We start from the raw sequence: 72,089 nt of genomic DNA, 5'->3' as shown, positions 1-72,089 counted from the left end.
AGAGGAGCTCATAAGGATTGTCATGTTAAACCCTGCAGGTGGACTTAGTCCGACATGACAATGAAGTTGAGTGGTACTACTCTTGGAGCTAGATATTAATTAAGTGAGTTGTCAGTAACTTACTTAATTAGTGGACATTTGTTATCTTAAACACAGGGAGACTAACACACTCATAATAAGAAGGAGCCCAAAATGTAATTTAGGATTGGTGCGGTAGTTCAACAATAGTTCTTTAGTGGAATGAATTATTATTGATGAAATTAAGTTGTGTGTTCGGGGCGAACACAGGATGCTTAATTTCATCGGGAGACCAAAACCAATTCCTCCTCTCGGTCCCTATCGTAGCCTCTAGTATATAGAGATTTATACCCACCACATACCCACCGTCTTACCCATCCTAATGGGGCCGGCCAAGCTAGCTTGGAACCCAAGCTAGGGCCGACCAAGACCAAGTGGATGAGCCATGTAGGTGGCCGGCCAAAGCATGGGTCCCAAGCTTAGGTGGCCGGCCACTAGAATATTAAAAGGATTTTTATTAAAATTATTTCTTATGTGGATATCATGGTTTTAAAGAGAGTTTAAAAATTTCCTTTTATAGCTTTCTACAAAAGATTAAGAGAAAAGATTAATCTCTTTCCTTATTTGTAGTTTAAAAGGATGGTTTTAATTTTTGGTAAAAACTTTCCTTATTTGTAAATCATCTACATGTTTAAAAGAGAGTTTAAAATTTGAAATCTTTCCTTATTTGTTGATTAAAGGAGGATTTTAAATTTTAAGAAAACTTTCATTTTTAACCATGTTCATGATTTAAAAGAAAGTTTAAAAATTAATAATTCTCTTTTATTAGTTTCTACAAAAGATTAAGAAAAGATTTGATATCTTTCCTTATTTGTAGATTAAGAGAGATTTTAATTTTTTAGAGATAACTTTCTTTTTATCCACATGTTTAAAAGAAAGATTTTAATTTATTAAATTTTCTTTTTATTAACCACCATGAAGGGAAAAATTATTTGAGAAATTTTTATAAATTTCCAAAAGCAAATTAGGAAGTTTTAATTCTTGTGTGAATTAAAATTTCCTTGATTAAAGGGATTAAGGTGGCCGGCCATTACAAATAGAAAAGAAAAATTATTTTTAATTAAATAAATTTTCCTTTTTAATGGAAAAAGAATTAAGGAAGTTTTTTATTAAATTTTCCTTATTTGCCAAGACCAAGGATTATAAAAGAGGGGGTAGAGGAGGCTTCAAGGTGAATGTCTCTATTATTCTTCTCCTCTCTTTTCCTCCTTGGTGGCCGGCCCTAGCTTCTTCCTCTTCTCTTCTTCTTATGGCCGGCGGCAACCTCTCTTGGAGCTCTTGATGGTGGCCGGTTCTAGCTAGGAGAAGAAGGAGAGAAAGGTGGTTTTGTTTCTTGCATCCCTTGGAGCTTGGTGGTGGTGGCCGGACCTCTACTTCTCTTGGAGAATTGTGGTGGCCGAAACTTGCAAGGAAGAAGAAGGTGCTTGGTGGTTCTCATCTCGGAAGATCGTTGCCCACACAACGTCCGAGGTTAGAAGAGGAATACGGTAGAAGATCAAGAGGTCTTTTTAGAAGGTATAACTAGTAATTTTTCCTTTCCGCATCATGCTAGTTATTTATGGAAATAATACCAAATACAAGAGGCTTATGATTCTAGTATTTCGAATATGTTTTTCGAAGTTGTGTTCTTTTATTTTTCTTTTACTTGTGATTTGATTGTTCTTTTTGGTTGACCTAAAGTTATTTTAGGAAATTAAATATTAGCTTTCCATAAAAGGTTTTGTCTAGTCGGTGGTGGTTGTTCCCATATCCAAGAAGGCCATGTGCCTCGCCACGTCAGTACTGGGAACCAATTATGGAAATTAATATTTAATGGAATTAATAACTTAGGTGATTTGGATCAAACGTGTTAAGTTCCGCAGGAGATCCAAGTCTAAACCTTAAAGAACAAATAGATTAAGTTTTGGATCAAACGTGTTAAGTTCCGCAGGCGATCCAAAATTTAATTTAAAAGAACACATGGTAGCTAGGAAAAGGTTCAGACCTTTGTACAAAATTTTTGTACAGTGGAACCTCTAGGTTTTCCGAGTAGCAACCAACAATCCCAACATCTAAGACCATGCTTCAATTCTCCTCCGACTTTCGCCACCTCACTCACAGTGCTCCTCCTATTTGTCGTCCTTGCCCATCCACCAACGACATCACCTCCCTCCTCTACCTCACTTACTCGTCCCTATGTTCTTTCCTTATCACTGCTTGTGGCCACGACCACGACCACTTCCTTCATGGCCAGACCCTCTCATACGAAGGTGTAGTCATTGACATGGACACCCTTGGTTACTGCTATCATGATTGGATCAACAGGTCCTCCATGCCAACATACCTTTATATCGACGTTGTTCCTGTTTGAAAGTGGAGAAGATGGCGAGCTGGGGATGTGGCTGGAAGGTTGACGAAGAGAAACTCCACGTTGTTCCTAGAACTCAAAAGCGTCAGTGCCAGGCTGGGAAGGGGTTCCCGGTGTTGGCTCTCCGACTCTCAAGTTAGTTTCCGACGATGTGGAGAATAGTAGAAAACTATAACAAAAGTGTGTAGAATAACGAAGTTGTGCATACCTCTGCCTGTAGATGGGAATCCCCTTTTATGGTGCCACTGTAGTGTCTGCGCGCACATCTCAAAGCATGCACACATTTTCCCAAGTGTCCTTAAAAAGATAAGTCAGAAAGTGCCCCTGACACCTTTCTTTAAGTGAGCATGCATATCTCTGATACAACAGGCTAAAAGTTTCTAAAGTATGATTTACCTATGGAACATACTCTGTTGTCAGTGGCACAAACCTCCAAAAGAGTACGAGGCGATATGAGAGTGGATCCTGTTATAGGACGATCAGTGTCTGCTCGGTTGGGACGCTTCTGCTCCGTTGTGTTGAACAACACCATCTTCCTTCACTTAACTTTTCCGTAGTCAGAGGGATGTTTCTCTCCCACATGGACACGCCACTTGCTCGGACGAGATAGCAACTGAGAGTTGTACTTTCCATTTGTCTATTAGCTTTATGTTGTCTGCTCGACCTTGCTTGCCCGGTAAAACATGATCAGCTCGCTCAGTTGTAACTGGTCGTTCGGCCTTGCTTGACTTTGACCTCCATGTCAGTCGGTCTTCTTTGCTTTGACCCATCTTTGGTGGAGCCCTTCTTCATTACCGTATCACAAGTTCTCCTCTCAAGTCTAGTCGAAGGAGGTTGTAAGTCCAACTGACTGGACAGTTAGTATGCTTTGGAACTTCTCTTTCGTGACCAAGTGTGCTAGGGTTTAGAGTCACCGCTCGTCTTTAGTGCCTCATAGTTTGGAGCCATAGTTCAGCAATGATGCTCCCTGAAGAAGAGTTTATAGTCACCGCTCGGCTATAATATTCACTGCTTAAGGGTTTATAGTCGTTGCTCGACTGTAACAATTACTGTTCAAAAGTTTATAACCGCCGCTCGATTGTATCATGGCCAACACTTAGCTTTTTTCTGGCTTCCTTCTAATTTTTGCTCAAACTGCTCAATCCACGTAGTGTCTTTTAATTGCTATTGATGTCACCATAATTTCTCGAATGTCATTGAAATCCCCAACCATTAATGCAAAATATGTCTGACCATGCCCTATAATCATATTCTCTGCTTCCTCATTAATGTCACCTATAGCCAAATGTCACATGTCGCTTTTGCATGCCGCTGCATGCGTGATATGGCAGATGATTGTTTAGGTTTGATGTGATGACTGTCTTTTCAAATTCAACAGTCATGATGATGCCTCATTTTTCAAAACCCTCGATCGGACTGCCCGGGTCGATCACCCCTAGGGTTTTAAACCCTCAACTTTTTCCTTAGCCTCATCGCATTCCTCGTCTTTGTCATTCTCGTCTCCTTGCTCTTCTTTCTCTATTCATCGCTAGCGATCTCTCCCATTCCAGTAAGTTCCTTCTTCTTTCCTCCTTTCACTCTTCGATTTTCATCCTTTGGTCGATGGTTGTCTCTCCTTCCCCACCCTCGGTTATCTCCGGGTTGTGGTACACCTCCATCAAGTCCAAATTTAATAGCGATAAGGTTGACCAAATGAAACTCACCTACCACTTTCTTGAAAGCTAATCAAATCGCCATTCCCTCCGCTTATGACCGTCTTCACCTATCTCCAGATGACTTTTTGTCCTTCTTTAAAGACCAATTTTATATTAGCCTTCGCTTTCCCGTCCAACCTTTTTTTCTGAAATTTATAGATATTTTCATATTCCTTGCATCAGTTAGTGCCTAATTCCTTCAAACTTCTTTGCAGAGTTGTGGTATTATTCCATTTGTATAGGATTCCTCTTGTGCCTTGTGTTTTTCATTACTTCTACTACTTGAAACTCTCCGAGCCGAGTACCTTCCTCTTCTAAGCCTGAGTGGCCGCTGTATATTTTGATAAAATTCCCTCCTCAAATATGCACTGGAATGAGCACTATTTTTATGTTCGTTTGCCCGCTCGACCCAACTTTCTGACAACTGCAGATCGAACTGCCAAAACCTCCCTTGCTCAGGCGATACCACGGTTCAATGGCCTACCTCCAAGCAGTTTCAAGTTTGGTCAGTTAGAAGTATCACATACACCGACTTCTTTTGGAGGGTGTTTTGTATGTGTTTGGGTTAAGTCCGATTTGAACACGGTTGCCCGCCCCTCTAGGTATGCCCCCTTTTTCTACCCATTGTATTTGAATGTAACTGATTTCTCTATCTTTTTTACAGATCGAATCATGAATTGAGTGTTGCTGATCGACAAGTGCAGGCTCTCCGATGTGGACATTAACACTAAGGGCGTGGCTGAGCTAGAGATCCGCGGCCAGTTGTTGGTCAAGCACTCCAACGAGCCGACTGGCAAAGCTGAGGGAAGTTGGACGACAACTAGCGAGGCAACCGCTCATACTGGCAAGCTTCCACCCGATGCCAACCATGGTGTTGGTCGCGGTCTCATCCGAGTTGGTAAGCTCCTGCATGCTGCTAATCCAACACCGAAAGCGGCACCGAGCATAGTCTTCTTCCCGCTCGACGACTTTGGCCTTGTAGGCCCGTGCTCCAACGACTTGTCGACCTCCTTTCAAGCGAGGGGAGTTCTCCACTTCTACAATCCCTGAGAGGGAGATTGTCTTGCCAACTCCCACTTCTTCCGATTGAACCCCTTCTCTGTCTATGTTGTCGGTCGCGACGATACTTGCGCCGCCGATCGCCTATCTTCCTCCTCCGTCGATTATAGCAAAGGCTCTCATTTCCATCATTTGCTCCTCCCCGATGTCCAAGTCTAAGGGTCTGGCCACCTCAGACCCCTCTGATCCAAGAGGCCACAAGCATGTCAAGGTCATCCTTCGTCTGTCGACTAACGAGTGACGTCGCTTAGATGACACCGAATCACGATCTCTCCAGCATCAAATTACAATCCAAGGTCCTCTGGCCCAAGTCTGGGCGGACGCTAGGACCCGTACGACGATCATCTCGCCTAGGGAACTCGCGGACAGTTTCACCTAGAAATCAACTAGGGTAAATTTAATGAAGTCTTTACATTACCTTTCTCGATCGGCGCTGATTATCTTCATTTGACTTGCAATTCTGGGTGAAGAATCTAGCTATATGCTAGTGACTAACCTTTCTTGAATATGAAAAGCTACAACTTTGAGTGTCAGTCGGGTAGTCTGATACCTTGCGAGCTCTAGTTGAGCAGCTAATTGTGGAGTTGACCCGGCTAAAAAAAAATTCTAGATATGAGCTCTGAGCATCTTCTGGCATCCGGGCGAGCGTTCATGCTGGAGAAAAATAAAAACCACGACCAGGCCACCCAGCTCGACCGATTGACCAAACAAGCTCATCACTTTGAGTTCAAAATAAATTCTGCCAACACTAGGAAACTCCAAGCCATCAAAGATCTGGAGACCAAAAAATAAGGAGGTTCGAGTTTTAACTAAGAAAGTCGAATAGGTAGAAGCAACGCTAGCAACCAAGCAGGTTAGCCAGACGGCAGAGCAAGCGGCGAGTGAGCTCCAACTCAAGGAGTATAAAAGAACCATCGATGAGCAAGTTGCCAAGCTGGCTACGATGAAGGCTAAGTTGGAGGTGTCAAAAGCTGCATTTGACAGGTTCAAGGAGGAGGAACTCGATCGGCAAGAATCTTTCAGGGCGACGTACTTTCATTCCCCTGAATTCAATGAAATATTTACCGATTGGACCCTTCGCCTCTTTGATTACGGTATTGACGACGCCCTCCAGCAACTCAAGGATGACCGCTACCTCTCTCCCGAGTTGTCAAGCATCCCGGACGACGTGCTTGACTATCTCGCGTAACTTTTTCTATAAGTTTTTCAGCTGTTTTCTTTTGTACTCACCAAGCACACTTTGTAAAAAAATTTCTAAGTATGAATCCACGCGCTCCCGTTCGACGCCTTAGAATTCTCTGTTCAAGAGTCTTATGGTCCTTCAGCTTACCCTTAGTGTAGTAAACTTAGCTTTTTATATTTGTTCATGCATCATGTAGAACATAGGCTGAGTTCACTCGTACTAAGGCCGAGTAGCATGTGAGCCTTTGACTATTGTTGCGAGGGTTTTTCTCACTTATATCATGGTTGAATGACATGTGAGGTTTTGACACTTGGTGTGAGGGCTTCGCTCGCTGATAACACGGTCAAACGACACGTGAGTATTTAACACTTGACGTGAGGACTTCGCTCGCTTATGATATGGTTGAACGGCTCGTGAGTCTTTGACACTTGGCGAAAGGGTTTCGCTCGCTTATAACATGGTTGAACGACACGCGAGTCTTTAACACTTAACGCGAGGGCTTCGCTCGCTTATAATACTGTCAAACGGCACGTGAGTCTTTGACACTTGGCGAAAGAGTTTCGCTCGCTTATAACATGGTTGAATGATACGTGAGTCTTTGACACTTAACGCGAGGGCTTCGCTCGCTTATAATACTGCCAAACGGCACGTGAGTTTTTGACACTTAACACGAGGGCTTTGCTCGCTTACAATATGGCCAAACGACGCGTGAATCTTTAACACTTAGAGCGAGGGTTTCGCTCACTTATAACATGGTCGAACGATATGTGAGTCTTTGACTCTTAGGGCGAGGGCTTTGCTCGCTTATAACATGGCCGAACTACATGTGAGTTTTTTACACTTAGCGCGAGGGCTTCGCTTGCTTCTAACATGGCCGAGTGACATATGAGTCTTTGACACTTGGCGCGAGGACTTTACTCGCTTATAACATGACCAAGTGGCACGTGAGTTCTTAACACGTGGCGCGAGGGCTTTGCTCACTTATAACATGGCCGAGTGATGTTGGGAACACGATCCGGAGAGTGATGTTGGGAGGAGGCCTCCTAATAAAAATGAAAAATACATCTGCCCTCCTAGGTAAGAAAATGAGAAATGGATCAAGGAGATCGGTCAAGCTAAAGACCTTAAACAAGCGCTTCTTGGGAGACAACCCAAGGGTTTCTTTAGTATTTTCAGTTCAAGTTTTTCCTTTCATTAGTAGTACTTTTAAATTTGCTGTTATTCTTATTTTCATGTTGCTTTTCGCTTTCATGAGCTGGGCATAATTGCTTCATGGGCATGGAAGCATTGGAGAAGTTGAGAAGGAATAAAATAATTCATGTGGAGCAAAATAGAACTTGGTCGTGTACCACACACGACCGTGTAAAGGTTACAGAGGAGTAGGAGCACTCGGTCGTGTGACTTGCACGGGCTGTGTGAACCCATCTGAGAAGGAGATGTACTCGGTCGTGTCTCACACACGGCCGTGTGATTATTTCAGAGGAGGAGAAATATCTCGACCGTGTCTCACACACGGCTGTGTGAGAAAACCAGAAAAGAAGGGTGCACTGCCCGTACAAACCAGCACGGCCGTGAAGAGATTCCCCAGAAGAAGAAGGGTCTGGTCGTGTCTTAGACATGGTCGTGTGAACAAAATCGAGAGGGAGGCTACACTGCCCATGTCAATTGACACAACCGTGCAGACTTACCCGAGAAGGAGAAGGATAAGGCCGTGTAGATCTACACGGCCGTGTGGAGTGACTTCACCTTGGTCGTGTCTATAAGACACGACCGTGCTTAGGCCGTGTCGACCTCACACTCCCACACCCTCAAGTCACTTCTCTCTCCCAAACTCTTCTCATCTTCAAACCTTACCTCTCATCTTCTCAGATCTAGTTCTTAGACTCATTTCTCTCCACAAACTTCATCAAGATCTAGAAATTCTCCTCTCCGATCTCCAAGATCTACAATTCCTTGTCCCAAATATCTTGCTTTTCAAGATCTATTATTACAAGATCTTACTTCTCCAACAAAACATCACCTTTCCCTACTTGAGCTTGTCAATATGTCTAATCTTTTGAAGAAACTTCGCAAGAGAAGAGGTGGATCAAGTGGAGGAAGGGAGCCAACGAAAGAAAAAGGAAAGGAAAAGACTACAAAGGGCAAAAGAAAGAGGATTGCATGCGACGAAGGTAATGACAATAAATTCAATATTGTGTTTAGAAATGAAGATCAAAAATCTAGATTTGATATTCTTGTCAATAGAAAGATTGTGTGCACACGTTATATGGACCCAACTATTTTGGACATGTTAGAAATTAGAGATGATGTAGATTGATGATTGGATCTTTTGATTGGAATGATATCATGTACACACATCTACTCACATATCCTCGTATCATATTAGAGTTTTTGAGTTCACTAGATGTTCACTTTGCTAATGAAGATGATTACATTGGCAAAATAACTTTTAGATTAATGAATCAGGAATTTCAATAGACATTTAGTGATTTCAATAATTATTTTAGATTGTCTACCGATAACTCTCGCAGGTTTGACTCGAGATTTAATTGGAATCATTTTTAGAATTTGATTACTGGATTAGATCAACCTTATGAGCCCTCTAGAGCTAAAACCTCTCACATACAAAACCCCACTTTTAGGTATCTACATCGTGTCATGAGTAAGACTATTTTTGGTAGAAGGGAAAGTGATGGAGTTATAAAGAAAGTGGAACTTTATGCTTTGTGGGCTATATTACATAAAGTTGATTTCGATTCTGGTTTCTATTTTTTGCAAATCTTGGTGAGAACTGGGAAGACATCCTTGGGAGCGATTGTTTTTGGAGGATTAATTACTCAAGTAGCTGTAAATTTGGATCTTGATCTAGATGGGTTGGAGATCATCCATGGTAATGACATGATCGATATTGATGCATGTCTTGCTATGAAAATGATTTGTCGAGATGAGAGTGGTTTTACTTTTCCTAGGAAGAATGATTTTCTATTACCCCTTCCTTATCTTGAGTGAACTTCTATTCCTGCTAATTGGGTAATCACTGATGTAGACCCCGAGAATGTCCCTTCTATATCCGGAGACATAGAGCTCCACCTTAAGCCCTCGTCATCTGGACATCCGCAACTTTCCGGACATCCGGAATCGGCTAGACACTCTTTTACCTATAGTACGGGTCATTTCAGATTTGATTTTTCTGATTTTCGTGTATCTTTAGACTTGCTTCATGATAAGCAGGAAATCCAATGAGTAATGTTGGAGGGTCGATTTTCTTTATCAGATAGTCAGTTTAGAGAGGTGTAAGATCATTTTTAGTTTACGGAGAATTTTCAGGGTCAAGTGGCCGAGTTTGTTTAGGACTACGATATTGGTCAGGCTAGAATGAGAGAACTCATGCAGGGTATGAGCATTACTAGTCAACAAGTATATGCCCTCTATGAATATCATAAGTTTCTGAGTGAAACTCCAGGTTTTCCTAGTTTTCCTATAGGTCGTTCACGTAGACCTCCACCTCCACCACCACCACCATATTGATTTTATCGGGACGATGAAAAGTTTAAGTTTGGGGGGGGGGGGTAGTTTGAAACCTGAAATTTCTACATTTTCAGTTTTTAGTTTTTGCATTTTGTTTGCATTTGTTTTGTTTTGTTTGGATTGTTCTTGATGGTAATTTGACTGTCTTTTGAAGTGTTTTGTGGCATTCCTATTGAAAACATCAATCCTCACTTTTATGCTTTCTTGTCCTAAAGTAAAATTGTTAGCACGTTCTTTATCTTGATTCATGATGTTGTAAATAATGCTAGTATGTTTAGTGTACCTCTTTTCTCTATCTTAAGTAGCATAATGTGAGTGAAGTATCATATGAAAATAAGTTTGAGTTTTGACTTAACCTTAAGAATCTTATCTTCACTTCACTTAACTTGAGCTTGAATAGTTGATATCATTGAAATGTCATGATTCATCTTATCTGTTTAGTACTTGGTTTCCATGGTGATTTCTCAAGCTTCATTTTGATTATTGGATGAGGCTCGAATCTTGTAAGCTCATTTGGAAAAATCAAAATATCCCAACTTTTGTACTTATGAACATATGTGTTTAAGTGTTGCACAATGCAATCACTTAAAGTATGAAAAAAAAAGGAGAATGAAAACAAAAATGAAATGAAAAAAAAGTAGAAAGTGTTGAAAAAGGGATATAAAAAATAGTTATCGTGAGTGGAAACTAGCAAGTCACCCCTTTGAGACCAAGTTAGGTTACCGGGGAAATGATTGCTATGGTTCTCTTGATATCAAGCACGCCTTTGAGACCTTGGGTTGATTGAGAAATATGAACTAAGTGTGTGGCAGGTAAGTGTCTATTACCGGAAATATTAGGAACTTAATTGGATGACGACTTAACTAGGACATAGATTGAAAACTTGAAGAGTTTGAACCACTTTTTGCACTGTGCACAAGAGACTTATGCTTAAGCCATACTTGAGTTATTTCCATGATTATGCTTATCAATGAAGTTTTTTGATAGAGTTTGGAAAGTACATTAAGGATCATGATGCATTATTGAGCATATGAATCTAAATTGCGGCATTTTGCTTGAGGACTAGCAAAGGTTTAAGTCTGGGGGTGTGATATGCGCAGATTGTATACACTTGTTTAGCATGTTTTGATGCACATTCTTATAGTTTATACATGCTTTATCTATGCACTTTCATGCTCCTTACTTTACTTTTATCATATTTACTCTTCTTTATTCGGAGATCAGCTCTTGTGCATTTTCTGCTTTCTGGAATCGAATTTGGAGAAGAATTGATGCTTGTAGTCAATTCTGTAATCAAACGAAGGAAGTTGACACCAGCCATGAGGGCTACACGGCCGTGCCAAGGGAAAATGACCTTGGTTGTGTGGAGATGATAAGTCGTGTAGCATCAGCAACAAAGGAGAATGACATGGTTGTGTGAGACCCACACGTCCGTGTCACTTTTGAAGCCAGCTAGTACACGGTCGTGTATAGTTACACGGTCGTGCAACCTTTCCAGAGCCAAAGAATGATACGGTTGCGTGTGTCACACGGGCGTGTGATGTTTCCAGATATGAAGACTGACTAGGCCGTGTGGATATGCACTGTCGTGCAAGCCAACCAGGGACAAAGCATGGCACGACCGTGTGAGGGTCACACGGTCATGTGACCTTGGTTGAGAGGGAAGTGGGCATGGCCGTGTGAGGTTCACACGGCCGTGCCACGGGCCATGTGGTTCCCAAATGCCCTCTTCTATATAAAGGGGCTTCTTCCTCTTTGAAAGGGGGAGGCTCTCCCTTTGGGGAGATCCATTCTTAAGGCTTCTTTCCACATCCTTGGCGTGCCTCCAGCGATCAAGAGGCATTCTCATCCAAAGATTCGACTCCAATAGCATGGATTGGTTCCGAAGATCACTCGTCATCTTTTAGATAAGCATTTCCTTTCTATCTTCTCGATTGGGATCAGAATGTTTACAATCTTCTTGTCTTCGGTTCTTTTCTTGTGTTCTATGGAGTAGATCTTATTGTTCTAGGATGGAGGGAGTATTTGATGTAATTGATGTGGGATTTCAAGGATTTGCCATTTTCTTGATTCAATGATGTTGAAATGTTTTGTATCAATTAAATCTTGTATGGATTGTTGTGCTTTGAACCTAATTACCATTCTTGATTGATTGTTTATATTTCTTATCGAATCTTGTAGAGAAATTCTCTAGATTGTATTGTCGCGGGACGTCGTGATAGGACTGTCCCATTAAACAGACATTTAGGGGATAACTTCGAGGGGTGAAACAAGAATCTACAAAGAAGTAGGATGGATTGATGTGTTGAATTCTATATCTTAATGTAAATTGATTAGTGATACGTTTCTATGTTGTTTGACCGCGGGGCGCCATGACAGAGCTGCCCCATTAAACGGACTTCATAGGGATCATAACTATTTGATTACTTAAGATTTAGATAAGAGTCCTTGACTGGTGTTTTCTGCAGGAAATAACTGGTGACTTCTCACAAATACATTTCAATTGAGGATAGGATTAGTAGATCGTTTCACATTAATAAGTATCACAAAGAAACCAGATCTCCTAGAACCTTCACAAAACTAAGTTTATGCATTTAACCTTTTACTTCTATTCTCTGATTGTTTCTTAGGTCATATAATCTTTTGTTCGATTGTTTAGCTAATTCGCTTTGAGACATCTTTAGTGGTTATAGTCAGTCCCTGTGGATTCGATATTCTTTGTATTACTGACGACGTAACCGTACACTTGCTGTGCATAACACCTGACTTTGACCTCCACGTCAATCGATCTTTCTTACTTTAGCCCATCTTTGGCGGGGCCCTTCTTCATTACCATTTCAGACGCAAAGGCAGTGGTTGTGGGTATGTCGACGCCGAAGGCGAGCAACGTAAATGTGGATTGAGGTTCTGTACGAGGCACTCGAGCAATTGTGGATGAAGATGAGTAGCTATGGACCACTATCTCTACGTCACCGTCGATGACACATTCTCTATCACTAACGCTAATTGCCAGTTGTCACTTGCCATGCTTTCCACCATGACACTCAAAGTTCCTACGTCTCCGAATTATATATTATTACCAATAAATTAATTTAACAATTTCATAAATAATAAAAAAATCATTCAATAAAATTGAAAATTGAAAAAGGTAAGATGATAACATGCTCATGCATATAGACCCGACCACTATTTATAATTGACGGTTCAATAATTTTTGGGAGGGCAACCCTTAACCTTCACTGTCCAAGACAATTACAATTCATAGTTAGGAATTGTTAGTTCTCGGTTCACCACACCTCAAAATTATAATATTAAATGTTTTAAAAATTTATAGAATCGTTTGTCGGACCAAGATGCTGTTGGACTTATTAAGAATAATTCTATAGTAAAAAAATAATTAGTTATTAAATAATTAATTAATATGTGAAATCATTTTCTTATAAATAATTAACAAATAAATAAATAAATAAATAAACAACTCTTTTACCCATCTTATAATTATTAAAAATAATAATATAATAAAAAAACTACTAATTAGTTATTAAAGAATTAACTAACACATGGTGGTAAAAAATAATTCACTTGTTCCTATCAATTTTGTCAGTCCGCCCCAGGTTAATACAAAAAAAAGTAAATCATGTAGAACTATCTTAGATAGTTGAAAATATTAATAGTTGTAATTTAATTGATTAGGATACTTGGTTTTATTCTAGGAGACCCGTGTTTGAATCCAATACTAATAAATTTCTTTTTAACATATGATGCGGTGATGATGAGAGGTCCTACCCTACTGTCATGGTGGAGATCAAAGTCACGGTCAACGTGTATATGGTACCAGTCGATCGGACAAAGCATGCCCCAACCAGGGAGAAGGATTCGATCCACCATTGCCCTCGACACGAGGAGCATTCAAACACCCGACGCTCAAGGGAGAATGATGTGCAGAAACCAAGCTGAATGGCTACCCCGCTAGGCCAGACAGTGAGGCATGGCATCGACAGAGTTCAACTTCGACCGAGCGACTCCTTTGCTTGACCTGATAACAGAGTCAACATTAGCCAAGCACGCGGACAGTGTACTCCGGTCGAGCGGTTATCCCGCTCAGCTCGGCAACAGAGAATGCAGCAGTGGACTTCTGGCTGAGCAGCTTTCTCGCTCGGCCCGACAACAGACAATACTTGGACAGTGGACTTCCAACCGAGCGACTATCCCGTTCGGCTCGACAGCAGACAATACGTGGACGGCGGAACTCCGGCCGAGCGGCTATTCCGCTCGACCAAGCAACAAGCACAACAAACTATCTTTTGATATCCTTTTGGGAGCTAGTACCGCTGACAGGCGGCATGGTCAGACAGAGGATTGTATGGCGGAAGCTTCCACTGTCACTTTAGAGATATGCTCGGCTCGTTAAGGTACTGTGTCAGAGATACTTTACTGACACGTCTTTTCAAGGAAAGCTTTGAGATGTGTGTCCGCCTTGGGAAGCATGCACGCGCGCTACAGGAGCTCTATATAAAGGGGGATCTAAGCATCGACAGAGGTATGCGTTACATGCGATAGCTTACTGTTGAGCTACAATTCTTGTTGCTCCGTTTAATACTTCTTCTTCTTTGTCGGAGACTGACTTGAGTGTCAAAAGACCATCGCCGGGGCCCCCTTCCCTAACTTGGCACTAACGCTGCTTGTGTTGCAAGCGGGAGCGAAGTCCACAGGAGGTCAGCAAGAGCGCCACATCCCAGCATCTATCTCATCGACTTTCAGATAGGATCATATTTGGCGCCATCTGTGGGAATGACATCTGCATTCGAGCCGATAAGATGGAGGACGTTGGACGACTAACTACCGTTACGCTCACTCAGAAGGAGATGAAGACGCTCGTGCAAGTCCGAGCAACTAAAATGATCAAGCAGCAACAATAACAAGAGTTAGCCGATCGGTTAGCGCCGCAGCCTACAACATCGGCAGCTGATAGGCGAGCGGAGCAAAAAGACTGAGCGGAGCAACTCTCTGTGTGGGGACTGTTGAGTTTTTCGGGCCGCGAAAATCGCTTTTCGCGTCGCGAAAACCCCAGAATCCCCAGCTACAGGATCCGTGCGAAGATAAAACTTTAGAAAAACTTACGAGTACGAGTTTCTAAACCTCGATCTACAGTAGATCTACAAAGGAGAAGGAATATACCCTTGATGTGAAGCCCTTCGCAATCCCGCTTGTCCTCGGTTCGCCGGATCTCGAAAGTGTCAAAGTAGACACTTCTCTATGTGTATCCACACAAGCAAGAGATGGAGAAAAATCTCTAAGGATGTGCTAGCAACCTTAGAGATCAACAATGGAGGAGAGGGAGAGCAAGAAGAAAGCTAGAGAGGAAGAAGATGAGAGTTAATTAAGAAAAAATAAAACTCCCTCCTTGAATAAAAGTGGTCGGCCACTTTAGGTGGAGATGTAACCTCCATGGAAGGCCAAGAGTCACAACTCTTGGTAACTCTCATGAGGTGGCATCCCACTTAAGCAACCATGATGATGTGGAGCATCATCATTGGCCCACTTAATGCCAACTCACCAATGAGGTGGCAAATGGTCAAGTCAAACTTGACCTTTCATCTTCCTCTCAAGTCAAGTCAAACTTGACCACTTCTCTCTCTTGGTTGATTTAATCTAACCATTGGTTCAAGTCAATTTTAATTTAATGAATCTCTATTCATTGAATTAAATTAATTCAATCAGTCTAAGTCCAAATTAGACTCATCTAATACATGAACCAAATTGAGTCCAACTCAATTAGCCTACTTTGGATTACTCTTAATCCAATTTGGTTCATCACATGAACCTAATCCGTTAGGTTCATCAAATGAACATAATCTCCATCTAATTGCCCTTTGTGTGTGACCCTATAGGTTATTATAACGTTGACAATGCTCCTAAACCCTTTTAGAAACATAAGTAATGAGCGGTATCTAGCAACACATCATTACTACCCAAGTTATAAGAATGTTGAGATCCAACATCACCTTGTGACTACTAATTGTGACTTCTCACAATATATGACAAGTGTCCTTCTATTCTAGACATCTAGATTGATCAATGTGAGGCATAGACCGTGTCATCCTCTGATCAATCTAAATCTTGAACTCCAAGTAGACTCACTAAATCAAATGAGCTCAATATCTCATATTGACTCATTTGGGCATAGCCATGCACTTCGTGGTCTCACTCTATCAAGAATATCGATGTCGCTCCCGTCATATAGGAGGGATAGATCCCATCTACATCACTCACATCCCTCTGCATAATTCGTTACATACCCAGTAATCGCATTTATAGTCCACCCAGTTACGGGTCACGTTTGACGAAACTAAAGTACATAACTCCTTATGTAGGGATCCATGGTGACTTCAGGTCCAAAGACTAGTAGTCATACTAATAACCACATGAGAAAGTATATGACACTCATATAACGATCCATGATACTTTCTCATGGTGGGTCATTCAGTATACATTCTCCAATGCATACTCATGTGTCAACTTGATATCTCTATATCCATGACTTTTGAGATCAAGTCATCGAGTTGACCTACATGCTAGTCTTATTGCATTAACATTGTCCCTGAATGTTAATACTCGACTATGAATGATTAAGAGTAGTGTTCCCTATATCATCTCACTATCGGTTCAACTAACCGATTGATATAGGTGAGAACCTTCTACTCAAGGACGCTATTATACTTAGTTTATTTGGCACCAATACAAGTAAGTATAATAACCAAAACAAATGTCTTTATTTATATAATAATATGATACAACAAGTCCATAATACAATCATCAAATGATTGACTCTAGGGCTCTAACTAACAGGGACAAAACAGAAGGCCGACCGGAACACAGGGCGAAGCGCTTCCCTTGCTGATCCCCTTCCACCGAGCTTTGTTTCAGACCTCCTCGGAGATAACCCAAGTGCATCAGGAGCGGGGATCATCTTCGGACGATGCTCTCGTTCGGGATGTACGGAAAGGTAAAGCACCCCAAAGCAACGTGTCTCCGAATGGAACAACAACCAGTTTTCAGAGGAGATCTTACAAGACCCTTTACCCCGATACTACACCCCATTGGCGATCGGGACATACAACAGGTCGACCGACCCAGATTATCATTTGGATCAGTTTGATAACGAAACTACGCTGCACCAATACACGGACGAAGTGAAGTGTTGTGTCTTCCTCACGACTCTCTCCGGATCGATGCAGCACTGGTTCAGAAGACTGCCGGATGGCTCGATACGAAGTTTCAAGGATTTTCGAGTCGCGTTCCAGTACCACTTCACCAACAGCCGACGCTACCAGAAGATAAGCATCAGCCTCTTCGCCCTGAAGTAAGGGCCCAAGGAAGCACTCCAGTGTGCATTCAGCGCTTTAATCAAGTGTCCATTGACATCCCCTCGGTCTCGTCCGAGGCTATGATGAACACCTTCACCGAGGGGCTCGCCGAGGGAGATTTCTTCCGGTTACTCATCAGGAAGCCACCCAGGGACTTTGACCACACGCTTAAGAAGGCCAACAAATACATCAACGTGGAAGAAGCCCAGACGGCCAGAAGAAAGGAGGCGTCAATCAAGCATTCGGCGCCGACCGAGCGCCGACCGTCAAGCATCCATCAACCATCCAAAGGGTCGAGGGCTGAAGGAACACGGCCATACCAGGAGGCTAGGACAGACACCGTGCTGCATGTGGCGTTCGGTTGGCCAAAAACGACAAGAAGTAAGGTATGGACACCCATGTTTTGCTCATTTCACCAATCGCCGACCCACAACACGCGAGATTATCGTAATTTGACACCAGTCATCAGCCGACCGACCTCAAGAGGATACCATCGCCGATCTCCAACTCCCGATCAACGACAGAGGCATCGATCGACCGGGCGGCGAGAGGAAGAAAGAAGGGAGCCCGAGCGCCATCACAATCAGCAGAGGGACGACATTGACCCCTCCCGAGTCTCGGCCGAGCGAAACAGATACTCCACTCGGGAAGAAGAAAACAGGAGCAACGCAACCCGAGGAGAAATAGGCATGATCGTCGGTGACCTGACCGGCGACGACTCCAACCGAGTCAGGAAGTCATACGCTCGGCGATTAGAGATCTATGCCATGGGATGTAGCAAGGAGAAGGCCGAAGGACCCCAGATCAGCTTCAGCCCAAGCGACTTGGAGGGAGTGAAGATCTCTCACGACGACGCATTGATCATCCGAGCTGTAATTGCTAATTACACTATTCATCATATTTTCGTTGATACAGAGAGTTCGGTGAACATTAATTTCAAGAAGGCATTTGATCAATTACAAATTGATTGAAGTGAGTTGCTGCCCATGACAACCCCACTATACGACTTCACGGGTAATGAGGTACTGTCTCTCGGGCAGGCACGACTGACTGTCTCACTCGGAGAAGAGCCACTAAGGAGAATCAAGACCACTAATTTCATCGTGGTAGACGCACAGTCAGCTTACAACGTCATCCTGGGTCGACCTGCTCTCAATGAATTTCGGGCGGTAGTGTCTACGTACTGCCAAAATATCAAGTTCCCGATGGACAACCATGTGGGTGAAGTCAAAGGCGATCAGCTAGCCGCTCGGTGATGCTACGTTGAGATGGTCAAGATCGAAGCAAGAAGTGCTCGGAAGAATCCGCTCTTGGAGCCGGATAGGGGTCACCATATTAATTACGGTCGATCAAGAACATGAGAAGAAGGCAGAACGGCTGTAGAGCGCGAATCATCTCCAATCGTACAAGGCTGAATGAAAGGTGCGCAAGTGAATACTGTACTTTTTGTATCTTTTGTGTGTCTCTCGAACGCAGGGCAAAGTTTGAATAAAAAAAAGCAAAGGTCTCTTTTAAGTGCATCTCCCTCAACGGACGAGCGACGACCTTAAACCCGAGTTCATGACAACGGTCGAGCGGCGACCTTAAACCCGAGATCACATCAAATTGTTGAGCGACGATATTAAACGCGAGTCTGCACCAAATTGTCGAGCGACGACATTAAACTCTGGTCTCCACCAACGGTCGAGCGATGACCTTAAACCCTTGTCTCCATCGACGGTCGAGCGACGACCTTAAACCCTTGTCTCCATTGGAGGTCAAGCGGCGACCTTAAACCCTTGTCTCCATCGACGGTCGAGCGGCGACCTTAAAGCCGAGTCTTCATCAAACCATCGAGCGGCGACATTAAACTCTTGTCTCCACCAACGGTCGAGCGGCGACCTTAAACTCAAGTCTTCGCATATTCTTCATCAACGGTCGAGCGACAATCTAAAACCCGGGTCTTTATCAACAATTGAGCGGTGACTATAAACCCTTGAGTCAGAGACTCCCGTGTCGATTGACCGAGTTTGAATTATATTTAAGTCACGGGCTCAGCGTTAGAAACTCTCCTATCTCTCCCGTTCGGGGTCAAGCGGTCTTCACTGGTCTCAGGCCAGCTTATCGGATTCCTTGTCTCCCTCGTTCGGGGTCGAGCAGCTTTCAAAGACTCAGTGAGCGGGCAAGCGTCGATGAACATCCGATCGTAAGCCTGGGCTACTCAAAACCTCAAAGTCTTCAGAATATAGCGACCGTTCGGCGTTATTCTTTAAAATATTCCTAGGCCGAGTGGGAGACCGTGTAATCATGAACTCTGAATACCAGAGGGGGCGATCGACAGATAGAATAATTATGAATGAGGCCAAGAGCTTTGCAAATAATCAAAAGAAGTTGAAAAATATGCAAGGAGGTAAAGCTCGTCCGAACGGATGAACATGCATTTAAACTTCAAAATTTTGCATTTTACAGGAACGCTCGGCCTCACTTAGGAACGCTCGGCCTCACTCAAGATAGTCTAAGGCACTGTCCGGTAGAGAGGCGGTGAGGTTGTCGCAACTAATGACGTTGCTGGTCAAAGCAACTGGTAAATGACCTCCTTCTTGGAGCTGGTTGATCATCCCGTCGATCGCCAGATCGAACAGCTGGAGTGCCCAGTCGGTGACTTTGTCGCAGAATACGTCCGAGTGGATGTAGGCTTGCTTCATAACATCAAACCTACTCGCCTCGATGTCCTGATAAATCCTCAAGGTCACTCAGGAGTCATCCAGTTCATCCTTGGCGACGGCTAACACAACATCCTTGGAGGCAATTTGACCACGAAGGGTCGTTTCTTCGACCGAGCGGTTGTTTCGCTCGGGCACCAAAAAGTCTTCGACCTCCTTAAGCTTTTGGGCGAGGGCCCATGCCTCTTTATTCTTATCGTCGAAGTTGGCGATGGCCCGGTTCTTTCGTGCAGTGGCTCACTTGATCTTATTATCAAAAGTAGTGACCTGCTTATTGATGCGCTCTAGCATTGTGGCATGCCTGACGCTTTTGGCATGTTTGACCTCAAGCAACTTGTCGCTCTTCTCCAGAGTGGCTTGAAGTCTGGCCACCTCGGCGTCTGTCTTTTCTTGAGCGGTGGAGGATTGGCCCAGTCGACGCCTTCAGCTGCTTTACTTCCTCCTCCAAAAATGCGAGCTTGTGGCACATGGCCAGACTCTCCACTCAGTACCGCGGACAAGCAAGAAGAGGTCAGCGCCGATCAAGGGTAAGATAAGAAAGTACAAGGGAATGCTTATCCTAGTGGACATCTGGGTGTGGCTGTTCGCAAGCGCGCCTGAAGGCATCATCGCTGCGCGAGCTCGGGCGCCTTCCCATATCTTAGCGAGTGGGCCGTGGATAATGATCTGGTGCTCGGTGTTAGGACCTTCGGATGCGGCTAGAGAGGGGGGGTGTGAATAGCCGACCTCAAATTATCGTTTCTTCCTACAATTTAGGTTAGCGCAGTAGAAATACAATGTAGAAACGAAAATGGAGAAGATCAAACCTCAAACGCGACGATATAACGAGGTTCGGAGATGATACTCCTACTCCTCGGCGTGTCCGTAAGGTGGATGAATCCTATCAATCCGTCGGTGGATGAGACCCCGGAAAACCGGCTAATAAGAACTCCTTCTGGGTGGAGAAACCTCGCCACAATCTCTTTTGCAACAGCAATAAAGGAGTACAAGAAATAAAGTAAGAAACAATAGATAATATGAATGTTAATACACTCTACCAAGTTTGCTTGCCTTCTTCTCATTGACTGGAGTCCGTTGATGAAGCAGCAACTTCACGGATGATGCCAACAGCAGCTGATCAACCAGTCGAGGGAAGCTCACACGAAGCTTCAGGAAAGAGGAGCTTAGCAAAGCTCAAATTGCAGTAAGTAGGAAGAAGAAGTTCTGTAGCAGCCAGAGTACCGAACCCTTCCCTATAGAAACCTTCTTATATGAACCTACGAAGAAGACAAAAAAGACACAAAGAGAAATCTAGCCGTTGTGTCTCAACGGCTAGACCTGGACCGATCAGGCTCCACCCTGATCGGTCCAGACCTTCTCTGATCGGTCTTGGGGACCGATCAGGACCTATGCTGATCGGTCCCCAGACCGATCAGCACGCTTCACAGAGAGTTGCCGAACTCTCTGATCGGTTTGTGAACCGATCAGGACTCAGGTGGATCGGTCCACAGACCGATCCCCCTCTTTCTTCTCCCGATCTTCTTCGCTTCTGTATGATTACTGATCGGTCACCAGACCGATCAAGTAATTCACAGAAACACACTATTTGGTTACTGATCTGTCACCAGACCGATCAGTCAACCAGCGTATCACTGGATCGGTCACTAGACCGATCCAGGTTTAGAGCTCCCAGCCCTAAACCCTACCTGGTCCTAAGAACGAGCTACCGAGCCCTCTCAGACTTCATCCGGTCCAGAGAACGAGCTACCGAGCCCTCTCTGACCTAGTCCGGAGAACGAGCTACCGAGCCCTCTCCGACCCTAGTCCGTAGAACGAGCTACCGAGCCCTCTCTGACCTAGTCCGAAGAACGAGCTACCGAGCCCTCTCCGACTTCGTCCGGTCCAGAGAACGAGCTACCGAGCCCTCTCTGACCTAGTCCGGAGAACGAGCTGCCGAGCCCTCTCCGACTTTGTTTGGTCCAGAGAACGAGCTCCCGAGCCCTCTCTGACCTAGTCCGGAGAACGAGCTACCGAGCTCTCTCCAACTTCGTCTGGTCTAGAGAACGAGCTACCGAGCCCTCTCTGACCTAGTTCGGAGAACGAGCTACCGAGCCCTCTCCGACTTCGTCCGGTCCAGAGAACGAGCTACCGAGCCCTCTCTGACCTAGTTTGGAGAACGATCTACCGAGCCCTCTCCGACTTCCATGTCCGGTCCAGAGAACGAGCTACCGAGCCCTCTCTGACCTAGTCCGGAGAACGAGCTACCGAGCCCTCTCCGACTTCCCATGCCAAGCTTCCATACTTGGACTTCTCTCGTGCCAAGCTCCCTGCTTGGACTTTTCCGTGCCAAGTCTCCATACTTGGACTTTTCCCGTGCCAAGCTCCCTGCTTGGACTTTTCCGTGCCAAGCTCCATACTTGGACTTTTCCCGTGCCAAGTCTCCATACTTGGACTTTACCCGAATCAGGTCAACTCAAGCCGGGTCAACCAGGTCAACCTTGACCAAAGGTTGCACCCACAATCTCCCAAGTTTGTATTCTTGTCAAACATCAAGATACAACTTTTCTATTCTCGTCAAACATCAAAATACACCTCGAGTCAGGTCAACTCGAGTCGGGTCAACCAGGTCAACCTTGACCTAAGGTTGCACCAGCAATCTCCCCCTTTTTGATGTTTGACAAAAATCATAATCAAGTTAGGTTAACCCAATAACCTAACTTAGGTTTTCCAATAGTTCTCCAATGCTCTTCCTTGAGCATTCTCCCCAAATTCCAATGTTCTTCCTTGAACATTCTCCCCCTTTTTGACACACATCAAAAAGAGTGAATCAAGGTCAAGAGTTTCTTCCTAATGAAAGTCCCATACCTTTCATTGAAACCCTTAATTTCCCCCTTGATACTAAATACAACAATCAACACAGTGACAATCTCCATATCACTAATCTTGACGAGTAAAAACTCCCCCTAAAAGTCAACTCCCGCTTGACCAATAGGTAAAACTCCCCCTAAAGGTCAACTCCCCCTTGACCATTGCACCAACAATGTCTTGGAGAGTTTCAATCCTTTAGAAATCTAAAATACCAAGCTGAAATTTCAGACAATCAGTCGAAAATCAGCATTTTGGCATGCTCAGCCCTTTACTGGATCGGTCACCAGACCGATCCACACTTCCCTGGATCGGTCCAGTGACCAATCCAGACCTCCCTGGACCGATCAGCATCCCCTCTGATCGGTCCACAAAGCTCTGATAGGAATTTCTAATTTTTCTCCCGAAATTCAGAAACCCCTAAAAAATCACAGAAAATTCCAAAAATTGTAAAATTTTGAGGATACATTCCTCATAACATATATTATCATGGAAAAATAGTTTTCTATGAAAATAACTTCCATTTTTAAATCTTGATACAAAGTTCGAAAGACTTTGAAATAGTTCAAGGTTAATCCATCTTTGTATCAACTTGCTCAATGATGAATGCTATCATTAGAAAAGCTTCATCAAGGTTTTTCAAATCAATTTTGAAATGATTTTAAACCATTTAATTTAGGACCACAATCTTAGGGCTAAGTGTATATGACTTGTACGCAAGCTTTCCCTATGATCCTTAATTTCGAATTAGGCTCATCTAGGTACAAGAACTATGCACCTTGATCCTAACTCATAATCCTAATATCTCACACACATCTAAGGTGTATCAAATACATCCAAGTCAATTTTGATGTGAGATATGAGTTTAGGTCATCTTAAGTTAAGTTCTCATGTATTTTCTAAACAACAATTTGATCTCCATATCAAATTATATTTTTGTCCTTAAATCAATTTAATTGATCATACATGCAAGAGATGATGACATGACATAAAATAATATCATAAGTGGAAACATGTGCCAATGTCATGATGTCATGACATAAAGTATGAAACTTAAATAAGGCATGACATATGACTAACCTAAGCATTATCATGACATTTCAAATGATAGTAAATTAGATATGATGTCATGACATGGCATATGACAAATAATATATGGCAAATAACATATAAAGATATAGAAAATACCTAATTCTAGCTTTAGTTGCCATTTTTGATAATTTTGATAATTTTGCCATAAATTCTATATTCCTAAGTGTAATAGATCTAAAATCATATACTAAAGATTTTTAGATCACTATGTACTAATTAAATTGACCCTAGAAAATTCCTCAAGTGTGGTTGGCACATCCTAATCACCTTAGGAATGAGTAAAATTTTAAATTTCATTTTCAAGGCTTGATTACACCTTGAAAATTCCTAAAATGCTACCTTTTGCCATGATTAGGTTAACTACCTATCCAATTAAGGTTGGCACACCCTAACCCATCTAGCGTGATGGAATCACGCTCCTAGGAACCCAAAACCTATTTGAGCTCATTGGGTTCACTAAATATTTACTAGGGATGACTTCCCTAGCAACCCTCCTAATGACCCTCCTAGGCTTTAAAGCCTTGGTCATTTGGGACTCATCAAGATCAAACCTAGGGGTGACTCCCCTTATGACCTTGGTGATGGTCTTCCTAGCCCTAAGTCTTGTTCCATAATCGAATGGAACATTATGATAAGTGGGCTTGACCACTTGAGACTTAGGTTTGTGACTCAAACCTCTCATGTCCTTGGGCTTTTGTTTTTGACCCTTAGACCCTAGAGTTGACTTCTCCAAATTCTTAAGGGCCTTTTCTAAAGTGTCAAGTCTTGACCTTAAGACTTGATTTTCCTTCTCTAATACCTCAAGTTTTAATTTTCCATTTTTCTTTGAGGTATTCCTAGGCATATGTCTAGTTGTTTTGGGATTCCTATCTAGGTTTTCCTTAACCTTAGATGAGTTAACTCTAGGGTTGGCATTTCTAGCATTGTCCTTATCTAGGCTAACATGTTTGGCACCTAAGGACATGTATCGGTTTCTATGGTTATCATGCTTATCATTATTGACAAATGCAATAAAGCTACTAGCATGTGTCTTATTAGAATTGCAAGGATATGCCTTAAAGGGTACCTTAGAGTTTGCCCTAGCTCCCCCCATAGATGTGCTTGGTCTCTTGTCCTTGTGATGTTGCCTCCCCCTCGGACATTGGCTCATATAATGTCCCCTTTGCTTGCATTGGAAGCACACCACGTGCTCCTTGCCCTTGCGTATCGGGACTCCGGCTCCCTTGACCTTTGGCGCCGGTGGAGTCTTCCTAATCCTCTTTGGACATTTACTCTTGTAATGTCCATATTCCCTACACTCAAAACACATTATATGTAATTTACTTGAAATTAAGTTGCTTGAGTTACCTAGGGTTGAGGATGGATATGAGCTCTCTTCTTCATCCCTTCCGGAGGTAGAGACTTCTTCTTCTTGCTCCAATCTTGAAGAAGAACTCTTCTCTTCTTCTTCCTTAGATGTTGAGTAACCCTCAACTTCTAATTTCATACCTCCATGATGTGAGCTACTTGGCTCACTTGACTCCTCTTCATGACTTGAATTGGAGCTCTCCTCATGGAACTTAGCCAAGTTGTTCCACAACTCCTTGGCATCGTTGTATCCACCTATCTTACACAAGATATCATTAGGTAATGAAAATTCAAGGATTTTTGTTACCTCGTCGTTGATTGTGGATTGGTGGATTTGTTCCTTCGTCCACTTCTTCTTCTCGAGAGGTTCTCCCTTTTTATCCACCGGAGGAGTAAAACCTACTCGTACACAATTCCAATTCACTAGGTTAGTCATAAGAAAATACTTCATTCTTACCTTCCAATACGCGAAGTCGTCGCGATCGTAGAAGGGTGGAATCGTGATGTCTTCTCCAAGTAGATCCATTCTCTAGCTTGTGCTCCCCCGGGTGTTAATCCGACGAAGAGCAACCTCGCTCTGATACCACTTGTTAGGACCTTCGGATGCGGCTAGAGAGGGGGGTGTGAATAGCCGACCTCAAATAATCGTTTCTTCCTACAATTTAGGTTAGCGCAGCGGAAATACAATGTAGAAACGAAAATGGAGAAGATCAAACCTCAAACGCGACGATATAACGAGGTTCGGAGATGATACTCCTACTCCTCAGCGTGTCCGTAAGGTGGATGAATCCTATCAATCCGTCGGTGGATGAGACCCCGGAAAACCGGCTAATAAGAACTCCTTCTGGGTGGAGAAACCTCGCTACAATCTCTTTTGCAACAGCAATAAAGGAGTACAAGAAATAAAGCAAGAAGCAATGGATAATATGAATGTAAATACACTCTACCAAGTTTGCTTGCCTTCTTCTCGTCGACTGGAGTCCGTTGATGAAGCAGCAACTTCACGGATGATGCCAACAGCAGCTGATCAACCAGTGAGGGAAGCTCACACGAAGCTTCAGCAAAGAGGAGCTCAGCAAAGCTCAAATCGCAGTAAGTAGGAAGAAGAAGTTCTGTAGCAGCCAGAGTACCGAACCCTTCCCTGTAGAAACCTTCTTATATGAACCTGCGAAGAAGACAAAGAAGACACAGAGAGAAATCTAGTCATTGTGTCTCAACGGCTAGACCTGGACCGATCAGGCTCCACCCTGATCGGTCCATACCTTCTCTGATCGGTCTTGGGGACCAATCAGGACCTATGCTGATCGGTCCCCAGACCGATCAGTACGCTTCACAGAGAGTTGCCGAACTCTCTGATCGGTTTGTGAACCGATCAGGACTCAGGTGGATCGGTCCACAGACCGATACCCCTCTTTCTTCTCCCGATCTTCTTCGCTTCTGTATGATTACTGATTGGTCACCAGACCGATCAGGTAATTCACAGAAACACACTGTTTGGTTACTGATCGGTCACCAGACCGATCAGTCAACCAGCGTATCACTGGATCGGTCACCAGACCGATCCAGGTTTAGAGCTCCCAGCCCTAAACCCTACCTGGTCCTGAGAACGAGCTACCGAGCCCTCTCAGACTTCATCCGGTCCAGAGAACGAGGTATCGAGCCCTCTCTGACCTAGTCCGGAGAACGAGCTACCGAGCCCTCTCCGACTTCGTCTGGTCCAGAGAACGAGCTACCGAGCCCTCTTTGACCTAGTCCGAAGAACGAGCTACCGAGCCCTCTCCGACTTCGTCCGGTCCAGAGAACGAGCTACCGAGCCCTCTCTGACCTAGTCTGGAGAACGAGCTGCCGAGCCCTCTCCGACTTTGTCTGGTCCAGAGAACGAGCTCCCGAGCCCTCTCTGACCTAGTCCGGAGAACGAGCTACCGAGCTCTCTCCGACTTCGTCTGGTCTAGAGAACGAGCTACCGAGCCCTCTCTGACCTAGTTCCGAGAACGAGCTACCGAGCCCTCTCCGACTTCGTCCGGTCCAGAGAACGAGCTACCGAGCCCTCTCTGACCTAGTTTGGAGAACGAGCTACTGAGCCCTCTCCGACTTCCATGTTCGGTCCAGAGAACGAGCTACCGAGCCCTCTCTGACCTAGTCCGGAGAACGAGCTACCGAGCCCTCTCCGACTTCCCATGCCAAGCTTCCATACTTGGACTTCTCCCGTGCCAAGCTCCCTGCTTGGACTTTTCCGTGCCAAGTCTCCATACTTGGACTTTTCCCGTGCCAAGCTCCCTGCTTGGACTTTTTCGTGCCAAGCTCCATACTTGGACTTTTCCCGTGCCAAGTCTCCATACTTGGACTTTACCCGAATCAGGTCAACTCAAGCCGGGTCAACCAGGTCAACCTTGACCAAAGGTTGCACCCACAATCTCCCAAGTTTGTATTCTTGTCAAACATCAAGATACAACTTTTCTATTCTCGTCAAACATCAAAATACACCTCGAGTCAGGTCAACTCGAGTCGGGTCAACCAGGTCAACCTTGACCTAAGGTTGCATCAACACTCGGGGCCTCAAGACTCGACAGTCGGCTCGCTGTATTCTTTGGTGGGTAGATGGAGGATCGTCGTTATGTGGCGCTGGCCATTCGGGCCGATTGCACTGAGGTCGCCCGATCGGACGGGCGAGACCCAAACGTTGGTCGGATGCTGGACTTCTTAACTTTCAAGGGCTTCTAAGGTGGCGCCATGAAGGCCACCGGAGGTGTGGCGAGGGTTCCCTGCGGCACCTGAGCTAATGAGGTAGTCCAGTCAAATGATGTAGCAGCCGCAATCTCTAGAGTAGGAGTCGAAGTCTCAACCCGCTTGGTAGTCCTCACCCCCGAGGAAGCGGAACGTGACAAAGGCCTTTTTCGATGGATCAACGGCTCTCCTGAGGAAGCCGAGCTGGATGCTCCCTCAATGCGGACGGACTTCAGCCGCTCAGGAGGCTATTGCGAACCCACAGCCGCCCCAACACTGGGAGTCCGGCTGGTCGTCCCTTCACCCACCACAACGGGCGTGTCCTCGCTCCCACCGAGCGGATCTTCATGGGAGCTAACCAGCTGCAAGCCGCGGCTCGCCAGCTCTTTAACAACCACTGCATTGATCGCGACATCCTTGAGCTTTCACCTTGCCAGCCAAACGTGCTCGCATCATGACTTTGCATGCAAAAGAGAAAGAGAAATCTGTTAGCATCAAAGGAAAAATTAAAGAAGCTTCATACTTAGGTTGGTCGGCAGCCGGGTGCGGATCGGACTCAGGCCAAAGATATATAGGACACCCTCCAGCAACAGCTTATGGATGTTATATTTCTGACCAGGTAGCATGGAGGCAGCGTTCAAGTAGTCCGATCGGCTTTTATAGCTCTTCAGGGGAGGCTAAGGTGCCACTTCAAGCTGCCGGCTGGTCGGGCAGTCTGACCGCTCGGGAAGACGCATGAAGAAAAAATATTCTTTCAGTGCTTGTTAGAGGTCGGCATCTTGTAGAAGAAAACTAAACCGACTCGCGACTAGAAGAGAAAAGTCCCCGGATCAGACAGTTTGAGATAGTAAAAATAGTGGAAGACCCGAGGAGTGAGAGGGATGTCATGTAGACGAAACAAAACAACGATGTCGTACAATAGTCTGAAGGAGTTCGCCACAAGTTGATTAAGAGGAATACGAAAATATTTACAGACTACAGGAATGAAGGGATGAAGGGGAAACCGCAAACCAGCGATAAACTAATCCCGAAAGAAATAGATACAGCCGGTCGACAGAAAGTTTGGCCGATCGGATGAAGAAGGCAGAATGATCTAATGATCGAAAGGAATTTTAAAGACATCTTGTAGTCTCTCATTGTCACCTCCATCAAACTTAGACTCCATGGATGTGCACCAGAGTCCAGGGATAGAGGCAGACGGTTGCGAAGAACTGGTTATCGTGAAAGCAAAAAACGGAAAGGAGGTTGAGGGGAAGAAATGCGATCGAAAAGGTTGCTGAAATATTGTCGGAACAAAAAGAAAAGCCGAAAAGCACGAAGATGGCCGCGATGGGAAGAAAGCTTACTATGAAGAAGGTCGTTGGGGAGCTAAGGATGCACTGGAACAAAGGATCGTCGGAGAACGAAGGAAACGGGAACATATGGCTGCCGGAGAACTCGAACTCGAAGTGTACGAAAGAAGCGACGCAGCGGGCTTATAAGGATCGGGCTCGGCCGATCGGAGCCGTCCGATCTAGGTCGCGGAAATCCAGGCCAAGATCTCACCGTTGAATTCAAATAGTCAAAGGTCACATCACGCCTGTCACGTCAGGCGTGCGGCGATAGCGGGCATGACACATGGAGCACCACCACGGGTCAACATTTAATGATGGCATGGAAGCACGCTCAGCCTTAATGGGTAGAGATTTGTATGATTTCTAAGAAATTTGGGTGACGTCAACCGAATCGTGCTTGCCTAGCGAAGTCTCAGAAAAGAAGCTTAAGTACGAAGGCCTGTTGATCCGGCAGTAAGGTCGGGGGACCCCCTTTGAGGGGAGTCAACGCCACGTGGAGGTAAAAAGTCTAACGGCCGATCGGAGAAGAGTAGGGTCAACCGGCCGAACGGGTCCAAGCGGAATCAAAGACAACTCGACGAGGAGTCAGATTTCCGACGCTCATGGTGAACAAGGTCGCCGAGCCGAGCGGGTAGCCCGCTCGGCAGAGGCATGAAACAACATTACTGTGAAGGAACAGTCTCAGTCGAGCACGCGACCGGGAATCCTCCCGGTCGGACCAAGGGGACATTGGGCTGGACACTCGGCGTGGGGAAAAAGAAGACAAGGGAAAGGGGACATTGGGGAACATCTTCTGACAACAGGCATGTTCAACGATCAAGCCATACGCAGAATCTTACGACAGAAGGTCCTGCCGTCCCATAAGAGAGATGCTCGGATTGTAGCAGTATGGTGTGAGGCATGCTCCTCTGGCAAGCTCATACTAAGGTATGGTAAAGGACACGTGTATGCCTCGGTAGACGTGCATACGCCTCCCCATAGCTCTATATAAGAGCCCTCAGAGTTCGACGGAGGTATGTAATCTCGCATCTTTGGAGCCACTTACTCGCTGTCCTCTTGCCTGACTTGAGCGTCGGAGGGTCGTCGCCGGGAACCCCTTCCCAGCCCGACTTCTTTGCAGGTTCGCCGGAGATCCATACGGCCGGTCAGAGATCCACATCATCAGTTGGAAGAGCGCCACGTGCCCAGCGTCCATCGATTCAGCGTTCGGAAAGGATCAAATTGGCGCCGTCTGTGGGAACGCACCTGCATCCGAGCGGAAGAGATGGACGAAGCTGAACGACAGCACACCGTGATGCTCTCCCAGGAGGAGCTCGACGCTCTAATCGAGGCAAGAGCAGCTAAGCTTGTGGAGCAACAGAAACAGAAGGCGCAAGCCGAGCGGCTGGAGCAACAAGCGACGTCAGCGTTAGGAGGCCGAGCGGAAGCACTACCTGCCACGGTTCCATTTCATCGTGCTCTATTGCGTACGCCTCCTAAAGTCGCAACAGTTAACCGTGATCGAGGATCTTCATCCGACGAGGCGCCCAGGCGAGACAATAGAAAAGGCAAGGCTCCCCGAACGGACGCCTCCCCCGAGCGGATCAACCGACAGTTTTCAGAGGCCATCCTGTGGGACCCTCTGCCCAAGCATTATGTGCCCTTGGCGATCGGAGAATACAACGGAACCACCAACCCAGACGACCATCTTGGAAAGTTCGACAACACAGCTACACTACATCAATACACAGATGGAGTGAAATGCCGGGTGTTCCTTACCACCCTCTCGAGATCGGCGCAATGATGGTTCCGGAGGCTGCTGGACGGATCCATCACCAGCTTTAAAGAGTTCCGCGTCGCTTTTCTCCATCATTTTGCGAGCAGTCGGCATTACCAGAAGACCAGTGTTAGTCTATTTTCCATCAAGCAAGAGCCCAGGGAGCCGCTCCGAGCTTACATCCAGCGATTCAACCGGGTGGCCATGGATATTCCAACAGCCACCTTAGAGACAATGATGAATGCGTTCACGCAAGGCCTCGTGGACGGTGACTTCTTCCGTTCACTTATTCGAAAGCCGCCCTAAGACTATGATCACATGTTACACCGGGTCAATGAGTATATTAATGTGGAGGAAGCCCAGGCGGCCCGAAGAAAAGAAGCTCCAACTGAGCGGCTAGCCCCTGCCGAGCGGAAGTCGCTCACTGGCCACCAGCCGCCTAGAGGACCCCGAGCCGAAGCAGACCGCCCTCACCACGCAAGGTCCCACGCCGTTCAAGAGGTAGCTGCCAAGCGGCCCAAACCAAAAAAGAAGGTATGGACCCCTATGTGTTGCTCGTTCCACCGGACGGACACGCATAACACACGAGATTGCCAAAGCCTTCCCCTGATCTCCCACCCCGCTCCCCGGAGTGGCCGTCGTCGATCCCCATCATCCGACAGGCGACAGCGACACCATGACGCCGATCGTCGGATATCCAGAAAGTCTCCCGAGCGGTATCATCCTCAGGGGCATGAGGACCATCCCAGGGTATCCAAGGAGCGGCCTAGGCCGTCCGCCTGGGAGGAAGAAAATAAAAGCAACACGTCCCGAGGCGAAATCAACATCATCGCTGGCGGACCGACCGGAGGTGACTCCAACAGAGCAAGGAAGGCGAGTGTCAGGCAGCTCCAGATCCATGCGGTCGGCTGCAGTCAAGAATGGGCGAGCGGACCCGAAATCAGTTTTGGGCCCAGGGACCTTGAGGGAGTCGAAATGCCACATGACGACGCCCTCCTCATCAAAGCGGTAATAGCTAACTATACTATTCACCGCATTTTCATCGATACAGGCAGCTCGGTCAACATTATATTTAAAAAGGCTTTCGACCAACTGCAAATTGATCGAGCTGAGCTGCTGCCAACTCGCTGGGAGAAGAGCCGCTCAGAAGGACGCGTACTGCCAACTTCGTCGTGGTCGACTCTCCTTCAGCATACAATATTATCCTGGGGCGACCAGCGCTTAGTGAGTTCCGAGCGACAGTCTCCGCCTTCTACCAGAAGATTAAGTTCCCGGTTGAAGATAAAGTTGGAGAAGTGCGAGGAGACCAGCTGGCGGCTCGGCGATGCTACGTCGAAATGGTCCGAGCCGAAGCTAATTCGCGCGGAAGACTCCATGGATCGAGGTAAACGCCATAACCGAAAAGCCACCCTCTTTGGTTTATGAAGAAAAAGAAGAGGTGCAGATCCACTCGACCCGATCGGAGGCCGCCACATTCATTGTGGCCGATCTGGAGGCAAGCCAGAAAAAGGAGGTGATCAAATGTCTCCAGAGAAACTGCGACGTCTTCGTTTGGTCGACGCATGAGCTGCCGGGAATTTCGCCAAGTATCGCACAACATGAGCTTCACGTTCGGCCGGACGCTCGGCCGGTGAAGCAAAGGAAGAGGGACTTTAGCGCCGAACAAAACGTCATAATCCGAGCGGAAGTCGAGAAGCTTCTGGAGGCCAGCCATATAAGGGAGGTCCAGTTCCCGAGCTGACTTACAAATGTAGTGCTAGTCTCCAAGCCGGGCAACAAGTGGAGAGTTTGCATCGATTTTCGAGATCTCAAGAAAGTATGCCCAAAGGATTTTTACCCTCTGCCCCGGATTGATCAACTGGTGGACTCCACAGCCGGGTGCGAGCTGATATGCATGCTAGACGCCTATCAGGGCTACCATCAGGTGCCGCTCGCCCGAGAAGACCAAGAGAAGGTCAGCTTCGTCACAGCCGACGGCACTTACTGTTACAATGTAATGCCGTTCAGATTGAAGAACGCGGGAGCAACTTACCAGCGCTTAATGAACAAGGTATTCAATGAGCATATCGGACGCAATTTAGAAGTGTACGTGGATGATATTCTCATCAAGTCTGTCCGAGCGGCTGATCTTTTTACGGACATGGAGGAGACCTTCCGAACGCTGAGGAAGTATGGAGTCAAGCTGAACCCTCAGAAATGTCTGTTCGGAGCAAAAGGCGGGCGTTTCTTGGGCTATATAGTGACCGAGCGGGGCATAGAGACAAATCCCAGCAAGGTAAAAGCGTTGCAAGATATGCCGCCCCCAAGAAATCTAAGGGAAGTACAGCGCCTGACCGGGCGGATAACGGCATTGTCAAGATTCATCTCCAAGACTGCCGACCGGAGTCTCCCTTTTTTCAAGATCTTACGCAAAGCTACTAAATTTCATTGGGACGAAGAATGCGATCGGGCGTTTGAGGAGCTGAAGACATACCTGAACTCCTTGCCCGTGTTACCCAAGCCAGCTGTAGGTGAGCCGCTCTGTATTTACTTATCCTCAACCGAGCGGGTAGTAGGCTCGGCATTAGTGAGGATGAGCGGTGAAGAACGACCCGTGTACTTCTTGAGCCATATTTTAAAAGATGCTGAATCTCGCTACACTGGCTCGAGAAGCTGGCTTTTGCTTTGGTCCTCGCCGCTTGAAGACTGCGTCCTTATTTCCTGGCACATACAATCATCGTCCGGACGAATAGCCTATTGGGAAGAGTGCTGCCGAATCCAGAAGCGTCCGGACGGCTCATCAAATGGACAACGGAGCTGAGTGAATTTGACATTCAGTATCAACCCCGTTCGACGATAAAGGCACAGTCCTTGGCAGATTTTGTTACCGAGGTGCAAAATCCCGAGCCCGAAGCAATGTGGAAGATATTTGTGGATGGATCGTCATCTTGGCGCGGGAGCGAAATTGGTGTGCTATTACTCTCCCCCCCCAAAAAAGAACGGATGCACTTATCCGTCCGGCTGGACTACAAATAATGAAGCGGAGTATGAGGCCCTCATAGCCGGTTTGCAGCCCGCCCGGCATGTAGGAGCCGGTCGGGTGACACTCCATTCAGACTCCCAGCTGGCCGCCCAGCAACTCTCGGGCACATTTGAGATTAACAACGCTCGGCTCAAACTCTACGCTGAGGCCTTTGAAAAGCTCAAGGCCCACTTCAGAGAAGTCATTATCCAGAAGATACCCCGAGCAGAGAATCAGGCGGCAGATGAGTTGGCCAAGCTCGCAAGTTCAATATCACCGGTCATCATCCAGCAGCCAATTGAGCAAGTATCCTTGGTGGCGCACATCGATCGGATGGAGGGCCTCGCATTCCCGAGCGATTGGAGGACAGCCATCATGGAGTTTCTGCACTTGGGTGCGACACCGTCCGATCGGGAGGAAGCCCAGCTATTGAGGAGGAGAGTCGGCCGGTTCACACTCGTTGGAGACCAACTCTACAAGAAGGCTTTCTCCCGTCCACTTTTGAAATGTGTCAGCTCGGAGGACACGGAGTACATCCTCCAAGAAGTGCACCAAGGTTCGTGCGGAGGACATCCGGGTGGGCGATCGCTAGCTAGGAAGATCCTGCTGGCCGGGTACTTCTGACCAACCCTGCAAGCAGATGCCGCTCAGACCGTCACGACGTGCCTCTCCTGCCAAAAGTACCACAACTTCTCCCACCGACCGGCGGAGGAGATGAAAGCCTCTATAGTGTCCTGTCTGTTCGATCAGTGGGGAATGGATATCGTGGGTCCGTTCCATATGGCGACCGGTCAGCGGAAGTTTCTACTGGTGGCGGTCGACTACTTCTCCAAATGGGTGGAGGCCGAGCCATTGGCCAAGATCACCGAGCAGATGGTCAAAAAGTTTATCTGGCAGCATATAATCTATCGGTTCGGCATTCCTCGACGACTCATATCTGATAACGGGTGACAGTTCGTCGAGAAGCAGCCGAAGAATGGTGCAAAAGTTATGGCATCGAACAACACTTTACTTCCGTGGCGTATCCCCAGAGCAATGGTCAAGCCGAAGTAGCCAATCGGGAGATTCTTCGCATTTTTCGGGCTCGGCTCGACCATATGGGAGGAAACTGGGTGGATGAGCTGTCGGGCGTCCTATGGGCTATCCGCACGACTCCAAAGGAGGGAACGGGCGTCACGCCGTTCCATTTAGTGTACGGCGACGAAGCAGTTATCCCAGTTGAAGTTGGCGTAGAGTCCGTCCGGATCCAGAACTACGATGATGACAATCCCGAGCGGAGGGAGATGGAGTTGAACTTGATCGACGAAGAGCGAGCCAAGGCGTCCGTCCGGCTGATGGCGTACCGGCGGAGAATGAAGCAGAACTACAACCGCCGCGTGATCCCTAGAGCATTCCAAGTCGGCGACCTAGTGTGGAAGAAAGTAAAGCCGGTCGGAGACGTTGGCAAGCTGGAGGCTCCTTGGGCGGGCCCCTTCAAAGTCATCGAAAAGTTTCGCTCGGGTGCCTATTATTTGGAGGATGAAGACGGACGGCAGCTGGATCGACCATGGAGCGTGAACCACCTCCAGCCTTACCAGGCGGGGTGAAAGGTGCGCCAATGTAATGTATGCTGTATACTTTCCGTTCGGCTGTATGTTTGAAATGCAGGAGTAAAAAATCAGAAAATTAGCGCAAGTATAGGGCATCGTCAGTCGAATCGAAAGAACCGTCGAGCTCCGACGTTAAAAATCGAGAGTCGCACCGGCGACTATAAACCCTCCGGCCGGAAAACCGTCGAGCTCCGATGTTAAATATCGAGAGTCGCACCGGCGACTATAAACCCTCCGGTCGGAAGACCGTCGAGCTCCGACGTTAAAAATCGAGTCGCGCCGGCGACTATAAACCCTCCGGCTGGAAGACCGTCGAGCTCCGACGTTAAAAATCAAGAGTCGCACCGGCGATTATAAACCCTCCGGCTGGAAGACCGTCAAGCTCCGACGTTAAAAATCGAGAGTCGCACCGGCGACTATAAACCCTCCGGTCGGAAGAACCGTCGAGCTCCGACGTTAAAAATGGAGAGTCGCACTGGCGACTATAAACCCTCCGGTCGGAAGAATCGTCGAGCTCCGACATTAAAAATTGAGAGTCGCACCGGCGACTATAAACCCTCCGGTCGGAAGAACCGTCGAGCTCCGACGTTAAATATCGAGAGTCGCACCTTCGGCTGGAAGACCGTCGAGCTCCGACGTTAAATATCGAGAGTCACACCGGCGACTATAAACCCTCCGGTCGGAAGAACCGTCGAGCTCCGACGTTAAAAATCGAGAGTCGGACCGGCGACTATAAACCCCCCGGCCGGAACGAAAGACGCTTGAAGATAAGCGGCGAGGGAAAATAGTGACAAGTCGTATGCCACCTACGCCCGCTCGGGAGGCCTAGTTGGCCGAGCTGTGTGTCCCCGACCAATCACTCACGAGCAGGCAAAGTAAAAACGAAGTTGCACAAAGATAAATTTTTCATGGAAATTAAAGAAATCAAGGCCGAGCGGTCGAATTGCAAAAAGGGAAGTTTTTTTGCCGAACGACCGAATTACATGAAGACTTCTACTCCAAAAAATCCTAAAGGTCCTTAGGGATGGTATTGAGGAGCGCCGCATAGTCTTGGGTCGGGATGCTGGCGGAGTCAGGGAGCTGAGCCTTGGACTTCAGGTAGTCCGTTGTGGCGGTGATGGCCAGCTCAAAGGCATTATACATCTGCTCGCATACTTTTTCTGAAAATTCGGTCGAGCGGATGTGCTTCAGCCTCAGGGCTGCGACTCGGCTGGGTTCCGCCTCTTGATATTCCTTGAAGACAATTTGGGAAGCTTCGAGAGACTCCTACAATGTCTTCAATTCATCTTTATGTTTAATCGCCTCGGCCGAGCGGCTTGCCTTCTCACCATCTAGCTGCTCCATCAGCTCCTTGATTCTTTGCTCCAGGCCCCGAGCCTCGACGTTCTTCTTCTCCAGATCGGAGATAGCCGTCTTCTTCCGCTCGGTGGCAAGCCTTATCTTCCGATCGAGCGTCTTCACCTGCCTTTCAAGTTCTCCCAGAGTGTAGGCCTGATCGACCGTCTTCTTTTGCTCGGCCGCCAGTAGATCTTGGGTCTTTTTGAGCTCTTTCTGCAGCTTGGCATATGAAGGACCCTGGGAGGGCACACCGCCTGAACTCCTTAACCTTTTTAGTTCTGCGTCCACCATGGCCAGGCGGTTGGAGACGGCGATCTCTTCTACCCATCTCTGGCATATGCAAGATCATTAATGGCCGATCGGAAAGAATGCGTAAAAGACTTCAAAGAAAACATACTTACCCCAGTGGCCTGCTGCATGTGGCTGTTGGCCAGATTGCTGAGGGGAATCATTGCGACTCGTGCCCGAGCGTCGGCCCACATTTCGGCTAAGGGCCCCTTCATGGTGATCATGTGCTCGGGCGCGGTTGGCCGATCAGACTCAGGCATCAGCTCCTCAGTGGGGAGATGCAGGGAGACCCTGATGGTACGGTGCCGACCGGGAGTCGTCTGGGCGGAAGCTGGAGAAGGATCGGAGGCCGGCGCAGAAAATTGGGACAAAATGGCCGAACGTTGGACTTGGCGGGGAGCGAGCGGAAGGGCGCTGACGGGAATGGCCTCGAGGGGGTCCGATCGGACGAAATCGCCTCAACCGCTAGGGCTTTGCCGCGAGAATCGACGGTGGCCCGCTCGGACGGCTGCACCGCGGAAGTGGCCGATCGTAGGGGTGTCTCCGCTCGGCGCCTCTTTTGTCGAAGAGGGCGCTCTTCCTCCGGAGCGGAGCCTTCCTCCCGGACGGAAGGACCTCGGCTAGAAGTTAGGCCAACCGCCGGCTCCAGGAGAGAAGTCTGAGCGGCCGACTCCCCCGCATTCGCCTCGCTCTCTCCTTCGTTAGAGTCGACCGGGGTGATGCCCAGTTGCTCCATCTCTTTGGCAGCTGCGGCCTCGAGCGCCGCCGCTTTCCTCTTCAAAATGTCGGCCATCACGGACTCCATGACAATGTTCGCTGCAAAGGAAAAAAGAGAAAATCAGTTAGCAATCAAAGCGAATGCACAAGTAAAATTCTTACCAAAGCCGCTCGGGAGGGGGGTCCTGATCGGACTCAGGCCAAATATGTACATCACCCCCTCAGGCAAGAACTTATTGATGTCAAACTTCAGGGCGGCTAGCATGTTGGCAGCGTGAAGGTAGTCCGGTCGGGTCTTGAACCTCTTCAACTCAGGGGAGATTGGCGGTCCGACCTGCCACTGGGTTCGGAAAGCGGTCCGTTCGGGAAGACGAAGATAGAAGTAGAACTTTTTCCAATGTTTATTGGAAGAGGGCAGTTTATTGAAGAAAACTAAACTGGGCCGAGCCTGGAACATGTAAGTGCCCAGCTCGGACTGTTTGGGGTAATAAAAATAGTAGAAGACCTCCAGTCGGAGGGGAATGTTGTGGATTTTGAACAAGACGACAACGCCGCATAGAAGGCGGAAAGTATTAGGGACTAGGCTTCTGAGCGGAATGCCGAAAAAATTACAAACTTCTACGATGAAGGGATGGATTGGAAAGCACAGACCGGTTATGAACTGGTCGCGGAAAACACAGAAAGCTCCGCGCGACGGTTTGTGTGGCCGAGCGGAGGGGGAGGGTAAGATAATTTCAAAATCAGAGGGGATGTCGATATTGTTCATCAGAATATCGGCGTCGCGCTGATCGAAGCGCGACTCCATGGTAGTATACCACGGGCCGAGGGATTGGTCTTGAGGCTGAGAAGAACTCGCCATTGTCCGAACGGATGAAATCACAAAAGGCGAGAAGAAATGTAGATGATACAAGGAAGAGGACGACAAATGAAACAGTGCCCAGAGGACCAAAACTCGAGAAAGAAACGCAAAGAGAACACAAGAATCAAAGATAGAAAAGAAGAAGAACCTTACAGAGAAGAATGAAGATCAACGAGGAACACGGAATCGTCGGAAAGAGGAGAACCGAAGCCGCCAGAGCTCTAAAACGCCAAAGGAAGCTTCTGGGCACGCGAGAGCAGAAATGCGGCGAAGGAAGAAGGCAAGGGCTTTATAAGGTCGGGCCTGATCGGCCTCAACCGTCCGATGTAGGTCACAGGAACCGAGGCCCTCATCGAGCCATTCATTTTAAACTGCCAATGTCCCGTCGGACACCACGCCGCCGTCGTACGATGACGGCAGCAGCACCACGTGGCATTCGGCCACTGGAGTGCATTTAATGACCGCATACTCGGCCTTAATGATGGAGATTGGTGCGAATTCCGAGGAGATACGAGGGCGGCGTTGACTGAGGTCGTAGCTACCCTCACATGAGCCGTGCGGAGGATGGTTTCTTAAATGCGCCGCTCGGCACTACGGGAGTCCAGTCAGTCGGACTATGCGCCTCCTTCGACTAGACTTGAAGGGGAGACAAGTGATCCGGCAGTAAGGTCGGGGGACCCCCTTTGAGGGGAGTCAACGCCACGTGGAGGTCAAAAGTCTAACGGCCGATCGGAGAAGAGTAGGGTCAACCGACCGAACGGGTCCAAGCGGAATCAAAGACAACCCGACGAGGAGTCGGGTTTCCGACGCTCATGGTGAACAAGGTCGCCGAGCCGAGCGGGTAGCCCGCTCGGCAGAGGCATGAAACAACATTACTGTGAAGGAACAGTCTCAGCCGAGCACGCGACCGGGAATCCTCCCGGTCGGACCAAGGGGACATTGGGTTGGACACTCAGCGTGGGGAAAAAGAAGACAAGGGCAAGGGGACATTGGGGAACATCTTCTAACAACAGGCATGTTCAACGATCAAGTCATACGCAGAATCTTACGACAGAAGGTCCTGCCGTCCCATCAGAGAGATGCTCGGACTGTAGCAGTATGGTGTCAGGCATGCTCCTCTGGCAAGCCTATACTAAGGAATGGTAAATGACACGTGTACGCCTCGGTAGGCGTGCATACGCCTCCCCATAGCTCTATATAAGAACCCTCAGACTTCGACGGAGGTACGCAATCTCGCATCTTTGGAGCCACTTACTCGATGTCCTCTTGCCTAACTTGAGCGTCGGAGGGTCGTCGCTGGGAACCCCTTCCCGGCCCGACTTCTTTGCAGGTTCGTCGGAGATCCATACGGCCGGTCAGAGATCCACATCATCAGTTGGAAGAGCGCCACGTGACCAGCGTCCATCGATTCAACGTTCGGACATGATCATATGTCATGCCGATCGACTTAATGGAGCTCACCTACAGCCGAACGACAAACTTCAACGGGCCAACCGACAAGGTGAAGTCGCCTCTCGAACAGAAACCACACAGTGTCGAAGGCCGGTCGGGAGGAAATTGACTCACACAATTGTCTAGTCAGTCGGACTACAACCTCTTTTGACTAGATTTAAGGGGGAAACTTGTGATGCGGTGATGGTGAGGGGTCCTACCCTGCTGCTATGGTGGAGGTCAAAGTCAATGCGGTCAACGTGTATATGGCACCGGGCGGTCGGGTGAAGCATGCCCCGACCAGGGAGAAGGATCCGATCCATCATTGCCCTCGACACGAGGAGCATTCAAACACCCAACGCTCAAGGGAGAATGATGTGCAGAAACCGAGCCGAGCGACTACCCCACTCGGCCAGACAGCGAGGAATGGCATCGACAGAGTTCAACTTCGACCGAGCGGCTCCTCTGCTTGGTCTAACAACAGAATCAACATCAGCCGAGCACGCAGGCAGTGTACTCCGGCCGAGCGGTTATCCCCCTCGGCCTGACAACAGAGAATACGACAGTGGACTTCCGACCGAGCGGCTTTCCCGCTCGACCCGACAACAGAAAATACTTGGAAAGTGGACTTCCGACCGAGCGACTCTCCCACTCGGCCTGACAGCAGACAATATGCGGATGACGGAACTCTGGTCGAGCGGCTATTTCGCTCGGCCAAGCAACAGACACAATAGACTATCTTTTGATATCCTTTTGGTAGCTAGTGTCGCTGACAGACGGCATGATCAGACAGAGGATCGTACGGCGGAAGCTTCCGCTGTCACTTCAGAGATATGCTCGGCTCGTTAAGGTATTATGTCATGGATACTTTATTAACATGTCTTTTCAAGAAAAGCTTTGAGATACGTGCCCGCCTTGGGAAGCTTGCACGCGCGCTACAGGAGCTCTATATAAAGAGGGTCCAAGTATCGACGGAGGTATGCGTTACATGCGATAGCTTACTGTTGCGCTACAGTTCTTGTTGCTCCGTTTACTGCTTCTTCTTCTTTACCAGAGACTGACTTGAGCGTCGGAGGATCATCACCAGGGACCCCTTCCCTAGCTCGGCACTGACGTTGCTTGTATTGCAGACGGGAGCGAAGTCCACAGGAGGTCAGTAGGAGCGCCACATCCCCAGCATCTATTTCATCGACTTTCGAACAAGATCAATATATATATATATAGATCGAAATTGTAACCGGTACTGTACCCGTTACGGTAATGATTCCAGCCTAGGAACCGGGTCAATGTGTGCCTAGTTACAAGCCTAAGCCAGGTTCAATTCGGACACGACATGAGGTCTGGCTTACCTCGTGAAATGAACTTGGACCTCTCCTACAACATCCTCAACGAATTCAACTAACTCAAAATCAGCCCAGTCCAACTAAATTTCATAGTCGTTATTTCTAACATTAGTCTGTTTGAACCAAATGTATTAAACTAAAATTGAAATCTAGTTGGACTTTTTAAAAAATATATAGCAGTTGATACGAGGCACAGGCTTATCGGATAGTTCAACATGGTACATGATCCGAACCCGATATGTACAGTGGCCAGCCCAATCATTTCCTACGGACTAATCAGACGGTCAGGATGATGGAGATGTAGATGTGTTGGGGATGGAGTTTGGCGCGAGATCGGATCTGCCGTTCATCAAATACCAGATCGGCACTTGTTTCAGCTTCGCCGGTTGGACTTCCACAGGGAACAAAAGCAAACCGGCCGCCCCTTCCACCACAGCGTCACCGGCGCCGCCGTCGCTGGCGCTGTCCGCGTCTCCCAGTTCCCGTCGTACTTCCGCAGCAGCGCCCTACCTGATTCCACTGCCTCATCTCCGAATGCCTCTTCCAGGAATCCCGCCGCCGCCATCCTCTCATGCCAACGATCCCGTCCCTCTGCCGCCGGCGCCGACGTGTCCAGAAGCTTCGCTGCTTCGCCTTCCATTACCTGCCTCTCCGGGCAGTCCTTTCCCTTGAACGCCGCGCTCGTGGAATCCAGAAAGTTCCAAAGAAGCTCCGCCTTCTTCGCGAACGCTGCGGGAAACCGTCCGTCGACTCCGTTGCTGCCGATTCCTCCGTCGATCTCGCTTAGAACCACGAGATCGGGTTCCAGATCGCGTATCGACTCTAGGAACGCCGTCCGATCATTGGCGTTATTGTGGCCAGCCCGGAACTGGATGCAGATCACGAGGATCTCTCCTCGGACGAGAGCCAAGGACTTGGATCCGAGAACGTTCGCGTGGTCGATCTGGAGGTTTAGGTTGATGGATTTAGCGTAGCGGAGTAGATGGGAGCGGAAGTCATAGCCTGGAGGAGCGGCGGAGAAGGGGCCATAAGGGGCGGCGCCGCCTACTACAGTGAGACGTACCAGAGGTGGCCCACTTCCGGGACGACGGGCCAGTGCATCGAGAAACGTTGGCCACTGGACACCGTGGGAGACGCCGACGTCGACCACGTGAAGGGACGTGGCGCGGCGGCTGGAATCGAGAGCTAGGGCTTGGAGGATGGAGGCGTTGGCGAGGGTGTTGGGGAAGGCGAACCAGGGGCTGACCTCGTTGAACTTGATGAGCGCCAAACGGAAAAGCTTCGGCTCCACGGTCACGAAGGTGGTCGCCGCTGGAGCATCTGCTCCGCCCCTGTCGGGGATGCTGATTCCGGTGGACGATAGATAGTTGGAGAGGGCGCGGAGACCGTGGGCCGCGAGCCGGTGGTTTGCGTCGCCGGAAATAGACTGTAGTTCTTGAAGCACGCAGATCAGGTGCCGGACTCGGGAGACGTTCGCCGCTTCTATGGCGGCTGCGCACGGATTCAGCAACTGCTCCGCCCATCTTGCTTCCTTTCCCCCGCCATTGCTCGAGGTCCCTGCGCTCTTCCCTTGACCCTTCCTCGCCGTTGAAGCCAGCTTCTTGTTTACTTCACCTTCATTCACAAATTCCCCCTCACCCTCAATGGCAGCTTCACCTTCCGCCCTCTCTTTGGCTTGAAACATCATGCTCTTGTCGCCTGTGATCGGTCCCATCGGTTTCTTCCTCTTCCTAAAGAATTCATCTTGAGGAAGCAACCGAGAGCTGTTTGCTGGGGTGAGCGTGGAGTCCATGGATGGAGCAGTGTGGTTCATGTCAGCTTGTTCATGTCCTTGTGGCGCCGTCCACCATCCATAGCTGGTAATATCATTGTTGTTGATGCCTCCACCGGAGGTGGTTGATGTTGTGCAGGGATCAACGAGGAAGGAGGAGAGAAAAGACATGGAATCCTCCAACCAGTCCATGAGGTGGTGCTGCTGATGCTGCTCCGGCAAGGAGCTTTTACCTTGCTCGTCATCTTCAAAGGGCATGATGATTCAGCCAGCCCCTGAATCCCCCTTGTGCATTAACACCACAGAGTATCAACAAGGTGAGAGGATTAGAACTTCAAAGATGAAGTTAGAAATCAAACATGATTAATGGCACGAGGGAGATGAGAGCTGAGATTGGATGGAAGAGTGGAGGTGAAGGAATTTGAGCATTGACCAGAGGAGAAAGCATTGGGTTATGCTGTGATTTTTGGCATGGAAGATGAAGACTGAGGAAGAGATGGTAGGAGGGCGGTGGGCATAAACATATAAATAATTGTGATGTTCTCATTGGATGTTCAACACCAGGCTTTGTACTTTGCTGCATCTCCATTAGAGCATGTGAACTCATTATTTGAGTGATTTCGATCTGATTGACAACTTGAGAAGAGGGCTCCAATTCTTTATGGTGCTGATGAACTCTGCTATTATTTTATCTGCAAAGGTCAGAGTTTTATTTTAGAGTAAGACTAACAGCTAAAGTTTGCAGGACTTTTTCATATTGAAGATTGGCTTCTGCCTATATAACAACATTGAACAGCACTTGCCACTCGATGGTTGGATCAAAATGGAGGTGCAACTCTACTGGCTCACGTTGTCAGGTTAGATCCAAAAAGTTACTTATCCTGCCTTGTGATTAATACCTTCAATTACAATATATTAGTACACAAGAAGTAGCAACATTAGTACTATGGAAGATGCTTTTCTTTGATTATTATATTTTGTTTTAGATGATTATATGCTGTAACAAACTCAAGTAAAAAGGGTTTTGTCTGTGTTGTTCTTGTTTGTTGTAAGTTATGAAATAAGTTGTAAAGCAACATTGAACCAATTGTACTCTTTTTATTTTAGATAAAAAATAAGAGATCTTGGATGGGATAAGAATGAACATATACTTCTAATAAATTGAACTTATAAGACAAGGAAAGTGACAAGCAATAACAAGTAGAGAGAACTTATTTTTGTTTTCCCCTTTTTTTTCCTTGAGCAAGAAGAACTTCTCTATCACCGTTTTATACTTTTAGTTGACATTTCAGCAAGACTGGAGCTCGGTGGATACGGTCCCTTTCTTGAACAATATCAGTTATGGAAGCTTTAACTAACCTTCGCTAGGTTTAATGAGCTAAGCTCAGCTATTGTCATGGAGTAACTATACTTTTCCTTTCTTTTAAACTAGTCTTCTTGATGATCCACCAAGTCCCTTAATTATCAAGTATCAGAAACCTTCATTCTTCTTTCCTGTAGAATGGTATAATTTATAAGTGAACTTCAAAGAAGGTTAAAAAGTTTTTAGGATTTTTGTTAGATAAGTTTGTTAAATTTTTATTAGGATCATTAGTTTTTTTTTTTTCAAAAAGTAAGTGGTATTATCTGTGTGTAAACTTTATCTTTGTTCTTTTGTCATGCCGTAAGCCAATTGTATACTATAATTTCATGTCGAATAAAAATACAAGCTACTTGGAATACTATAATACTAGTACATGTAGCTAGTGACATGTCTTTATCATTGAAGCATCTTAATAAAATACTGAATGATACATGATGTCTGTAAAATGCTTCTAACTTTGTGCTTAGATAATCTGTGTCTGTAAGACTTAGCATTTCATATTTTATCGGCATAGTGTTCGATCATGACATTTGTTTGGCCAGGGAATCTGTGAATAGTAGTCAAACCCTAGGCTTTGAACTGAAATCTTAAACAAGTTACAGAACCTGTGTTACCTTTGAACAACCAACACCAGTTCAGATGCTTCCTTGAGAGAAAACATCCTTAGAAATCTTATGTGCTCCTCTTGATTCAAAGTTCAAACTTGCCAATTGTCAAACATTTGATTTTGTGATGGACTAAGTTTCCATTTGTCAATAGGTATTGTTTAGGCAGCAAATATATTGAATTGTTTTTGTTGTTTGTCAAAATATGATTTTGAATGACAATGGTGTGCTTTTTTGGAGCATTACTTGAGCAAACTATAGCCTGTTGATTATAATTATCATGAGTAGGCTTCATTATATCTCTCAAATAGTATCTCACGTTTTTTTAGCCCATGAATGATATCTAACTATACTTTTAAAATATAATTTTATGTCATACAAATATTTATGTGCAAAATCAAAATGGCACTTTTCATTATTATTTTCTTCCAAAAAAAAAAATCCTTTTTTAAAATAAAAGACAAAATAACATCCCAATAGTTTTATCTTAAAATATCCTTATTTTAAGGTTATTGAAGAGGTTAAGGCATAGCTACTACATGTTAAAATAAATTAGCTCGGTTTAATTAAAATTATCGCACAGAAAATATTACTATATCATAATATTTTTATTTATTAAAATTATTTAAATTTATTCAAAATGACTCTAACTGGATCAAAATGGATTTAAAACTATACTAGTCTGATTTGATTAAGTTAAAGTGATTTTAATTAATGTAGACCATTTTGATAAATTGGTAAAAAAAATATTTTGATTTATATATATATATATAATTTTGATCAAATTGAAGTAATTTTTTTTATAATATAACACTTCGAACCGACTAATTTTTGAAGGTAACCAGTTTTATAAGAGTTTTTTTTATCGACTATTAAGATAAATCTAGAAGTACTTATGGAAGTTCATTGAAGCAGTTAATATTTTTAGGTTTGTCGTCCCATTAGAGAAAAATTTTCGTAATGTGTTGTATCTGGGATTTAAATTTTAGATATATAGTTAATCGTTTGAAGGGCCTAACAACTATATCATAATTTTAGGGACTCAAATTGAAATAATCTAGGGCTCAAATTGAAGTAATTTTTTTAGTTGGTACTAGGTATTTAGTTTACACTGACTAATCTTAGGTAATCAATTCGATTTTATGAAAGTTTTTCACTAGCTATTAGGGTAAATCAAGAAGTACTTGCATCTGTGCTTAGGTCAATCGTACATTAAGAGAAATTTATCCATTAATTCGTTAAAATTGGGACTTGATTTTTAGATGTTTGCAAAATTGAGAAGTCGTTTGTCGTTACACCATTGCCTCGGGGCTCAAATCAAAATTTTTTTTAGTTAGTATTAAGTATTTAATTTACGCTGACTAATCTAGAGGGTGATTAGCCTGATTTGATCTTATTATAATTTTTTATCGATTATCAAAATAAATCAAAAAATATTCATAATGGATGCCGTATCAATCTAATATTTTTAGATTAATTATTTATTAGATAAATTTATCTGTCAATTCATATAATGTCGGATTTCATTCTTATATTTTAAAAAAAAGTGAGAAAGTGATTTTATTCTATCTTATATTAGCTATTGTAATACGAAATTAAATTATTTTTAATGATTTTTTTTTTGTCTTCTTGAACATGTGAGAGGTTTGCGTTTGGTACGTATATTTTCCATTTTCATTTTCTAGAAAATGTGCGTTTTCTGAAAAATGATATTTGGTTTGTGTTTTTCGTATTTGTTTTCTAAAAAAAATAGCTAGCGTTTTCTAGAAAAACAGAGAATGACAAAAAGTCATTTTCTGTTTTCTAGAAAACGTACAGGGGCGTTTGGTACGCGTGTTTTCCATTTTCATTTTCTGGAAAACGCGCGTTTTCTGAAAAACGGTGTTTGGTTTACGTTTTCCGCGCGCGTTTTCTAAAAAATTGACTATCGTTTTCTAGAAAAACAGAGAATGACAAAAAGTCGTTTTCTGTTTTCTAGAAAACGTGCATTTTTCAGAAAATGAAAATGAAAACGGTGCAAATCAAACGCACCCTACATTTTTCAAAAAATAAAAATAAAAAATACGCGTACCAAATGCACCCTAATTTTTACTCAATATTAATTAACTTTTCTTTCTCAAGTACCAACATTAATATTAATGTAGCACAGAAAGTTATTTTTAAATATTGTTTTTATTATAAAAAATATTATGTTAGGTCATTCTGTACAACTTTTTATTCACCTATTCAACTCACTATTTTACCTTACAGTAGCGCCTCTGGGTATCCAATTATTATCGAGATATTTACGATTCTATTTTAATTATAATATATTTATAAAGATTATTTTTTTTTAAATGGGATGCATAATAATGGAATACTGAATTTCTAAATTATTCATCGTGAATATTTTTCATCAGGTAAAAATTCTTATAAGATAAATTTGACGTTATCTGTTCAATATTTTATTTTTATTTTACCGCAATGACACGTCCTAAATCTAATAGGCTGGGCCTGGGCGGATAACAAAGGCTGAACCCAAGAAAAGTAGTGCCTTTCCATAATAATGAAACCTATAAGGGTTATTATGCAAAAGTTCCTCGAAACTGGACATAAAAGGGTTAGAGCAGCGCTAGGGTTTGGTAAACCAGACCGCCGTGCCTGACGAGCGGTGCGGTAGTGTTTCATTCTATCCGGCACGATCTTTTTCTCTCCGATCAATCTTTGGATTCCATTGGGTGGATTTTTATTTTTCCGGTATTCGTAACATTGCTCCCATTTTTCTTGTTTTTGATTTCTTTTTGTTGCATAAATTGGGCTTTAAAGCAGAGTCATTTGGAATTTGGTTTTGGTAATATGGACGGATGCGTTCATCTTTTTGTTGTGAATTTGTTTTTGGCTCGTCAAAGGACGACGCAGCTATATGATGAATAACTCCTAAAAGCCATGGAAGCTTTTTCCACATGAAGCTTTTTGTCATAGTTACTCTGATAGTGCTATACATATGCGGACCTTTGCGTTTTTGCACTTCCTTTTCATTTTTTTTTCAAGTTTTTTGTTCCACAATTCACTGATTTTCTGAACGTTTCTTTTGTCGGAACGGCAGATACTTCAAAAGTTGTGAGATTTCTATTTTCCTGAGACCGAGGCAAGATCCACAGTCCTGCATGCCCACTAAAATCAGCTTGGTTCACGGATTCATGCTTCTTTCTTGATTTCATTGCTCTGTTTGTGTTAAAAACAACATATTGTATGATCTTTATGCTCGGACCCTTCAGATAACAACATTGATTAACCTTTGAGTCTCAGCTATTTGGGATCTATTTTTGGTTGATACACAGGTTATAATCACAACATTAATATAAAATCTTAAATTCTGTCCCAACAAGGGCTTGTGTTCATAATAATGATATTCATTTGTTTATCCTAATAAGATTTTAGGCATTGTTGCTTTGACTTAGCCGTTCATTGACACCAGTAAGCAAGATTTGTGTAATGCCACTAGTTGATGAACAATTACTCAAAGCTATGGAGTAATCTCCACATGAAAGCTCTGTCATAGTTACTCTGATAGTGTCTTATTCCTTCTGCTCTGTTGCTCAGGAAATATATCTGGAATTTTAGCTTTTGTTTTGTTCATACTTCCTTTTAGGTCATCTATTCATACTCCTTCAGATAACAACAATGAGTAACCCCTGAGTCTCAATTATTTGGAATATATTTTTGCTTGCTATATAATCACTGCATTAATATAAAATCATAAATTTTGTCTCAACAAGAGGTTGTACTCATAATAGTAATATTCATTTATTTTTTCTAGGCATTGTTGATTTGGTTTAGCCTTTCATTGTCACTTGGAACCTGAGATTGCACAGTAGGCAAGATTTGTGTGATGACACTAATTGATGAATAATTACTCAAAGCTATGGATCAATCTCCACATGAAAGCTCTTTGTCATAGTTACTCTGATAGTGTCTTGTCTCTTCTGCTCTGTTGCTCAGGAAATCTGTTTGGAATTTTAACTTTTGTTTTGTTCATGCTCCTTTTTAGGTTATCTGTTCTTTATAATGAGATAGATCAAGCTAGTGATTCATTTGTCATCTTTACAGCAGATCAGTTCCATGTACTGATACTGCATCTGAGGATGACAACAGTTACTACAACCCTTTTCCATGCTTCCATTAGTAATAGAATAAATGGCATTCTATTGCTTGCTGTGTTAAGGGCTTACATTTTTACAACATTTCTTTTGTTCTTGTACACAGAAGCCCCAAAACTCTAAATCCAATGCAGGGGCTTCTTGTTCATTTACCAAGTAAGAGGAAGGTTGCCTCAGCCAGGACATGAGTTTTCGTCACCAGTCCCACAGTTCCTATGCACCACGCAGGTTTTTACCGCAGAAGGTTATCTCATTAGGAGTAGCATCAAGGGACAAGCAAGATCAAGAACATCAAAAAATTTAGCAATATATAAACCAAAAAGAAGCCTTTATCTAGGTTGTATCACTTTCTGTGGCAGTGGTGGTAATTGAATTTTGCCGTGCCTGATGGCAGGAAGTTCTTGGCTTCACAAAAGCATGCAACTTTGTATGTCTCATGGTGCTTTGTGTTTATATGGAGTAACTAATCATCTTTGCACTTGTCTACAGAGAACAAGTTATTAAGTCAAACGGTTCAAAGAGTGGAACATGCTGCAAGCATGCTAGTGTGCAAAGGCTCACAAGATCCTCTCTTGGTCCCAAAGGATGGAATAGTGATGGCACTTCTCTGTGGGATTGAACTAGAGATCGTATCGTTCTTCCCTTAGGATCGCATTACTACCATTCTTGGAAACATTGGCCTGCGCTCTCCATTCAATCTCCCTTGTGTTCCCAGATAACTCATAGCCTAGTTCATCATGCGTCTTCTCAAAGTCATCTCCATTTGACATCTGCATTGGCACCAAAGACCAGTGCTCAAGTCATTGAGGCATTTCGAAAGGCAAGGGAAACTCTGGCTAGAGTGGTGGGAGAGATGACCCAAAGGATAGAACTCTACTAAGGGGGGTGTATTCAATCAAAAGATTGAATGACTTTCATTGATTTTTTTTTTAATGATAGATTTTTGTGGAGTTGATTGATTTTTATTGACTTGTATAGAATTATGTGTAGTTGTAAAAAGAATTCTATGGAGTTCTATAGATTTTTTTGCAAGACTTTTATAGATATTTATAAATTTTTTTATGGAAATTTGTGGATTTATGAGAAAGAAAAATTCGTTTCATTATTGTTAATATGATAAACATTGCTCCGCATTCGCTATTGTATCTCTCTATGCATTGACATTTGCTCGTTGTTGTTCTTGAGTATCAGATAATTGATCAAAGCAATCGACACCTTAAACTTGTTCTGGTAAGGATGATGAAGCTTCATTATCTGATTTAATTAGAAATTCATGACACTCTTTGTGAAGACTGTATACTAAAAAAAATTTTATAATAAAAATTTTATAATCCGGCACAAATCAAACTTTTTTATAATAAAAATTTTTATTTTAAAAAAGATCGTAAACTTAAAAAAAAAATTAAAGAAAAATTAAAAAACGGTAAACTAATAAAAAAACACAAACTAAAAAAAAAAAAGGTAAAAATCGTAAACTTAAAAAAAATGTAAAGAAAAAACATAAACTTAAAAAAAAAACGTAAAGTCAAAACTTAAAAGAAAATCTAAACTAAAAAAAAATATAAATTAAAAAAAAAACATAAACTTTAAAAACAAAAAAAAAATAGAGAAAAACATAAAATAAAATAATAATAATAATAATAAAGTTAAAAAAAAATGTATATTTAAGTTTTGTAACAGACACCCTAAAGTAATCTCTATGGTAGACGTGATCAAGGTGGTGAAGGAATAATATCGAGAACAGTGTTAAATTTGATCAAGGTGGTGAAGATTCTTTGTTGAATATGCGTCAAGTTGGACTGTATACTATTGTATTGGTAGGCTCTGGACAGGGTTCAAAGAAATAATCAAAATCGAGGAGCGAAAAGGGAAAGGATTTATTCGTAAAAAATTAAAATGATTTGAAGTCTATAGAAATCTCAAGGGTGAGGAGAAGACTTTTTATTTTATATTTAAACTTGTACCAAGTATTTTGGAGAGCTCTCATTGGTTAAAATTTATATTCAAGGAATTCTAAAAGAATCCATGAAAATCTATTAAAATTTTGGATATCAAAAGATTTTCATAGAGTTTTTAAAAGTCGAGTTTGAATACCACATGACTTTTTAAAACTCTATAAAAATCCAATTTGGATATCATTAGATTTCTATAGAGTTTATAATAGCTTAGATTGAATACAACTAGACTTTTAAAATCCACAAAAGTCATTCAAAGTAATTAAAAGTCCAACATTTAATACACCCCCGTAAGATTTGATTATATTACGATGATTATAATTACTAAAGAGTGGAAATCAACTGTAACTAAACACACTTTGATTATTTACTAATCAACATGTGATTTTGATTGGAATAAACTAAGGAAACGGTTGAAATCATGTAGCAAATATTTACGGTTAGTTTACTTGGCAGTGTGGATGAAGAAAAGGATTGATTGTATGAGATTTGAGATCCTTCTTTTTGTTTACTTGTAAAAAAATAATGGACGATAGATCTTCAATTCATCCAGTCGATTACTTTTACTTTGATTTTCCATCCCTTTAAAATCGGACGGAAGCAAGTGGACGGAAATGAGTAAGAAGCGTGCAATCTCACAATCTCCCTTGCTTTCTCCTCCTTTGATCTCTCCTTATTTACCTGTTATCTTATTTCTTTACGTTCCCCTTCTCTAGGGATATGTTTATTATCATATGAGGTCGCGGGGTTGAAATTTATCAGGATAGTTGGGGCATAAATTCTCGGTCCTTATGTAACTCATCTTATTTGTCACATGCTCACTCAGGATGATATAATTTATCTCCCTTATGATGACCTTGGGTCAGATGCGACGAGTCGAGTGATTTCACCTTTTTACCACATATTTTCCTTATGAATTCTTTTCTCTTCTTCATCTGTGCCTGTGGGTAAGCATTAGTCCGGTCATGGAATGCTCAAGAATTTCTCCTCCGCCCAAGAATTTCTCTCTGGTTTCTTAAAAAAAAAATTATATATATATATATATATATATATATATATATATATATATATATATATATATATATATATATATATATATATATATATATATATATATATATATTAATAATTATCTAACTCTGATTAATCTGGAAGGTAAATGGATCGGCCTCTAGATAATTCTGGAAAACACAAATGCACCTTGGTAGACAGTTCAATGTTATTCCGTTAGCATTTGAAAATGTATATTATGAGATTCGAATTTTCATCAGAAGCAATCTTAACTTGTTGCATGAGATGCAATTTTATGTTCCCCTCGGGGCGGTGCGATGGTTAAGACATGGGGAGTTACCACATGAGGTCTTGAGGTCGAAACTTGGCGTGACCGAGCATAACCTCCCCCATGTCTTAGCCATTTGCATTAATGGCTAGTAGTCACCCGTGATTTACCTCCTCCGTGTTGGCCTAGGGACGAGTTGGCGGGGGCGCTGGGGGCGAGCGAATCGCCTTTTACCACATGAGATGCAATTTTATCATCTCCTTGGGATGGTCTAATGCTGCTAGCACATGAAATATTGAAAAATTTGAGATTCAAATTTTGACAAAATCGAGTTAAATATCTTTTTTTATGTGTTAATCATTATTTCAAATAATTGTAGGTGTTCATGATTTAACTCTTCCATGTTGGTATTGAGACAGGTTGACTAATAAGGGATTATTTTTTCTATCTTGTTTTAGAGATGGATTAATAAGGGTACTAAAGATGAGCAGGGATCTCCTGGTCCTTAATTTTGTGGACCAGGGGATGAACCACATAGAATTACGGTTGGATCATGATCGCGATCCGGTCGTAAATGATTGCGATCCCTTCTTGGGTTCACTGTCCCCATCAGGTTATAGTTTTTGTTCGGAGCGGGCGGCCGGAGGCCGTCCGGAGGGCACCCTCGCTCGACGTCCAGTAATCTGGCTCCTTATCCACCACCGGAGGCCTCTGGGCGGCCTTCGGCCGTCCGTTCCGAACAAAAACTATAACCTGGTGGGGACGATGAACCCAGAAAGGGATCGCAACCATTTACGACCGGATCACGGTCATGATTCGACTGTAATTCTATGTGGTTCATCCCCTGGTCCACAAAAGTAGGGACCAGGAGATCCCTGTTCACTAAAGATGTGTTAATCATCTTTTGACCACATGTAGAACCATCTTACCTGTTGTCACTACACCATGTCACCAGGGATTCATGTTTAGAGAGTAGCTAATCTTTACGATCTAGCAATTAGATCCTGATAAATCATGTCAAATAATAATGACACGATAGCCTCAGACTATATTGTGAAAATACTCAAATCATCTCCAACCCACATCATCAAATTTGGTATAATTTTCACATTAAAATGGTATAATTTCAACACCAAATACTATTTCAACTCCAACTCATCAACACCATATCACACCAAAAAGGAATATTCTCTAGAATATTCTATTATTCTTATTAATTTTTTTATATGATAATTATTATATTTAAAATTAAATGTATTATAATTAAAATATATTAAATAAAATTAAAATAATAATTTTAATAAATTAAATATTTACAAATATACATAATAAAATTTAAATATACTATTAAATACACTTAATTTAAATTTATAATAAATAATAATTACATTTAATTATACTAAAGAAAATAATAATTATTAATTAATTATATTTGATTTTATAATAATATAATAAAATTTTAAAAAAATTCTCTCCATCACCAAATATGGTGATGTGAATAGTGCAACATCATATTTTGTGTTGCACTATTCACATCATCATATTTGGAGTGGGATTTAGTGTATGGATTGAAGTAATTTGATGTTTTGAGGATGAATTAAAGATGCTCTTATGGGTCGAGCCAATTGTTAACAAACTCAAAATGACTACATTACTCTTCTCTTTTAAAATCATTTTAGCCAAATTAAGTAAGTTAATTTCACCTCTTATTCCTTATTTTTTTTTTTCAATTTCAATTCTTATTAATTTCCCCTTATTTTTCTAATTTATATATTTTATTATTTTTTTCCTTCGTAATTTCTTTTCTTAGCATACACGCCGAACCACACCAATCAGTGTAAACGTTAAGAAAATAACGGCACGTTTAAAACGCGTACCGTTTACGCGTGGGAAATCTAGCGGAAAGCTGCTCCCCGAGTTGACTACGTTAGCCGGTGGTCGACAACGGTTCACTGTCAAAACTTCGGCTCCTGCCGTTGCTTTCCCGCGGGCGGAAAGTTCAATCTTTTTTCTTGGTCAACGTTCAAATCCCCCAGTCTTTTTAACTCCCGAGTGACGATCTGTCGCTTTTCCCATTGGAACTTGTAAAGTGAGTGTGTATATATATCTATCTGTGAAGATTTTGAATCATTCTTGAGTGGAATCGATTCGAACTTGTTTTGTTTGTTGTTGATCATGGCGTCGTTGTCGATCAGACGTCGATTTAACTTGAAATCGAGGCTGGATCGTGAGGCGGCGGTTGTGCCGGAGGAATTCCGGTGCCCGATATCGCTGGAAATGATGAGGGATCCGGTGACGGCGGCGACCGGAATCACGTACGACCGGTTGAGCATCGAGGTGTGGTTGGGGATGGACAATTCCACGTGTCCGGTCACGGGCAGGGAGATCGCCGGCGGTGTTGAAGGCGAGCTGGTTCCTAATCACACTCTGCGTAAGATGATTCAGGACTGGTGCGTCGCGAATCGGTCGCTAGGCGTGGAGCGGATTCCGACGCCGAAGATTCCGGTTACTGATGCCGATGTCGCCGGGGCTCTGTCGGAGATCGCCGCCGCGAGCCGGCGAGGGGAGGGGCCGCGGTGCGCGCGTGTGGCGGCGCGGGTGAGGAGGTGGGCGAGGGAGAGCGAGCGGAACCGGGTGCGGATCTTGTCCCACGGCGCGTGCGCGGCGCTGGTGGCGGCGCTCTGCGCTGTGGCGACGGAGCACGCGGAGGAGATCCTGGCGGCGCTGGCGGCGATCTCGCCGCTGGACGAGGTGGCCGCGCGGGCCGCCGCGGCGTCGCCGGCGGCGCTGCGTTTCCTGGCGCGGACGCTGAAGCAGGGGACGACGCTGGCGGCGAGGGGGAACGCGGCGTGGATGCTGAGGCAGATGGTGGCGGCGTCGCGCGGGGGCGGATGGCGGGCGGTGGCAGAAACCGAAGGGATGGTGGAGGCGCTGGCGGAGACGGTGCGGAGGCCGGTGTCGTCCGCGGCGACGAAGGCGGCGCTGGTGTGCATCATGCAGGCGGCGAGGGGGAGCGAGGCGGCGGCGGGGAGGGCGGTGGAGGCCGGCGCGGTGGAGGCGGCGGTGGAGATGGCGGCGGAGGCTGGGGAGAGGAGCACGTGCGAGAAGGCGCTGGGGTCGCTGGAGGCGATGGCGAGGTGGGAGGTCGGGAGGCGGAGGGCGCGGGGTCACGCGCTGGCCGTGCCGGTGCTGGTGAAGAAGATGTTCCGGGTGTCAGAGCTGTCGACGGAGCTGGCGGTGTCGGCGCTGTTGAGGCTGTGCTCGGGAGGAGGAGACGAGGAAGAGGAGAAGCGTAGGTGCGCGGTGGAGGCGGTGGAAGGCGGGGCGTTCCAGAAGCTTCTGCTGCTGCTGCAGGTGGGATGCAGCGACGAGGCGAGGGAGTGGGCCACCAACCTGCTCCGGTTGTTGAATGGGTACAGGCAGAGGAACGAGTGTATCGACAGCATGGACCTGAAGGGACTCAAAAGGCCCATCTAAGTTTATTATTATATTATTATATTTTTTTATCAGAGGGGAGGGAAACTGATAGATTTGAAAACAAAGATTTTTAATTAAAAAGGAGTTCGGTATCGAAACACACGAGTGACAAATTCTTAGCCAAAAAGGAGCATATTAAGCTTAAGTAAACCACACATGAATGAGATACATGATCTTATTCGGAATTTGAGTCGGATGAAAATCGAATGAATTATTATTGGCATTGACGGAGGGGCGATCGAGACATCTTTCTCGTTTGGACTTCTAAAACTTGACTTCCACGTGGTGCTGGCGGACGACGAAGATTGAGCCGGCGGTACCTGAGCTCTACGCACCCTCAGACAATCACACGGGCGTTAGAGGCCAGAAAATCAGAGAAAAAATCCTCGGAGCAACCCTCCGACGCTCAAGTCAGGTACTTTTTTCCCAGAAGAACAATGCACGAAGTAAAAGGAAAGTAGATGACAAGTGCGAATGTGAGAGAGAACGTACCTGCGTAAAGGAGAGGGCCTCTCTTTTTATATGACAGTGCGTACCTTTTGGAACTTGATTACTGTCAGAGAATGTGGCGTGTTAGACCTTGTTGAGTGATGGAGGGCACGTGGCATCCTCCTGTAGGTTGAAAGAAGGTTCCATTCGCAGATGATCGCAGACCACTGAAATATTCCCCGACACACAGCAGTTATTCTCTGACAGACGGTTATGATTCCCTAACCTTGTTGTCATGTAGTACCTTCTGTCCCAACCGAGTAAAAATAGGCTAGCTCGGGATACTCAGCCTAGTGTACTACCTGACCCAAACCGTGGGGAGGCCGAGAGTCGTGGAGAGATCGTCCCAGAGTTGACCGGGAGTTAGCTGACCGAGAGTTTAGCTTACTGAGAGCACTATGACTAAGTACAACCATGCCGTGAAAGCCCAACCCATCAAAGCCAGGTCAGGTGTCACCCCAACTGTCTACTCAGGCATCTCAGACCTGGGGTTCCGGTCTGTGAGAACTTGACAGGGAATTAGGTGGCTGATGTGCGTAGATCTTATGATCATTTATACATGTTTTGACGCACATTCATTTACTTTATTCACGTATATTCTGTGTATGTTCATCTCTCTTAGCATGTATTCAACATAAATACTCTTTTGTTTGGAGATCTACTCTTTGTGTGTTTTCTTGTTAATAGGACGCGATTGGAGCAGAAACAAAGCTAAGTGGAGTCTAGAGCTTCCAAGGTGTCGTGTCCAGGCTGTGTGAAATTTCTGCACTGTAGACTAAAACCAAAATGGTCATAACTTCCTGCTTAGTTAGAGTTTTGGGTTGTTCTTTATACCGGATTGTAGATAACTTCAAGATCTACAACTTTGATGAGGACCTCAACTCAAGAATACCATGTTAAGATGTGATAAAATGATCTACATGATCTTGATACAATTCTGCATGGCCAGAGTAGAAGGGAGGCATGACCGTGTCAATTTGCACGGCCGTGCGGTGTAACCAGAGTAGAAGGAAGGCACGGCCGTGTCAATCCACACGACCATACGTGCAGTGTAACCAGAGTAGAAGGAAGGCACGACCGTGTCAATTCGCACAGTCGTGCGGTGTAACCAGTGCAGAAGGAAGGCACGACAGTGTCAATTCACACGGTCGTGCCACTCAACCCGAAGGGAGGAGGCAGTTAGCCGTGCCGATCTAGCACGACCGTGACACGAGCCGTGCGGCGCCCGTACCCTAACCTATAAAAGGGTCAAGGAACCTATTTTTGGGGGCATCTTTGGTTCGGGACTTCGTTCCTCTCCTTGGGAAAGGGTTCTCCCCTTCGGGGAAAATCCTAGAGCTTCATCCACCGTCATCCCTTGACGTTCCGTCCATCTCCAGAGCAAGGAGGCATCCCCAAGACATTGGAAACATTGACAATCATCTCTTCTTCCCCTTCTTCTCACATCATGGGTTGTAAGTATGCTTTATTTTTGTTTTGGGGTTGTTCTTCCCTCACAGTGGAGTAGATATTCTCTTCTAGGATTATGAAGTATTTGTAATGTGATGGAGATGTAGAACTATGTAGATTCGGCATATTTCTATTCAATGACTTGTTAATGCCTTGTTCATGATGAATTGTGTGTGTAACATATTCATATTTCTTTGCATGCTTTGTTGATTAATGTGGAGGATTGTTAATCATGCAAAGGGGATACCCTAGAGCGTATTGACCAAGGTGCCCTAGTGATAGGGTTAACCCTTTCCGAACGTCTAGGACATTCCCTTAAAAGGAAAAACAATCCCTTAGGAATTGTTGCTCTAGTAGAAAGAGTGCTCTAGATCGTATACCCGAGGGGCCCTAATGAAAAGGGTAACCCGTTCACGGACATCTAGGACATTCTCTTGAAAGGAGAGACAATTCCTCCATAAGAAAGTAGGGAATCATACCAAATCTCTACCTTTATCCTTATTGTTATTTACTAGACATGCATTTCTGTGATCTACTGAGGCACCATCATGACAGGGGTTAACCGTTACAGAATTTCATATGAATCGTCTCTATTTGATACTTAGGGATATTGACCAATTTAACTTCCTACAAGAGCATGGACATAGAGGGTAGAAACTAACCAATCTATGTAATATCTCCTAGTATTATAAAGAAATCGAAATCCTAGAATCCATCTCCCAAAGCTCATTCTCTCCAAGATCAATTCTCTCTCTCTCCTCTCTCTTCATCTCAACCTTCTTTCCCTTTCTTTAATTACACTCGTTAGTTCGTAAGCGTCAAAGCCAACTTTCGACCGTCTAGATAACTTATTTTGTGACATCTCTAGTGCTCAATCAACAGTCCTTGTGGTTCGACAATCTTATATATTACTGACGATAAATCCGTGCACTTCCGGAATCGTAACAAGTTTTTGGCGCCATTGCCGGGAGCTGTTTTAGATTAACATTAGTTGATTAGCATATGAGTTACCCTAGACATTTTCTTTTTTTCCTTTGCATTTTATTTCTTTTTCATTATGCACTTTCTTTCTTGCAATTTAAATTCTGCATCTTCTTTCTTACTTTTCATATAGCATTTTATTTTTTATCTTTAATTCTTCATTTTTTTTCTTTTCTCATAATTTTTTTTAGATACCATGAGCACTAACATGTCAAGTAGTTTCTTAAGAGATTTCTCTGCACCCATTTTCTGCAAGATTTTTATCTCCCATTGTGTAGTCTCCTATTGAAGCAGAAAGTTTTCAACTAGACCCAGAGTTAATTTTCATGATACAAGGTCACAAATTTGGAGGAAAAATATTAGAAAGTCGTTATCTACATCTTGAGACATTTCTAGAACTTTGTGATATGGTGAATTGTGAAGGAGTGTCAGCAGACGCAGTTCGATTGATAGCATTTCCTTTTAGCATCAAGGATCAAGTAAGAACTTGGTTATATTCTCTCCGTCCTCAAAGCATCACAAGTTGGGAACAATTGGAGAAGCAATTTCTGAATTATTTTTTTCCTCCAAATAGATCAATTTATATGAGGAATTACATCACAAATTTTGCTCAAGCATATGGAGAATCATTATTTGAAGCATGAGGCAGATTCAAGAGTCTACAAAGACAGTGCCCTCATCATAGTTTGGAGAAATGGTTGACCTTGCATATATTCTATAGGGGAATTTCTTTCTTAGATAAGTGTTTGTTAGATTCATTAGCTGGAGGTTCTTTTATGGACAAGAGTGTAGATGAAACATATATGTTAATTGATCAAGTGACATTGAACCTCCATGAATGGTCGAACAAAAGTTGGATGGAATTTCCCTCAGAAATTCAAGAAGTACAAGCCATATATACGAGAGAGCCTGTCAAACAAAATACAATTCAACCATCCAAGAGTTTTGAAATCCACAAGTCACAGAATGAGGAGTTCAAACATTTGGGGGTGAAGATTGATAACATTGTTTCAAAATGGTTCAAACAAGATCCTCCTCCTACACAGACAGTGTCTAGTGAACAATGTAATAATTTTAAGTTAAGAAGTGGCAAGAATCATGAATAACTACTGAAGAAGGATTTGTTTAGAATTGAGGAGAAGAACAATAGAAGACCTCAAGAACTCAGTTTCATTACTCCAGGAAGTTCTCAAAGGCCACAAGGACCTTTCCCTCAACAATTGATCACACCTACACTAGATAAGCAAATTGGACCTCCTCTACAAGCTCAAAGGGAATATGGAAAAAAGGAAGTACCTTTCCCAGGACCTTCACTAAAGGTTCCTTTTCCACAAAGGCTAGTGAGGGTCAATGAAAACGAAGACTTTGACAAATTCTGTGACACTAATATGGTTGAGTGTAGATTTCTGGATGTATATGAAGATGAGGACTCTTCAGATGAGGATTGTGATGATAATGCAGTGGATAACAAATTTTCAGATCTACCTTCTGGGGTTTACAGGGTGTTATGATGAAATTAAATTTTCAGATGATGAATGTGATATGGTAGATCAACTTAAAACTGCAAATGAAGTTAGTGATCCTCCTATAGATGATTCTCCCACTGAGGATATTGATATTGGTTTATTTTTTGATGCTTGTGTTGATGATGATGTTATAAAGGGAAGTGTAGGGAGCTATGTTGTGGAAGCAGCATATCAAAAATCACCTCCTTTATCCACACAACCTTCTGAGATTATGAGAGTTGCAAGGATTGAACACGTTGTGGACCAATGTGTAGGGACTTGTGCAATAGAAGCAAAGCCCCAAGAATCACCACTTTTAGAGGCACCATTACTTGAGCTAGAGCTAGAGCCAATACAAGATTCATAAGTCACATCCACATGTTTAGAACTTTTAGGTATCTCTCAGCAAAGCAAGATTAGTATCCTTTGCGATTTTTTGAAAAATTTCATAGATGTACCAATAGTAGATTTTGTTGGATGTGAATCAATTTGTGATACATACTCAGTTCATCTTAATAAGGTTCTAGTTCTATCTAATATAGCATGCTTGGGAGAGGTATGTTTTTCTTTTGGGTGTGCAGATTTCCATGGAGCCTATAATTGGAAGCTCGATCTAAGCCGTCTTCGATCTCCTGAAATAATTTCCAAGAAGACGATGATGGATAGAGTGATTCTTCACTTTTTGATGAAAGCTCCCTCCATAATAAGAGCCTTCGGTAAGAGGGTGATGAAATATCTTACTCCTCCAGGAGCGAGATTTCGATGAATCTAATGAGGTGGTCGAGCTAATGACCTTAAACAAGCGCTTCTTGGGAGGCATCCCAAGTTCAATCTTGTTTTCATTCATGTTTTTAGTTCCTTTCTAGTTTCATTTCTTTCCTCATTACAAGTATGTATTCTCTACTTAATTTTTGTTGTCAATTTATTTTTATAGAACTCAAAGATTAGGAGGAGTGCAATTACATGATAGAGAAGTTAATGACATGGGCATTTGGCATGCGTCATTTGGTACCTTCTCTTACTTTTAATCTCCTCCACATTGTTTTTAGTTTTCATTGGGGCAATAAAAAGTTTAGGTCTGGGGGAATACATTAGATGCATTTGGTTTAGTTTAGTTTTTGCTAATTTCTTTTGCATAATAAATTTTTCCTAGTTACATCATTTATCACATCATGATTGTTTGTTCCTTAATGCAAAATACTAGCACGTTTCATCTAGATATTTATACTGTGTGATTTGGTATGCTAGTATGTCTATTGATCTTTATTTTCCTATCCATAGTAGCATGAAGTGAGCATTGTTATTACTAGACGAATTTGAATGTTGGCCTAGTTTTAGGATCTCTTCACATTATGCTTGACTTTGATAGTAGATATTTTTGAAAATAGTCATGATTCATAGAATCAGACTAGTACTCTTGCTTCTATGGTGACCTCTCAACTATATTTTGGTTACTGGATAAACTCAGATCATGTAAGCTCATTTGGAAAAATCAATCCCCAAAAAAAAATGATGAAAGTTTGTTCAAGTTTGATACTTTGCAAATATAAAAAAAAAGAAGAAAAAAAAATAAGGGATAAAGAAATAATTATCGTGAGCGGAAACTAGCAATTCACCCCTTTGAGACCGAGTTGGGTTACTGGGGAAATGAATGTTATGTTTCTCTTGATACTGAGTATTCCTTTGAGACCTTGTGTAGATGATGCATAACATTTTTTTTTAGTGGAACGAACCTTGCGTGTGGCAAGTAAGTGTCTATCGCCGGAAGTATGAGGAACACGGTTAAATGAAAAATTGACTAGACTTAGAGATTGTCACTTGAAAAAGTTAAGCCACTTATTACACACGGAGAACTTCTACTTAGGCTTAACTCCATGTCCAAAGCTTCTACTTAGGCTTAAGCTCTGGACATGACACCTTGGTATGCTAGTATGCCTATTGATCACTTCATGCGATTTGGAGTCTAGAGCTTCCAAGGTGCTATGTCCAGGCCGTGTGAAATTTCTGCACTGCAGACTAAAACCAAAATGGTTATAACTTTCTGCTCCTTTGGAGTTTTGAGCTGTTCTTTATACCGAATTGTAGATAACTTCAAGATATACAACTTTGATGAATACCTCAACTCAATAATACCACGTTAAGATGTTCTAAAATGATCTACACGGCCTTGATATAATTCTGCACGGCCAAAGCAGAAGGGAGGCACGACCGTGTCAATTCGCACGGTCGTGTGGTGTAACCAGAGTAGAAGGAAGGCACGGCCGTGTCAATTCGCACGGCCGTGCGGTGTAACCAATGCAGAAGGAAGGCACGACCGTGTCAATTCGTACGGCCGTGCTACTCAACCCGAATGGAGGAGGCAGTTGGCCGTGCGGATCTCGAACGGCTGTGCCACGGGCCGTGCGGCGCCCGTGCCACGGGCCGTGCGACGCCCGTGCCCTAACCTATAAAAGGGTCAAGAACTCTATTCTTGGGGGCATCTTTGGTTCGAGACTTCGTTCCTCTCCTTGGGAAAGGGTTCTCCCCTTCGGGGAAAACCCTAGAGCTTCATCCACCACCATCCCTTGACGTTCCATCCATCTCCAGAGCAAGGAGACATCCCCAAGACATTGGAAATCTCGACAAACATCTCTTCTTCCCCTTCTTCTCACATCAAGGGTTGTAAGTATGCTTTACTTTATCTTTTGGTGTTGTTCTTCTCTCACAATAGAGTAGATATTCTCTTCTACGATTAGGAAGTATTTGTAATGTGATGGAGATGTAGAACTATGTAGATTCATCATATTTCTATTCAATGACTTGTTAATGCCTTGTTCATGATGAATTATATGTGTGACATATTCATATTTCTTTGTATGCTTTGTTAATTGATGTGGAGGATTGTTAATCACACAAAGGGGATGCCCTAGAGCGTATTGACCAAGGTGCCCTAGTGACAGGGGTAACCCTTTCTGGACGTCTAGGACGTTCCCTTAAAAGAAGAAACAATCCCTTAGGAATTGCTGCTCTCGTAAAAAGAGTGCTCTAAATTGTATACCCGAGGGGCTCTAGTGACAAGGGTAACTCATTCACGGACGTCTAGGACATTCTCTTGAAAGGAGAGACAATTCTTCAATAGGGAAGTAGGAAATCGTACCAAATCTATACCTTTATCCTTATTGCTATTTACTAGACATGTATTCCTATGATCTACCGAGGTGCCCTCGTGACAGGGGTCAACCGTTACAGGATTTCATAGGAATCGTCTCTATTCGATACTTAAGGATATTGACCAATTTAACTTCCTGTAAGAGCATGGACATAGAGGGTAGAAACTAAGCAATCTATGTAATATCTCCTAGTATTATAAAGAAACTGAAATCCTAGAATCCATCTCCCAAAGCTCATTCCCTCCAAGATCAATTCTCTCTCTCTCCTCTCTCTTCGTCTCAACCTTCTTTCCCTCTCTTTATCACACTCGTTAGTTCGTAAGCGTAAAAGCCAACTTTCGACCGTCTAGATAACTTACTTTATGACATCTCTAGTTGTTAATCAGGAATCCCTGTGGATCAACAATCTTATATATTATTGACGACGAATCCGTGCACTTGCGGAATCATAACAGTGGCTGATGTTGTCACTCGGTCTTACTTTCTCTTTCCATACCTGTTGACTACCACGTCTCCTTAACTTATGACTGTCACATCCCCTTGACTTATGACTTCCACGCTCCCTTGACTTTCGACTGCCACGTTCCCTTGACTTTTGATTGCCACACCCCCTTGACTTCCGACTGCCATGTTCTCTTGACTTTTGACTGTCACACCCCCTTGACTTCAGACTACCACGCCCCCTTGACTTATGACTGTCACATCCTCTTGACTTCTGACTGCCACACTTTATCAGACCCCACCATCATGCATTGTATCACAAGCCTCCCCCCAAGTATAGTCGAAGGAGGTTCAAGTCCGACTGACTAAACTCATGCTCTAGTTTACTTGTTCCACTATGGCGTCTTTAAATGCTACTCCTTTCCTCAGATCCTCGGATACATGACCTGTTTAATCAACCAATCTATCTCGGGAGAAGGACCTCACCAATCCTTCGAAGTCGACTCTCCACATCTCCCTCTTTAAAAAGGGTTGAGTTCCCCCACACCATCATATTTTTATTATCGGCATCTTCTGACCATAGAATCTACTTCTGAGTCTGACGAGGTGTTACCCCTGGACGAACATCTAGCCCATCTGACTCAGCTACTTGCCCAAAAGGATACTGCTTTAGCCGAGATGACGCATGAAAGAGATCTTCAGTCTTCTCTCCGTCGAGACATTGAGGACCTTTGGTTGGCTGCTAAGTCTCAGGCCCGGGTAGAAGTAGCATTAAAGCAAAAAGCTTATGCGGATCTAGAGAGTCATACCCAATTCATGCTCTATCTAAAAGAGAAACATATTGCTTCCATAACCCTTCTTCAAGTAGTGAACCGGCTCAAAGATGAAACATGCTCCTACTCTATGGTTGTCCGTAAGGTGGACGATCCCGATCCGTCGGTGGATGATTCCCTGGAGAACTTCCGGCTAGCTCGCATAGCTCCTTGTGGGTGGAGAAAGCTTGTCACAACCTCGTACAAGCACGCTATATTACTTGGGCACTTGAAGACTAAATTAGGGTTAACCATCACTAATTTTGTCAACCTTGGCCAAGTACCCCAAGCTCTATTAAATAGAGCTCAGGAGGAAAACACCTATTGTTTTCCTCACCGTCAATCAACTGGTACAACCACCAATCGATTGGTCCTAAGTGAAATTCGACCGTTATAAACCAACGGTCAGCTACCAGTCGACTGATAAAAACACTAGTTGACTGCTACAGTAACACTACAGTACTGCTACAATAATGTTACAGTAACGCTATTAAGGTTGTCATAGGCTGCAATTAGCTCTGATCGATCTGTAGTTGGTCGAACGTCTTCTTGAAGATGATATTTACTGAGTTGCCCGTATCCACAAAAGTTCAATGAATAGTGTAATTAACTATTATCGCTCGGATGATCAAAGCGGCGTCGTAAGGGATCTCCACTCCCTCTTGGTCCTAAGGGCTAAAACTAATCTCTTGTCCCTCGGCCTTCTCTTTACTGCATCCGACAACATGTATCTCCAGTCACTGGAAGTGCGCCTTCCTTGCTCGGTTTGAATCACCGTTGGTTTGCCCCCCGACAATCATTTTGATTTTGCCGCGAGCATCATTGCTTCGATTTTTCTCCTCCCAAGCCGAGAGTCTAGTCCGCTCACCTGAAGCTTGAGCGGGGACCTATGTTACTTCTCCGTTGAGGTTGACGCTGATGTCACTCGGTCGTCGTTCTTTCTTCTTCCCATACTTGCCACTACGATCTCACCGTAGTGTCTTGATACTTTTACTTTGACATTTCTCCACATCAGCCTCATATTCTTTGAACTAATTAAAGCACTTAGACTTGTGGCACATCAAGTAAATGTATCCGTATATCAAATAGTTGTCTATAAAATAGACGAAATATTTGAAACAACCTCTTGCTTGGATAGTCATAGGATCACACAAATCAGAATGAACCAATTCCAACATATCTTTGGCTTCATACCCCTTAGACTTAAAAGCTTCTTGGTTATTTTTCCTTCCAAGTAAGACTCGCAGGTTGGAAAGATTTTCACTACTAATGAACCCAAAAGTTCATCAACTACCAATGAATCATACTCAAGTTAATATAACCTAGCCTTAGATGCCAAAGATATAATTGGTTCATTTCCGAAGGTTGCTTTCTCTTAAAATTAGAAGATGTGTTACTAATTTCCATTTGTTGTATCGTGGGAGTTATTGGATTATAAATTGTCAACCATCATACCAGAATAGATAACTTCCCTATTTTTCTTGATAACAACTTTGTTATCAAAATAGACACAATATCTATAATAGTTTAGAAACTGAAATCAGGTTCTTTCTAAACTTGGTACGTAAGGACAATTACTTAAAATCCATATTTTATTCTTATCAAAGGATAAACATCTCCCACTGCAATAGCTACCACTTTTACAGTAGTGCCCATGTGGACGGTGATTTACCTTTCATTTAGTTGTCGGGTTTCCTGGAACCCTGCAATGAATTGCAGACATGATTAATGGCATCTTGTATCTACACTCCAGGTTCTGGTAGATAACACCACTAGACATGTTTCAACTAATGAATTAAATACACCTAAATTGTTCTTAGTTCTAAGAAGACAGTCTACCTTAATGTCCAAATTCTATTTCCAATCAATTATAATTGGGACCACTAAGTCTATCCTAAAGTATATCAGCTAGGGATTGACCATCATCCTAAGAATCACAAAAATATTTGGTTAAGACCAACTCCTTAAAAATCCCCATGAATTTTGTATGCCACGTTAGTGTGGACGTATACAAATTCAAAGAGGAAATTTTATCATTTAATTTTATTATCTCGTCAACCTTACTTTATGACGAATAAAATTAATAGTTGGTCTATCTTTAATCAAATATTTGGTCAAGACTTCTAAATTTAAAATAATATTGATTCCTCTAACAATATTATTTAAATTTACCAACACCTCAAAACACCGTAAATTTTGCATGCCACGTTAGTGTGGACGTATACAAAATCAACATTTGTAAGAGGAGGGTTTTACCCATTAACTATCTTGTCAACGTAACTTTATGACAAATAAAATTATCTCAAACACCGTTAATTTTGTATGCCACGTTAGTGTAGACGTATACAAAATTAATCATTTGTAAGAGGGGTTTTAACCCTTTAATTTTATTATCTTGTCAACCTAGTTTTATGACAAATTAATAGTTGGTTTCATTTGGTCACACAAATAATAACAGTGACTCCGATGGGGAGGATACTATTAGATGTGTCTAAGTGTATACCATTACTTGACACTAAGTCCATTAATAAGATTATGCCCCTTCCGTTGGGGAAGATCACACGCTCTTAATTAACTTCCTATAGTCATCCAAAAATGGAAGTCTGTTCTAGTGATCCACAAACAAGCTCATCCGTTATGGAGGAAGGCACTCAGAGCCAACGCGCAAGCTTGTTTGCATCACTTACAAACCAGTAATGGAGACCATGGGATTTACTTAAAAATCCCTCTCCCACTTAGTTATTTATAAATGAGGAATTTTAACTATGCTAGCCTACTAAATATGTAAACTAACATGCACAAGCACAATATAAAAGCAATAAATAGAAAATCTAATTTTCAACTATTATGGCTTTTATCTCTAGTTATCCTCCGTGTGTTGTCATCCCAAGCTGCTGCCATATTTGGCCACCGCTTAGCTGTCGCATCCATCTTGCTCTTAGTTCCACTGCGCCTCTGGTCCTTAGAAGGTTCCACGCTTGCAAGATTCGATCGTGACATAAATAGAATTTTACATTTTGATCCTATATTCCATAAAAGGAATGTACATGTATCTAGATCAAAATAAAATCCTAATAAAACTAAATACAGCTCCTGCTGTATTTTATAATACAATCATGCACACATAATAAAATGCCCTTGACATGTCCAAGGGTCCAATCACACACATAATAACTATAAGCCATAATAGTTGGATCCTGCATCCACAAAGTTAGCACATCCTACTATTATCCTGCCTAAATTATGTATGACATGTGCATAATTAAACTAATACCAAATACACAGAGGCAAAACCCTAGCTCTGATACCAATTGTTGGTTGCTACTCGGAAAGCCTAGAGGTTCCACTGTACAAAAATTTTGTACAAAGGTCTGAACCTTTTCCTAGCTACCATGTGTTCTTTTAAATTAAATTTTGGATCGCCTGCGGAACTTAACACGTTTGATCCAAAACTTAATCTATTCGTTCTTTTAGGTTTTGACTTGGGTCTCCTGCGGAACTTAACACGTTCGACCCAAATCACCTTAAGTTATTAATTCCATTAAATATTAATTTCCATAATTGGTTCCCAGTACTGACGTGGCGAGGCACACGGCCTTCTTGGATATGGGAGCAACCACCACCGACTAGACAAAACCTTTTATGGAAAGCTAATATTTAATTTCCTAAAATAACTTTAGATTAACCGAAAAGAACAATCAAATCACAAGAGAAAGAAAAACAAAAGAACACTATATCGAAAATAAATTCGAAACTCTAGAATCGTATGCCTCTTGTATTTAGTATTATTTCCAAAAATAACTAGTATGATGCGGAAAGAAAAATTACTAGTTATACCTTTTAGAAAAACCTCTTGATCTTCTACCGTATTCCTCTTCTAACCTCGGACGTTGTGTGGGCAACGATCTTCCGAGATGAGAAACCACCAACCACCTTCTTCTCCTCCTAGCTAGGTTCGGCCACAAAAGAAAAAGCTTCACCAAGGAGGAAAATCAAAACACTAACCAAGCTCCAAGAGATGCTATCTTTCTCTCCTTCTTCTTCTTCTTCTCCGAGTAGTATCCGGCCACCACAAGAGCTCCAAGAGAGAGAGAGAGGTTCGGCCACCACAAGAGGAAGAGAGGGAGAGATTGGCCGGCCACACCAAGGAACAAAAGAGGGAGAGAAATAATAGATGTTGTGTCTCATGAAGGCACCCTCACCCCTTCTTTTATATTCCTTGGCCTAGGCAAATTAGGAAATTTAATTACAATAAAATTTCCTCAATTTCCTTGACATGATTTTATTGAGAAAAATAAAATAAAATTTCCCAAATTAAAACCAATGGCCGGCCACATCAATGAAGGAAAAAATTAGACATGTTTTAATCAACAATTAAAACTTCCTAATTTATTTCCGGAAATTTAAAAAAATAAAATTTCTCTTTAAAATCTCTTCATGATTAATAAAAGGAAATTTCTATAATTTTAATTTTATTAACATGTGAATAATTTTAAAGAGAAAATAAAACATCTCTCCAATCTACAAATAAGGAAAGAGATCTTAATCTCTTTCTTTAATCTTTTGTAGATCTTTTACAAGAGAGATATTTTAATTTTAATTCTCTTTAAATTATATCTTTCACATAATAATAAAAATTAAAATTAAATTTCTTTTTAAATTTAATTTGGCCGGCCCTGGGTTCAAGCTAGGGCCGACCACCCAATTTTATACCTAGGCCGGCCCTAGCTTATTCCCAAGCTAGCTTGGCCGGCCCATATTGGGTGGGTATAGAAGGTGGGTATAGGTGGGTATAGAACTCTATAAATAAGAGGCTACGATAGGGACCGAGAGGAGGAATTGATTTTGGTCTCCCGATGAAATTAAGCATCCCGTGTTCGCCCCGAACACACAACTTAATTTCATCAATAATAATTCATTCCACTAAAGAACTATTATTGAACTACCGCACCAATCCCAAATTACATTTTGGGCTCCTTCTTATTATGTGTGTGTCAGTCTCTCTGTGTTTAAGATGTCGAATGTCCACTAATTAAATGAGTTACTGACAACTCAATTAATATCTTAGTCCAAGAGTAGTACCACTCAACCTCATCGTCATGTCGGACTAAGTCCACCTGCAGGGTTTAACATGACAATCCTTATGAGCTCCTCTTGGGGGCATTCTCAACCTAGATTACTAGGACACAGTTTCCTTCTATAATCAACAACACACACTATAAGTGATATCATTTCCCAACTTATCGGACTTATTGATTCATCGAACTAAATCTCACCCATTGATAAATTAAAGAAATAAATATCAAATATATGTGCTTGTTATTATATTAGGATTAAGAGCACACACTTCCATAATAACTGAGGTCTTTGTTCCTTTATAAAGTCAGTATAAAAAGAACGACCTCAAATGGTCCTACTCAATACACTCTAAGTGTACTAGTGTAATTATATAGTTAAGATAAACTAACACCTAATTACACTACGACCTTCCAATGGTTTGTTCCTTTCCATTTTGGTCGTGAGCTACTGTTTATAATTTATAAGGTACTGATAACATGATCCTCTGTGTGTGACACCACACACCATGTTATCTACAATATAAATTAATTAAACAACTACATTTATCATAAATGTAGACATTTGACTAATGTGATTCTTATTTCTAGATAAATGTTTATACCAAAAGCTAGGCTTTTAGTATACACTCTAACAGAAGAAGGCTAGCTGGGGATGTAGTTCCTTGGTTGACCGTGCTAAGACTCCACTGCAATCTGCAACACAAGAAACGTCAGTGCCAGATCAGGGAAGGGTCTCTGGCGTTGGCTTTCCAACTCTCAAGTTAGTCACTGGAATATTAGAAAGATGGTGAAGACACGTAGTAATAGTGAGAACAAGAGCATGAATAACAGATATCACGTACCTCCGCCGAGATATGAGAGTGGTCCCACTGTTTTGGCCGAGCGGGATAGCGCTCGGCCGGGACTCCCCACCCGGTCGACCTCAGTTGATGCTCTCCTCCATAGTATCTCAGTTCAGTAGGTTGTTTCTTGCCCGACCGACTGAGCGATCTACTTAGATGAACTTCTAGGCCGATAGGACCTGAATACTTAGATGAACTTCCAGGTCGATCGGACCCTTCAAGTCCGATCAACAGTTGAAGTCGGCCTCTGCTTGACCTACTTTTGATGAGTTTGTTAATTATTTGGCATTGACTCTTTTGACTTTAATCTCCATGTCGACTATTAATGCCACCTTTGACCTATACTTCATAGGCACCTTTTACCATCGCATCACACAGTATTATTATTTATCCAATAAAGTAAACTATTGTTTACACCAAACTGGTTAACATAAGAAGTAAGAGTTTTCTCGTGCAAATATTATTTGAGAAATTGGAACAAAATTTCAAACAGGAAAATGATGGAAAGGAGAATAATCAGGACAAAAGCCTAACTTTAATTACTGTGAAGGCAGCCTTTGACTCCTCTTGATCTTCTCTGCAACGGCGGAAAGCAGGGAAGGTGAGGAGTAGTCGATGCGTGCTCAAAGCCCTAGAGGCGGAAGGGATACGGAACTGCAGGGAGGGTGCGCAAAGTCATTACAGGGATAGTGTTTCTTTGCTGCTTGTCGGACCTGATCTCTTGAGCTCGACGACAGAACTAATGGGGTTTGACACATATAGGGATTAAGGGTTTGACAAATAATTTTATTTGATTTGAGTCCAAAAACAAAAACAGTTGGATTGGAAAATAGTTTGGCGTCTTAGGTTGATTTGAGTTAAAAGATTTGGACTATCCCAATCGTTGGATCAGAAGATATGTCTTAGTTTTTTTATAAGAATTTGATAGAGTAAATTTTTTGAAAGATATAATTTTTTATTCGAAACTCGGAATCAAGTTCTATTTATGCTCATGTATGCATAATTCAAAAATATATATTTATTAAAGAAAAACTAGTAATTGTCAAGTTTTGGGCTAAAAAACATCGGTTAGGGCCTTTCAGAACCTCTAAATAATTTTTTTTTACTATTTTTAATAATTTTTATATTTCTAA

At 43.7% G+C, this 72,089-nt stretch overlaps 2 protein-coding genes, 1 long non-coding RNA gene and 1 other non-coding gene across 4 annotated transcripts; 2 read left to right on the top strand and 2 right to left on the bottom strand.

Annotated features, from left to right (window-relative positions):
* Positions 1-41,785: 41,785 nt before the first annotated feature.
* On the bottom strand, positions 41,786-43,904 carry LOC122020924 (protein NODULATION SIGNALING PATHWAY 1-like). Its single transcript, XM_042578970.1, has one exon. It carries the CDS (start codon positions 43,648-43,650, stop codon positions 41,995-41,997), a length of 1,656 nt encoding a protein of 551 aa, XP_042434904.1. The 5' UTR covers positions 43,651-43,904; the 3' UTR covers positions 41,786-41,994.
* A 4,094-nt stretch (positions 43,905-47,998) lies between these two features.
* Positions 47,999-50,632, top strand: LOC122021517. Its single transcript, XR_006122561.1, has 2 exons — positions 47,999-48,096; positions 48,446-50,632. It is a non-coding gene; the product is annotated as an uncharacterized LOC122021517 (long non-coding RNA).
* Positions 50,633-54,908: 4,276 nt separating this feature from the next.
* Positions 54,909-56,210, top strand: LOC122019599 (U-box domain-containing protein 21-like). The gene has a single exon (XM_042577053.1). The coding sequence runs from the start codon at positions 54,909-54,911 to the stop codon at positions 56,208-56,210; it is 1,302 nt and encodes a 433-aa protein (XP_042432987.1).
* A 3,501-nt stretch (positions 56,211-59,711) lies between these two features.
* Positions 59,712-59,817, bottom strand: LOC122022047. Its single transcript, XR_006122796.1, has one exon. It is a non-coding gene; the product is annotated as a small nucleolar RNA R71 (small nucleolar RNA).
* Positions 59,818-72,089: the final 12,272 nt, after the last annotated feature.

This window comes from Zingiber officinale, chromosome 9A (genome assembly GCF_018446385.1).
Source record: "Zingiber officinale cultivar Zhangliang chromosome 9A, Zo_v1.1, whole genome shotgun sequence".
In the NCBI taxonomy this organism is placed as follows: Eukaryota; Viridiplantae; Streptophyta; class Magnoliopsida; order Zingiberales; family Zingiberaceae; genus Zingiber; species Zingiber officinale.
The sequence above is the reverse complement of the archived record's forward strand: the minus strand, read 5'-3'. Positions and strand labels throughout refer to the sequence as shown.

Coding starts and splice junctions, on each gene's coding strand:
- LOC122019599 (XM_042577053.1), top strand. CDS start 54,909: ATGGCGTCGTTGTCGATCAGACGTCGATTTAACTTGAAATCGAGGCTG.
- LOC122020924 (XM_042578970.1), bottom strand. CDS start 43,650: ATGCCCTTTGAAGATGACGAGCAAGGTAAAAGCTCCTTGCCGGAGCAG.